The 71,402-nt window shown below is 40.5% G+C and overlaps 3 protein-coding genes across 5 annotated transcripts; all 3 read left to right on the top strand.

Annotated features, from left to right (window-relative positions):
- The first annotated feature begins 22,683 nt into the window (after positions 1 to 22,683).
- On the top strand, positions 22,684 to 25,056 carry LOC102702556 (UDP-glycosyltransferase 92A1-like). The gene has a single exon (XM_040523461.1). The coding sequence runs from the start codon at positions 22,809 to 22,811 to the stop codon at positions 24,312 to 24,314; it is 1,506 nt and encodes a 501-aa protein (XP_040379395.1). The 5' UTR covers positions 22,684 to 22,808; the 3' UTR covers positions 24,315 to 25,056.
- Positions 25,057 to 40,430: 15,374 nt separating this feature from the next.
- Positions 40,431 to 54,099, top strand: LOC102713539 (NAD-dependent protein deacetylase SRT1). Of its 3 annotated transcripts, XM_006652080.3 has the most exons (15): positions 40,431 to 40,693; positions 41,014 to 41,164; positions 42,173 to 42,202; positions 42,288 to 42,380; positions 42,798 to 42,917; positions 44,113 to 44,213; positions 44,329 to 44,437; positions 45,149 to 45,228; positions 47,093 to 47,171; positions 48,725 to 48,778; positions 48,852 to 48,945; positions 49,350 to 49,429; positions 52,362 to 52,429; positions 52,513 to 52,615; positions 53,392 to 54,099. In XM_006652080.3, exons 2-15 carry the CDS (start codon positions 41,066 to 41,068, stop codon positions 53,737 to 53,739), a joined length of 1,458 nt encoding a protein of 485 aa, XP_006652143.1. In that variant the 5' UTR covers positions 40,431 to 40,693; positions 41,014 to 41,065; the 3' UTR covers positions 53,740 to 54,099. The 3 variants fall into 3 exon arrangements, with proteins under 3 accessions (XP_006652143.1, XP_015692124.1, XP_015692125.1); XM_015836638.2 differs by lacking the exon at positions 40,431 to 40,693 and having other exon boundaries at positions 41,009 to 41,164; XM_015836639.2 differs by lacking the exons at positions 40,431 to 40,693; positions 41,014 to 41,164; positions 42,173 to 42,202 and having other exon boundaries at positions 42,299 to 42,380; positions 42,805 to 42,917.
- A 5,983-nt stretch (positions 54,100 to 60,082) lies between these two features.
- LOC121054159 (UDP-glycosyltransferase 92A1-like) lies at positions 60,083 to 61,807 on the top strand. Its single transcript, XM_040523038.1, has one exon. The coding sequence runs from the start codon at positions 60,083 to 60,085 to the stop codon at positions 61,664 to 61,666; it is 1,584 nt and encodes a 527-aa protein (XP_040378972.1). The 3' UTR covers positions 61,667 to 61,807.
- The last annotated feature ends 9,595 nt before the right edge of the window (positions 61,808 to 71,402 follow it).

Genomic DNA, 71,402 nt, shown 5'->3' with positions numbered 1-71,402 from the left:
ACTTAATGAAAAAGATAATGGACGATCTACTCGATTATATGGATAACTTAAATATTATACTTCCTCCATCTCTAAATATTTAACGTCATTGTCTTTTTTATACAGGTTTAACTATATATTCATCTTATTCAAAAATTTTACATAATTATTAATTATTTTTATATCATTTTATTTATTGTTAAATATACTTTTATGCATATATATAGCTTTACATATTTGACAAAAAAATTAAATAAGACGAATAGTCAAACGTTTATAAAAAAATCAACGGCATCAAACATTTAGGGACGGAGGTAAAACAATGTTAGTATAAACGATATGATGCTGTAGATTAGTTAGTTCGATAGTTTAATTTTGAATTCTAAATCATTTGGATTCCCATCAAGCATCTTTTAGATATAAATGCATTAGTTTTTGCATTAAAATCGAGGAGGAGGTCATGGAGTGAAACAACATATTTACAAACAAATTTATAAATAAAACTTGTATATATATTTTCTTAGCAGTCTAAAAGCAAATATAATAAAAAGCCTAAAATCAATTCTAAATATAAAGTTAAAAATTCAAATTTAGGCATATAATCATAAGCGTAAGAAGAAAAAATAATGGTGCCAGTCTCTCTCTATAAAACCATAACATGTAAGACGTACAACGAAGGTGTGAAACATCATTTAAGACAATATGCATCAAAATCGTCGGTGCCTCGCCATCATATTTGGTGTCACAGTATGATCACTGTCGTCGTCAAGAGTAATTACTCCCTAATGATGATGTTACAACCTTAATGTAGACATGTAGATACGTGTAGCCCGCTAATGCAATTAATGATCGATGTTAGTCTGATTGGGAATGCCTAGTTAGGTCTTGTTTAGTTCTAAATTTTTTTCCAAAAACATCACATCGAATTTTTGGACATCTAAATAAAGCATTAAATATAGATAAACCAAAAAAATAATTGCACAGTTACGGAAGAAATGTTGAGACAAATCTTTTGAGCCTAATTAATCTATAATTAGTCATAAGTGCTACAGTCACCAACGTATGGTAATGACAGATTAATTAAGTTCAAAAGATTCACCTCGCAGTTTGTAGGCTATCTATGAAATTTGTTTTTTCATTCGTATCAAAAACCGCTTCCGATGTTCGGTCAAACATTTGACGTGACACTTCTTCCAAAAATTTTCTCAATCTAAACACCCACTTAGTAGCTGCTAGCTAGCAGCTTATCGTTACAATATCGATCCGTCTAGCTATTCATCCATCACATAATTCTACCACTGTACGTCCTCTTATGCTGTTGGGTCTCATTACGAATCCTAATAACAGGGTAAGGCTCCGTTTGAGAGGGGGTGCGTAACTTAACTTATGCCCTGGTACGAAAAACATAGTAATAGAACAGTATATGATTAATTAATTATTAATTATTAAAAAATATAAAATAGATTGATATTATTTTTTAAAACAACTTTCCTATAGAAATTTTTTTCAAAAAATATACTGTTAGTAGTTCAGGAAGCGTGTCCACGGAAAACGAGTCAGGCTTTTTTAACTTATAGGATGGCCAAACGCGGCCTAAATCATACGTATTAAATGGCTACCTTATGTAGTACAAGATTAGGGGATATGTCTATGTAGATGCATGTTTTACGAATTGGACTATTGTGTTATACCCTAGCATTATACAAGGAGTACCCGACCCAGCAAGTAAGGACAAACCAACGAAAGATAAGCAAAACACTTAAAAGAGTAGGTTACAAATAGGAGAGTCTCATTAGGAGTACCGAGGATCTAGGGAAGGAAACTTTCATCTACTGCTAGTCAGCTTCGCTCGTTTTCATCGTTTTCATCACTTCTGTTGTATACACACTTTTCACGAGAATATCCATAGTATTAGGGTATTATGCTTCTGTATGGCCCAAACCTATATACTCGTTTTGTGCCCGTATTTTCTTGACACACTCACTCCACCACATTTGAACTAGTCATCTCCCTTGCACTCCTAGGTTGAACACAACAGGGAATATCATGATATCCCGCTTGAGAAGTTTCACATCTGACAAAGGCAGCGGCCAAGCGGTGGGTCATCTTTTTTCCCAACCTATATAAGAATATCAAGAGTTTAATTTTTTTCCCAACGATATAAGAACATCCATATCAACCTATAGGGTCATTTTTTGCTTTCTAAAATAAAAGGCAAAATAATATATCTATAAATGAAAAATAATTTATAAATAAATTTTATGTACATGATGTTTAGTGATGTAAAAGCAAAGGCTAAAAGATAAACTACAGTGAGAAACTTCAAAATTAACTTTAAATTTAAAGCTAAATTTGAAATTTTAGCTTATAAACGTAAGCATATAAAAGTTAGCAGAAGCAGAAAGATAAGAGCCCTATTTTTTTCTCCATCAATCACAACTATCTTTTGTTTAATTTTCTCACATAGTTTCTTATCTTAACCAATGAAAACGCTGAATTCTCTCCAACATTAATTTCTCTAAAGCATCCTTATATATATAGTTGGATGGAGGCGGCAATAGATACAAGGGTATTGAGACAACCAACATCTTTTTCTTGGATACAAACATATCACAATATGCACAAAATGAACCAATGATGCAACAATTGATAACTCGTGCACATGCCAGATAACTTAATCATCCAACGAATGCATTAGAAAGTTTATCTATAAATACATGTAAGAATATCAAATTGTTTAATCCATGGGGGTTCCCATGAAGAAGAGCATATGACCATAAGTGTAGAAGAGAAGCGTCAAGTGCAAAACAATTTCTGTTCATAGATTTGGGCCTGATGACAACACTAATTTCAAATGGACATGGCTGCTGATCCAGCATGTTTCTCGGGATCCATGAGTAATTATTCGAAAACATATCAAGTCAACATTTATATGGTCATAGTTCTGTGGCACAATTCCACCTAATATGTTCGAAATTGTCAAAACAAGCCACGTACATTTTCCAGCCTAATCATGTTTGGTCCTTAGGCCAAACAATAAAGTCATGTTTGGTCGGTCCTTGTTATTATGGCTGACCTTCCATATCTGGTAACTTATAAATAGCTAGTCATTATTGTCGTTGGGATTTGGATCTTTCTTAGACTAATTTGTCGTTATGCAGTTTCACAGATGGATCGGTCTATGGAATTCTAACTTTGTGGCTTAATCATTCATCTACAATTTAGATTGTGTTTTCCTTATCTTTGTAAATTTCTTCGATTGTTGATAGAAGCAAAACATTCATGGTAAGGTAAATTATGTAAGAGCATGATCCATAATGACTAGACGTGCCAATGTAGCAGTGGCAAGGTGACGATTGGAAGCCTCAAAACATTAATATTTCACGTCCGCAAATTGAATATATGGGAAGGTCGGACTTCTAATTTCAGATCATGCACCGTCACCAATTGGATGCATTTTAACTGAAGATAAATATTAAACATTGGATGCACCTTGAATGTTGCATGTTGATCGACCGAGGGTTTAGAAAGTCGATTGTAAGATATTTTGGCATAAATTTGAAGGGGGCTGAGAGTTTATAAACTTGATTATGAGATATTTTGTCACAAATTTAATGGGACAACTCCATCTATGCCCCTCCTTAACCATTTGTTTTGTTGAAAAACAACCAAAACTCCAGTATTGAGTATTAGAACCTATTGAAGTTTTTAAAGACATTCTTTTTGTATGGTATATATATATATGGGATTGTTTTCCATGATTGATTATGTTGGTACGTGGGATTGTATATATAGCAAGCCCCGTATCAACTTCCATTGTTTGTAAAATCTAGTTTTAGTTTTACATATAGTGATCAATATATGCATATGGGCAGGCACGACTAATTATTCCATGAGTTGTCATTTAATCTCTCACGTTCACATGATTGCCCACTCACTTGTTTTCAACCTCAATTCCTTCGGCTTATCCGATGATTCTCCTTTGCAGCTCCAGCCAACTAATGCGACATATCGACGAAAATAATAAGGTTGCCACAGACCTGTGGCTGCAGTGGTTGCCATGGCAGCCACTTCAACATCTGCAACCTTAGACATGGTTCCACATTAGCCCATTGCCACCTCAGTCACTAGTACCCTCAGTACCGCCATCATCAAGGCATATATGCTAGTCGTCCTCAACATAAAGACCCCTAACTTCACCAAGTGGCACACTTTCTTCATAACCTTTATCAACAAATTAAACATGCATTTCCCCATGTCCTTCTCACACCACCCACTGTCGTCGATCCAGCCAAACTAGTCGACCTAGGATTACTTCCCTGTCCTCACAGCTCAATACTGCTCTATATTCTACAACGTCCTCGACATCACCATGGAGAAATATTAGACCACTTGTGAACTTGGCTTGGTGACTAGTTGATCTTTTGCGACAATAACAAGGCTCGTGTGATTTTACCTCAAGTCCAACTTTCAAAGCATTGTCCAAGGGGGTATGAGTGTCATATATAGATTACACAAGCTAAGACCCTTGCTAAAGGCCTCCCTAACATCGACAAGCCCATCTTCAACCAAATGTTCATCGATCCTCAATGTGATCTGTGGCCTCTGCTCATGGCTCTCCACTTAGGCGGCTCTTTTGCCCTTTCAAGTCTCGTTCCCCATCTTCTTGATCGCCTGTGCCAACCTCCTTCTCGCTGGATGCACCCTCCGGTCTAATGTTCATAGTTTTTGCCTACAGGGCATTGATGTGGCCGTGTAGTGAACCTATAAAATAAAAAAATATTGAGTCTTACATGTCATTGAGAACTTGTCATCTCCCTCACCCACTCCCCCGAGAGAAATTGCTAGCGATAGTACAAGTGAGGCCATGCATAGATTAGATGCATGAGTGGAGGTTGTCATTCTAACCTTGGGGAGGGTGGAAGGCAACATATAAGCTTGCCAATTTGATGATGGGGTTGTAGTGGTTTGAAGACCCATGTTTTTTTCTCCAGTCTCTACCACGCTAGGTCAATGCCTTAGATCAATGCTGCCCTGCTCCACCCTCCACTAGACTGAGGTCCATTTGCCGTTCTATCTCTCCGGTGGGTCTTAGGGAGATGTTCAATAGCCATGGCAAGCCAGTTCACAGCAGGTGTGTGTGAAGAGAGAGATGTAGAAGAGATAAAAATAGAAGACTGGAGGATGGGGAAATGATTGTACTTTTGAGGGGATGCCCCCCTTGTCTGTTGCATGCCACATAAATTGTCATAGAAAATGAAAAAAATGTCAAGATATATTAATATGAGATATCTCTTTTCATAGATATGCATGTTTTAAGTATAACTTATACAAATTGCAACAAAATAATAAATATGACTATGAATATATGTATATTGTTTATTTGTTACAACTTATTCAAAAGTCATATTTAAAGTTCAATATTGCAAGTGATACATATCATATCAATTTGCCTTGCCAATTATTTACAACTATTCAAATGGCATGCAATGGATGAATGAACATCACTCGAGAGTTATAATCCACTTCTGGTGAGGGAGGAAGATGAAGGAGTGGTAAATGACATGTAGGCATGCAATAGCACTGACTAGGCTGTGACGTCAGCGCCACATAGGTTACCTCTTGTTCAGTCTATGGGGAGGGGGCATTGAGTGATTTTAAAAGTTAACCATATCTACTATTTAGCATTGGATTTTGAGTGTTTTTCAAACACGACAATTGGAAGAGGGTTAAATGAACTTATCCTAATTTTAAACACTAGAATTGTTTATATTTAAGAATAGAGGAAAACCCGTCTTGATCTGTCTGAGAATAATGCTACTCTATGATTCAAATATGTCTCAAATTACACTTAATTGTGTACCTCTTAATCTCAACCAATCCTAGCCATATCTTAATTTTTATTCATGTACTTTGTAATCTAAATCAATCATAATCATTTTATGTCAACCTTAATTTCTAAAAAAAGACATAAATACTGGTATTTTGATACGGCATACTGTGCATATCCCTAAGACAATGGGCAAATTTACCCTTGATCGCTGAAAGAGCAATCGTAAATACTACTCCTCTGTTCACAATAGTTTCTAGCATTGGTTAGATTCATATGGATTCTAATAAATCTAGACATATAGAGAAACTTTATAGATTCATTCATGTATAAATCTAGACAAGGCTAAAAAGTCGTGCAATATGTAATGGAGGTAGTAATACCTACATTCAAACAAGTAAATAATTATGCTACTTTTATAAGAAAAAATCATCGAAGAAGTACAACTAAGATGATTCTTATTTTACTACTCCATACTTTTCATATTATAAGTCAATTTGTGTTTGTATTAAGTCAAACATTTCAAAGTTGTACAAAGTTTACAGAAAATTGCGGTAATATCACAACACTAAATTAATTTCATTATATCCATCATTAAATATATTTGTATAGTATATATTTATTTTGTATTTAAAGTATTGCTTTCATTTTCTATAAATTCGGTTAAATTTGAAAATATTTGTATTATGGTAAACTCAAAGTGACTTCCAATATAAAATGAAGAAAGTATTTAATAACAATAATAAACTAAAAACTCGATAGGATGTCAGATTAAATATTAGCTGAGGTAATATTTATTATACCTGTCATAGGTTCTTAAAATCTTTTATGTATGAATAACAGAACATGATATTTGACGGATGGAGTAGTTTAGACGTTAGGCCATTCTCCATACAAGGTTTCGTTACATGATTTTGAAGAGAACCATGTCATATAAGGGTATTTTATATCTGATTAATAAATGAAACTAACTCTTTAATTGCAAATTTTCATTTCGTGGCTTCATGGATTAGTATATTATTTTAATTGTATCTAAATGACCAATGTAAGTTGATGAAAACATAAGCCCTCAAAATAATAATTTCATATGGTTTCCAACATGTTGAAAATAGTGAGCTTCAGTTTCGTCATGATAAAACTACTCCTGTCTGTCCTCTCATAACTACTTTGGTATATCATCCCTCATGTGGAACATCGTTTAACTATAATAAGATCTCTATGAACTCATGCTGAGAATGAAATTAGTGAAGGTGGGTCGAGCAGTACACTAGGCCAGAAATCCTTTTTCAGACGAACAGAATAGTAGGTCGATTGCAGCTTATTCGGCTGCCTACAAAAATAGATGGTGCCTATGAAAACCATTTTCACAGGCGGCTCAATTGGGTTAAGTGGCTTTTTGGAATCGCATTTTCATAGATGGTGCATTAGGAGAGCCACCTGCAAAGCTGTGTTTTTCTCGGCGGCCAACGCCATGAACCATCTGTGATGTCTTCCCATGTACTATTTCTTCTTCCTCCTGACCTCCACTCCATTTTAGGCCTTCACTCCTTCGGAAAAAGACAAAAAGTATTGGGGAGGTTTTCATTTTAAATCATTTAATACATTAAACTCTTCAAGGTTAGTGCAGTACTACCTCTCATATCTAGTTGCTATTTTTATGCACTTTAAGCCTTTATTTTCATATGTCAAAAGGAATAGGAGTATTTTTATTGAAAATATTCATGGTTCTGTATTTGTCAATTTCCATGTCATATAGATAACTTTTTGTGCAAAACTTTTTTGCGATGCTGAATTATTACGCTGAATTGTGATGTGGTGCAATCGGACGCCTATATATCTGCTTTATTGAGATCAGCGAGGGCACAAGGGGCAATGATGAAGGCCTTGGAGGTGACATGAAAGTCGCGCTAGCACACATGAAGGCCTGAGAGGTCTGCTTATGGTGAAGGCCTAGGATCGGTGAGGATGCGAGTGCCGGAGATCAGCAATGGCACGCCATCAATGATAGAGATCAGCGAGGGGCACAAGGGGCAGTGGTGAAGGCCTTTGACGTGACGTGAAAGTCGTACTAGCACGCGCGAAGGCCCGAGAGATCTGCTTATGTCCAATGCAGGTCATATCAAATTGGGTTTAAAGCGTGGCAGTTAGTTTGGTCGTAACTAACAAGATACGTGCAATTCGACTAACCGGCTAAGAAGCCGATGATCAACAATATAATCGGCCGATACTAATTATATCTTGATCAGCCAATAAAAAGTTTCTTGATGATAAATGATTTAAACAAATTTGTATTGTCATCGGCTATAATCCACGTAGGCTTAATTATTGACAAGTAACTCTTTATGGACGACAACTTGATAAATTTGGACCAAAACATGACAGTATAAGATTAAAACTAAAAGATATATCTATTAGATAGCTAAGCAAAACTTATCAACGAGCCGATATAATATCGACATGATAACTCATTAGCTACTGTCACGCCCAAAAATTTACACCAAAGTTCTGAACAATAACATGTATTAAATCTTGGTCCAGGAATCAGCCCGAGTACACACTATGATAAATTAATACACAGTTCCACGACTTAGAAACAAATAAAAACAATTATCTATCGAAATGCAGCGGAAAGAGAAAAAAAAACTAAACCATCTAATCTTCAGCTTCAGCTGGCGATGACGGCTCCACACCACAGGCATTCTCGACGGTGGACTAAACCTCACTTCAACCTTTGGAACAACCTTCTCACTGAAACTCTGGCACTTGCTCTGGTGGGGAAAAATTAAAGCAAGGCTAAGTACAAACCACCATACTCAACAAGTAACACCCAGGAGAGGGAGAATAATGAATGCAATAGGGTATCAAGGAATAGGCTAAGGTTAAATTGCACAAAGCAGTAAATAAAATAAACTGATTAAAAATAAAGTAAAGAGTTAAAATAACCATCCACTGTCCAACGTTATATCACGTTGCAACAGACCCAGACCGTTGTCGAACGTTACACCACGTAGCGACAGGGTAAACCCTCTGCCCAACGTTACACCACGTTGGACAGACCCAAACCGCTGCCAACGTTACACCACGTTGATAGGGTCAAAACAGTTCCAAGTTCATCAAGTTATTAAAAGGTTCACTAATGCCAGTGAATCTGTAAGTCCACCCCACAACCGCGGGCACAGCTATTCGAATAGTTTTACTCTGCAGAGGTGTACAACTTTACCCACAAGACACAGCTCCACTACACTTGAACGTGCGCCGGTGTATCACCACGATACCACGAAAAGAAAACCGTGATAGGACCTGTCACATAACCCTCCCAATTTAATCGCACCGCACTTCAGGTTTCATCCCCTCCTTTACACCAAGTCGGGCAGTCCCCTCTTGTGCCGTGATAGATCCGGAAGCAGCAGAGGATTTCATTACACCACAATTGTCCGTCCATACTCCATCACACCTACCCTTGCCTTGGTACGTCAAATAGTTCGAAGCTATGCTCCAAATCCCACCTTACTCATTTTGGCTTGTAGTTAGTATGGGTAAGACTTACAAGGTTTCCCGAGAACCGGCACTTAATTGTCATGGGTGCGACTCTCAAAACTATGCACCCACAGCCCACCATAAGCAATATTTTAGTTGCAATTAATCCACATCGGGAAATTCATCATGCTAACAACCAATAAAGGTCTATCAAGTCTAACAGCATTTAAGTGATAATTGGTGAGCTAGTTGAACTAAGCCAGGCTAAGTATTGCCTAATCCTAATTCTAGTCAAATCAACCCTGGGATTACAATAATAATAAATAGGGAAATCAACGGATATAAATAAAGGTAAATGCCAAATAAATAAATAAAGTAAACACATTTGAATACAATGCATGTTTGAATGTAAAAGCGGGGGATTTTACAAATATTGGGGTCAATATGATCAAAGAGGGGTGCTACTTGCCTTGCTCTAACCCATGAGGAACTTCAGCGATGACTTCGAGAACAAACGGTGCTTCGGCAGGCGAAAAACCTACGACAAACAGAGCAAAACAAGCAAAACAGACTATAAAACAACTGAAACAGAGAAATAAACTCTTTTAATGGATTCTTGGTATTTTTCTGGATTTAATGAAACTTGAATGGGCCTAAACGGAGACTAGACGAATTAGTTATGAATTTTAGAAGTTTAACTGGGTTTTAAACTAAACAGAAAACCTTATTGATTTATTGCGCAATTAATGGGGCTGCTGACGTCAGCGAGAAGAGAGCGGGGTGGCGCCGACAGGTGGCCACCTGTCGGTAGGAGAGAGGGGAGGTGAGTGGATGACAGGTGGGACCCGGAGGGGAGAGAGGAAGGGGGTGGCGGCCGGCTGACCGGCCGGGCCCACCGGTCAGTGTGAGAGGGGGAGGGTGGTGGTCGGCTAACGCGTGGGCCTGGGGAGGAGAGAGGAGAGGGGATCTGGTGGCTGGCACGTAGGCCCCACTGGCCGATGACCCAGAACAGAGAGGAGGGGGAAGACGGCTTTGGCCAGGCGGGGAAATGCGACGGCGCTCGGGCGCGGAGGACGGCGACCGGCGGAGGGCGGCGATGGCGCGGCTCGGCGGCGGCAACGACGCAATGGACGCGGTGACGACAGCGCGACCGGCGGTGACGATGAAGACTGCGGCCGCACCAAGAGGAGGGCGATAAAGGATGGCGCCGACTCGGGGAGAAGGCGGAGACGGCGTGCCGGACCCGGCGGCGGCGAGGTCGCTTCGGCGACGGCGAGCGGAGAGGCGACGGTAGTGACCGGCGCGCACACGCGCGTGGCGACGGCGGCGACCTTGGCGACAGCGCGAGGAGAGGAAAAGGGGAGGGTGAGGGGGACGGCGGCGGCTTACCAACGGCGGGAGCAGGTGCAGTAAGTCAGCGACAAGGTGGAACGCGAGATGACAGCCGGCGGTGGGTTCGATCGGCGACCGCGGAGGAGATCGGGCGTGGCGGCGGCGAGTTCGGGTGTGACGGTGGCTCGGAAAAACGGGCGGTGTTACGCGGGAGAGGGGGATTTATAAGGGGACGACTCCGGCTAGGGCGGGGACGGCCGTTGGAGACCGGGTCGGCCACGACGCGGTCTCAGCGGTGGCCATTGCGGGCGACGGTTGCGGCGGCGGCACGGCGGTGACGTGGAGTCCGGCTCGGTTCCGGCACGGGGAGCAAAGGCGGACTTCGGCGCGGAGCGGGCGCGGGCGAAGCTAGGCCGAGGCGGGGCGTGCGTTGGGCCGAACGGCGGGGTCCGTGGCCCAGGCGGAGGGGAAGGGGAGGCGCGCGCAGGGCGGTCGGGGAGATGGGCCGGCTCGGCCGCGGGGCCGGCCCGAGAGGAAGGAAGGGAGGGGGAGGAAAAGAAAAGGAAAAGGAGGAGGGAAATTGGACTTCGGCCCAATTTGAGGAGGACGGGAAAAAGAAAGAAAAAGGAGGGGAAAAGGAAAACCCCACTTTTACCGAATTTTAAATTAAGTTTATTTGAGCAAATTTTATTGATTGTAATTCAAGTTTAAATCCTGTTAATAATTTAAAATGCTCTTCGGGACATTTTAAAATATCCGAAAAGCTTCCAATTAAATTGAATTAATTAATACACTTGTTTTCTTTTGACCTTTAATTAACAAATTATTTTTAATGCATTGTTTAATTATTTTTAGTCTTGGGTAATACTCAGGGCGTGACAGCTACAACCTTGATCGATGAACGTTGAATAGATCCTATCGGCTTAGTAGATCTAAACATATTAGATTGGACATGACGGAGACAATATGAGATTGAAGATAATAACATAAATCTATTAACTCGATAGATCTACACTAGCGCGATAAAAACACCAGTCTAGACCAAGTGGTCAAAGCAATGAAGCCTTAGCCAAGCCATTATACCAGATAATCAATTGTATCGTGAAATTAGAATACCAAACAAAAGGGTTTTGTTGAGAATTGAAGAACTACGACAGAGGGAGAGGAATGGCACAGAGGAAGAGGAATGGGGTCAATCTTCTCATTCATCATCAATCCATTATATACAGGGGGAAACGGTGTGAACCGAGGGAGTACGACGTTTGAGAAATGTCGTACTCTTTCCAGGGAGAGAAGCTATTGGAGAAATATGTGAATCATGCTTATCCTCCTTTGTATCTGGATAGATTAGATCTATCCCTTGGATGGATGAGATCACTCCAAATATTTCATAACACTCCCCCTTGATCGAATCCAGACTTGGAAGATCTGTAAAATCTTGGAAAGATATTGTATAATCCATTATTTAGATATATCAGGTAAAAACTCCTCAAAAATCCAATGGGAAAAAATAAGGAGAATAACGTGATATACTAAGAGCTTGTGTTGATATTATCTCATTAAAAACTTTGAATGAGAAAAACCCAAAGGGTGAAAAACTCATACAAAGAAAAGAGTATAATATAACGGAAATAGGTTATTTTTCAGAGAGAGGTGCTCCCCCTGAATCATGCAGACTTTTATGTCTCCTCATACCAATTCCTTCAATACATTTAGAGAATGTGGAATATGGCAGAGATTTTTTGAATAAATCAGCAAGATTATCACATGACTTGGTTTGCAAGATTTTTATCTCTCCATGTTGCTGAAGCTCATGAGGATAAAATAATTTAGGAGCAATATGCTTAGTGATGTTGCTATTAATATAACCAGTTTCCATCTGAACAACACAAGCGGCATTATCTTCATAGATAATGGTGGGTAATTCTAATGACCCAATACCACAAGATGTTAATATGTAGTTAACCATTCTGCGAAGCCATACACATTCATGTGATGCTTCATATAATGCAATTATTTCAAAATGGTTTCTGGAAGTGGCTACCAGGGTTTGCTTCGAAGATTTCCATGAAATAGCAGTTCCACTTTGTAAAAATACGAATCATGTTTGAGATCTAGCGTTGTGGGGATAAGATAGATAACCAGCATCAGTATACCCAATTAAAGTCGGATCCTTGTTCTTTGTAAAGAATAATCCCAAATCTCTTATGCCATTAAGATATCGAAAGACATTCTTAACTCCAGTCCAATGGCGATGGGTAGGAGCAGCGTTGTATCTTGCTAATAGATTGACCACGAAAGCAATGTCTGGTCACGTACTATTCGCAAGATACATTAGTGCGCCTATAACACTAAGATATCAAAATTCAGGTCCTAAAACATCCTCTCCATCTTCTTTTGATCTAAATGGATCTTTCTCTACATCTAGAGATCGAACCACCATAGGAGTTTTGGAGGGATATGACTTATCCATATTGAATTTCTCCAATATTTTCTGGGTATAAGCACTTTGGTGCACAAGGATTCCTGAAGGTAAATGCTCAAGTTGTAGACCTAAGCGAAATTTGGTTTTACCCAAATCCTTCATTTCAAATTCCATCTTTAAATGATGACGTGCTTCATTTATATCTTGTGTATTGCCAATGATGTTTAAATCATCAACATATATTGATATAATGCAAAATCCTGTGGGGGGGTTTTTGATAAAGACGCACGGGCAATCATCATTTTTAGTGTATCCCTTTAGTGATAGGAATTCACTTAATCGGTTGTACCACATTCTGCCCGATTGTTTTAAGCCATAAAGTGACTTCTGCAACTTAACGCAATACATGTTACGATTTACCTTTTGATTCGGGATGTTGATTCCATTTGGAACCTTCATGTAAATTTCTGAATCAAGTGACCCATAAAGATATGCTGTCACTACGTCCATCAACTGCAAAGATAGATGATTTTGTACTGCCAATGATATTAAGTATCTAAAATTTATACCGTTCATAACTGGAGAATAAGTTTCGTTGAAATCAACGCCAGGTTTTTGCGTAAAACCTTGTGCTACAAGCCTAGCTTTATATCTCACCACCTCATTGTTTTCATTTCGTTTCCGAACGAAAACCCATTTGTATCCCACAGAGAAGATACCACGAGGTGTAGGCATAATAACCGAGAATACATCTCTTTTATAAAGCGAGGCAAATTCCGTGTCAATTGCGTCGTTCCATTTGTTCCAGTCAGAGCGCTTTTGACACTCTTTTATAGACCTAGGTTCTGGATCAATTTGGAGGCAATCAGCAATTTGTTCGGAAAATTTATTGTTGACAATTGTAGCTCTTCTATCAAAAGAATTTCCAGTGTCGGTATAATTGATGGCAATTTCATCAACCCTCATAGACTCATTGTGATTTCCCAACATAATGTGTCTATGGTTTTCAGAATTTCTAGCCTCAGCATTGTGCACAACTGAGTTAGGTTGCAGATTATCATGATCTGCTTGGTATCTAGTATCAATTCAGTGTGTACCAACTGAAGGCTGGTTTACATTTACCATCTTTCTTTGCTTATTAGCAATTGTATCTCGCTTAGTGACCATACTTCATTCTCTCTTTTTAGAGAGTGAAAGTTGAGTGGTTTTGTTTGGTACCTCCACTCTTTCTGGTGCATTCTGAGCGGGAATGAAAGATTTTGTCACACCTTTGTAGTTGGTAAATGCATCTGGCAGGTTATTTGCAAGTCTTTGCAAATGTATTATTTTCTGAACTTGTAGTTCAGTTTCTGTAGTACGTGGATCTAAGGCTGGAATACCTTGAGCATTCCAATTAATTTCGTGGCATTCTTTCTGGTACTTGAAGTCTCCCCCTAATGTTGGGAAATGTTCCTCATCAAAAATAGAGTCAGCGAACCGGGCAGTAAATAGATCACCAGTTAATGGTTCTAAATACTTTATGATTGACGGAGATTTAAATCCCACATAGATCCCCACTTTCCTGTGTGGGCCCATAGCAGTACGCTGTGGTGGTGAGATCGGTACATAGACAGCACAACCGAACTTACGCAAATAGGAAATACTTGGAGGGTTTCCACGTACTAACTGCATTGGGGAAGTTTCATGATATGCAGTTAGTCGTAGGTGGATAAGATCAGCAACGTGCAGTACCGCATGACCCCAACATGACGAAGGTAGTTTGCAATTCATCAATAATGGTCCAGCAATAAGCTTAATTTTTTTGATCAACGATTCAGCTAAACCATTTTGTGTGTGGACATATGGGACTGAATGTTGAACCTGAATTCCTAAAGCCATGCAATAATCATATGAGATTTGAATTCGGCAGCGTTGTCCATACGGATTGATTGAATCCTATGTTGAGGATAACTTGCTTTTAACCTTATGATTTGGGACATAAGTTTAGCAAAGGCATGGTTTCGTGTCGATAGTAGACACACATGAGACCATCTTGTAGATGCGTCGATCAAAACCATAAAGTATCTGAACGGTCCAGATTGTGGCACAATAGGGCCACAGATATCGCCTTGAATACGTTCAAGGAATCGAAGTGGTTCAGCTCTAATTTTGAGATAAGAAGGTCTCAAAATTAATTTCCCTGTAGCACATGCAGTACATACAAAATTAGAGGATTTGGAAAATTTTCCAGTGATCAAATTATGACCAATAGAGTTGCCAATAATTTTTCTCATCATCCCGATACCCGGGGGCCCAAATCGATCATGCCAAGTGTGGAATGCATTGATATTTTGAAAAATTATTTTATACGCAACATGGGAAATGGGCTTAATGTATGTATAGTACAAACCCGATGTAAGAGATGGAATTTTTTCACAAGTGTGCTTGCCATATCCATTATGTCTGGTTAAGAAAAGAAATTCTTCTCAATTATCCATATGGGTTTCAATGTGTAACCCATTTTGACGGATATCTCTATAACTTAGTAAGGTACGGATTGAATCAGGATACGATAAAGCATCCTCAATTATGATTTGTGTACCCATTGGGAGTGTAATAATTGCTCGTCCAGAGCCAACTATTACATTATCGCGTCCAGCGATTGTCAAAACTTTCCCTTCTCTCTTTTTAAGAGTTTGGAAGTATTTGATCTTCCTAAGTATAGAATTTGTGGTACCGCTATTCACAAGGCATAATTTCTCTCCAATCGGAGTGATATTGTGAGACATCTATATTGAAAAAAAAAGAAAATTGTTTAGTAAACAATTCTTTATTCAATCTATACATACAATAAATAACACATCAAATACATAAATGATGTTTACATAGGCTTTAACAGTACATACTCTAATGGCTTTAAAGTCATACACCTTATTACATAAGGGAGTTTGTACTTATCTACTTATTACAACAACTATTATTTTGACATAATGCATGGATATCATTGTATGTAACACACATACTAATACTTAAAGTTTTTTCATCTTCAAGTAAGATGCACTGAGATTACTGAAAATCTCCAAGTGGATCCATTGAGCAAAACTCAATGAGCATGTCATCTGTCGAAGAAAGTGGACCAATGTCTTCTGGTAGAAGATCGAGATTGTTCTCAGGTTCAATAGGAGCCTTTTGAGAACTTTCAACCTCTGGTCTAGCTTCATTTGTAAGATTGAAGTGAGCTTCATATCTTGGTTCCTCAGATGACTTTTTCTCCTTGAGGGATTTCTGATATAGGAGGACAAGATGCTTTAGGATACGGCAATCTTTAGCGACATGATAGTCAGATCCACACATGTCGCAATGTTTGTTGTTATTGCGACAGGCTTGTGGTGCCTTTCCCTTGCCATTTCCCTTCTTTCGGCCCTTGAATTTGCGCCTATTGTTGTGTTTGCGTTTTCCAGATGAATTCTTGGGATTATTCGAAGAATTTCTCTTGAATCCTTTTATATTATCAGCATTATACTTAGCATTGAAGTGAACCTCAGGCAGAGGTGCAGAACCAGGAGGGCGCTGTTGAACATTCTTGAAAGAAAGCTCATGATTTTTTTCTGCCTGAATCAATGTATGTATAAGCTGAGAATACCTCTAGAAATTGTTAGCATCGAGCTCGATACTGTTGATTCAGTATCCTATCCCTCCGGAAGCATAGTAGATAGAATTTTTTCTATCTTTTCTGTCTCCGTAGGCTCTTTTTCGCAAAACTTCAACTTGGAGCAAATCTGATGAACAGCATGGTTGAACTCTACCATAGTTTTAAAATCCTGTAGGCGTAGTTGAGACCACTCAAAATTAGCCTCAAGCCAAATGAGTTCCTTTTGCTGATCATAACGCTCTTTGAGAGCTTTCCATAAAGTGGGAGGGTTTATCTCTAACATGTACTCATGTTTGAGGTCTTTATGGATATAAAGCCGAAGGAAAAAAAGGGCAGTCATTATTTTCTTGTCCTCAACTGGCGGATCCCCATCAACGGGGTCCTCAATTGCTTTAATAATCCCACGAGAAGCAAAGTTTATCTTGATATCCGAAGCCCAAATTGGTTAGTTACTCCCATCAAGGGCGAGTTCATCGAACTCTCTGATGGTCATTGTCCCTACAATCATGATTAACATTTATTAATTTACAGAGGTAAATTAATATAGAAGTTGTAATCTCAATGCGAAATGTAAGACCTCATAATTTGTCATGTGTTGAAAAATGATCGTAGGTAATAGACCATACAATTGTTTTTCAAACATATCCTTGGAATAACACATGCAGGTATTATTATAAGATGTAGACCTTTTTAGTGATGGGCGAAATGTTCGCTGCCTGAATTTAAGACCGCTAGCGGCCAAAAATATTAGGACTCCATCTTCATAATCATCTTATAATGTAGACCGCTTAATGATGGGCGAAAATTTCGCTGCCTAGTAATGATCATTTGTGACCAAAATATAGGGCTCCATCTACATGTGGTTTTATCGCCAAGTCAAATTATTAAAGTCAAACATGCATTAAATTCTCCATTAATTATGTGTGACATAATTAAGAGAATTTACTAAATTAAAATACAAAATTTAAAAAATTTTGTAATTTTAATAAAGCGAGAAAGTAGAGCATGTCTTGAAATAATATGCGAATGCATTTTATTTAAGACAATAAATGAATTTAGTAAAAGCAGGATATTTAATGATGTAAATATCATAAACATCAGGGACTAAAAAGTCAATTATATGAAGGTAATGACACTGACAAACTGCTTTTAGTAAATTGCAGAAATTAAAGGGACTAAAAACTAATTCAAACTAATATTTAAAAAGCTAACGGTAAATAAAAACTAATAAAAGTGGTGGTGGGCCCAAATGTTGAATTTCAGCCCACCACCGGATGGAGGCGCGTCGGCCTGCGGGGAGGAGAGCCGGCCTTGGGCTGAGCCAGGTTGGGCCGCTGCCTGCCATGGGCCAAGCCGGCCTGGTTGCTTGCGCCAGGGGGGGGGATGGGCCAAGCCGGCCTGGGGTGTGCACCAGGGTTGCCGCCGCCTCCCGAAATTGCTGCGCCATGCAGCGCAACCGCCACCGCCTGATGCTCCCATGCAGCGCAACCGCCGCTGCCCACGCCACGCATGCCGCGCGAGCGCGATGCCCACGCGCGCGCCGGAGTGCCACGCGTCGCGCGCCACTGCCTGCCGTCCATGACGCCAACCGCTGCCGTCCGCGCGAGCGCCGGAGTGCCGCGCGCCGTGCCGGGCCACGCCATGGCCGACCGCCTGCACTAGGCCAGACGCCGCGCCGGGCAATAGCCGGCGCACGGGCTGCCATGGCCGCCGTCGATCACTGTGGTCGGCTGCAGTCGATGGCGAGGAGGCAGCACCATGGTGACGCCGGCGATGGAGATTGTGCCGATGACCATCGCGCATTCTCCTTGTACAGCGAAGAAGATGTCGAAGGCGACGGGAGATCGCCGATGGCGAGGAGACCCAGGACACCGTACCTTCTGTTTCTCTTCTTCTTCTTTTCCTCTTTGTGTTTTAGGAAGAGCGTGCTGATAACGTGTTGAGAATTGAAGAACTACGACAGAGGGAGAGGAATGGCACAGAGGAAGAGAAATGGGGTCGATCTTCTTATTCATCATCAATCCATTATATACAGGAGAATAAGAGCACGTTGGGTGACGAGATCTAACTCACGTGGTGGAGGTCGGACTCATTCGAGAGCCTGATCTGTCAATAACTACAACTAAGAATGACGATCCGCTCAAACGTTGTACAGACAGGTTACAAAGAGTCTCTGGTGTACATATTTATACATCTATTGAGTTGATAGAAGTACATATCGGACATAAGATAAAACTCTACCTAATTACAACAGATATTTTTTAAAAATAGAAAAAATTGTCTTGCCACGATTTTATGATTTCTCATTGAAATCGGCTTTCCATATATCAATTGATTTCTTTTCTCGATTGAATCTAGTAAACAAAAGTAGCAAATTTTAGTGTGATTAATTCAAGGGCAGGACGGACAGCGATGGATGGCAGCAAAGATCGTCAAAGGACACGTTGATTGCATGCAGATCAGGTGCCTCTTCTTGCGTTGTTATATGCAGACTTTAAGCATCTTCAACATATGTCTAAAATTAATCTATGAAACCAAAATTTAGAAATTGGACTAGAAAATATATCTCCAACAGGTTACCAAATACATTCCTAATATTTACTCATGCCTAAAATTATCTCAGTTGTATTCTAAATTTGGGCAAAAATATGGGTTCCTAATACAAGTTATTTATTTTTAGATTGTTGTTGAATTTTTATATCTAATATTTTTTTGATGAATCTAATATAAGTTTTTGATAGCAAAATATTAATATTCTCTTGGAGAGGCTCTTAGAACCTTTTGATTTTTGCCTTGCTGAGGCATGTTGCTCCCGACTCTAGATTCTCAGTTGCCAGTTCCTTCAATCATAAAATATAATATTTCAACTGTCAGATTCCTACATTTTTGTAAGATGCAACCGAATGCACTTTTTTGACAATTTCTAAGGTTTAGTTTTCCCATAGGATTGGAGTAAATTGCTATTCTTAGGTTGTATTCTTTTGGTGATAACTAATGAAAGATTAATCAATTTTTATAGCTATTTAAAATTATAAACGATGAAATTTACTACAAAGTTCAAAATCTAATTTGAAAGGGTGACATGATTAACTTATATATACAAGCTTTTTGAAAAAAAAAACATCGTTTACCCTTTTGGTAAGCTTGGGCGTAAAAGCCAAGGAAAATATAGGCAAAAGAACACCACTTCAACTTTCAGTTTTCCAATTCATATAGACGAAAATTCTTTCAAAATAAATAAGCCCTTATATTCTGGGATAACATTGAAATGGTAGAAATGTCTATTTTTCATGGAGGGACTATAAGATACGAGCTTTTTTAATATCATTGAAAAAATACCTTACGGTACCATATTTTTCAGTGTAAAAATTTAGTATTTTAACATACAATGCACCTTGAGATACTAGAATTTTATACTAAAATTTTTGATATCTCAAAGTACTTATAAGGATGATAAGAAAACCCTATAAGATACAGATCCGGATAGTACTTTTTTTTTGTTATTTTTTTTGTTATTTGACACTTTTGACTTTCAAGTGTACATTTGACCAGTCATGTTATTCAAAACTTTTGTAAAACTATACAAAATTATAACTCATTTTAAAGTTTCTTTAGTAATAATTAAATCGTAACAAAATAATTAAGACTTATATACTTTTAATAAGATAAATAGTTAAATATAAATCTAGAAATCAACTAAGGCCGCATTGTTTAGATAGATTGATAATCGAAAAAAAACACAGTAGCAGATTGATATTATTTTATAAAACAACTTTTCTATAGGCCTTTTAAATTGAATGGGATCCTCAGGTGAACAGTACCATGAATTTGGACCTTTTTAGTCGCCGGATCAAAAATGATTGGACCATATTTTAGTGCTACAGTACCAAAACATGTAGCTACAGCACTTGTGAACTGTTCGTGGAATTTTTACTGTTGCACCGTCCAACAGTTCTCTGTTGTAATGGGGAGGATCCGGACCCTTTTAAATATATCTGTTTTCAAAGATTTGCTCTTGCTTCGTTGCTCGTGCCTATAGCTGGCCATATGGCCCGAGGCCCAATGGCTCGGCCCATAGCACGGCCATTTGGTCTGGCACGGCCCGACTGTTGGGTCGTGTCTGGGCCGATGGCTTGGCACATGGGCCGGCTCGGCATAGTCTGATGGATGAAAAGAAAATAAAGGATCTAAAATAGACTTAATTTAGTTATGTAAGGCTTAGCTTAAAATAAGAGATATGTAAAATAAACTTATCTTAGCCATAAAACCACGGCCCAAAAAACAGGGACGAAAAATAGATTTATTCGCGCAGCCCAAAGAGGTAAGGGAGACAATATAGGCCGCGTTCGTTTGTAAGGGAGGTAAGTTAACTTACCCCGACACGTAGTAATAGATTATTACATGATTAATTAATTATTAATTATTAAAAAAATATAAAATAGATTAATATGATTATAAAAAACCTTTTCTAAAGAATTTTTTTGCGAAAAATATACCATTTAGCAGTTCGGGTAACGTGCGCGTGAAAAACAAGAAGGTAAGTTAACTTACCTGAGGGAGACAAACGCGGCCATAGACTTATTTATGCTTCGGCCCATCGTGCTTTCGGGCCGGCCCGGCATGGCCCGAGGCTTGTTAGGTCGTAGCTGGGCGGTGGATGTAGCACGTGGGTCGGTACGGCACGGCCCGGTCTGGCTATTGGGCCATGCCGGCCCGGGAGTAGGCACGTGTGCCTGGCCGGGCGTGCCTGATGGCCATCTATGGGTCTGTTTCGTTGCCTGCACCATCTCATCTAGTACTATAATTAGTTTCTCTGATTGGTATGCAAAAATTTTCTTCTTTGCTATTAATCGCTATTTTTGTTCCAGTGTTGTTCAAACAACGCAATCACATATTCAGCAGCTTCTCGTTATTTAACGAGAAGTAGATTTTACTGTCATATGAATTGTCCATTTCATGTAGAATGATATATTGATAAACTGGCTTCTGCAGTTTATCTGCGGGTCAAACTTTCTGAACTATGAACTTGTTTTTTTTAGTTATAGTTATATCCATTCTTCACTACATCCTGTGTAGCATCATTGTATAACTAATCCAGAGAGGAAGTACCATTGAATGTGAAGTGCAGTATGGAAGATGAAGGGGATGACATGGATCACAATTATTGCAAGGCAATTCCTAGCATCAGTGATTGTTTCCAAACATAAATCGTTTTGACAGAATCTTGTTTTTAACTCAGCTTGTGAATGTGCAAAAAGGAAATGGGTGGCAGACAGTGCCTATCAAAGATCTGAACCGTGCAAAAACTCTAACATTGTACAGCATTGGCAGAGGGGTGGATTCAGAACTTGTAACATTTGAATAGCTCCATGTAATCAGTGTTGGGTTTATACATACTCCAAAAGAATATGTGGATTGTCCATTGTGATCTGTCCATGTAATTGTTGGGTTTACACATGGCTACATGGGATCTGTATATTGTGCAAAATTTGTGGATTATACGTTTTCTTCAATTGGAGTGATATATGCCCTGTGTGGAATTAAATGAAATGTTCAATTAACCTTGTAAAAAACAGAGGGCCAAATGCCGTTGTCCTATTTGCTGTAGTTTATGTATATGTTGGCCGATGAGCAATGTGGGGTCGTCCGGAAGACTCCGAGCAGTGAATTTCTCGTCGATTAATGTGTACTAATTAAGAAGTGAATTTCTCGTCGATTAATGTGTACTAATCAAGAAAAGTTGATCAGACGATCTATGGGAGATGCATGTCAAAGTTTTAAAAATAAATTTAAATATATTTGGCAATTTGATCACTCGGGCTTAATTTTTTTTCACTAGAGTCAATCACGTGGTAACCTCACCATTCTTAAGAAGAGGTCACTGTACTCTGGGTCTAAATATCCAACCAAACACTATCTCTTATATATAATATCTAGAGATACAACCAATCAAACATAATCTAAAGTCATCTAGAATAGACTTATACCAGCAACCAAATAAGTCCAACTAAATTACTATAGCCAGGGATGAAAGATACGAACAAGACTCTCGGAACGTGACCCTATATCGTGCCGTGCTTCGTCTCGCTCGAGTGACTAGGGAGAACCTCCCAGATCAGAATGACACGTTCACCATGACCAGCGATGGCAGCATTCGCATCGTCCTCTTCCCGTTCCCAGGGCAGGGCCACTTCTCCGCCTTCCTCTCGCTCGCCGCCTTCCTCCACCGCGCCCACCCCACGGCCGACATCACCCTCGTCTCCACCCCGCGCAACGTGGAAGGCCTCCGCTGCGGCTCCGCCGGCTCCCCTACGGCGCAGTATCTCCGGTTCCACGCCTTGCCCTTCGTGCCCGCCGAGCACGGCCTGCCGGGCCACGGCGAGTCCGCCGACACCGTCCCGGTCCACCGCTTCATCGAGCTGTTCGAGGCCACCGAGTCGGGGTCGCTCCAGGAAGGCTTCGACGGCTTCGTCCGCGACTTGACCGGCGACGACGGGGCGGGCGGCGCCGGCGCGAGGGTCTGCGTCATCGCCGACCCCTTCCTCGCGTGGACCTCCGCCGTGGCGCGCCGGCACGGCGCCGCGCACGCCATCTTCGTCTCCTGCGGCGCGCTCGGCGCCGTGGTGTACCACTCGCTGTGGAACCACCAGCCGCACCGGCGCGCGCCCGGTGACGACGCGTTCTTCTTGCCGGACCACCCGGAGGTCGCCGTCCACCGGTCCCAGCTTCCGCGGCACCTCCTCGACGCCGACGGCACGGACCGGTGGTCGGGCTTCCACCGCCGGCAGATATCGGCCGGGTACGACACCGACGCGGTTCTCATCAACACGATGGAGGAGCTCGAAACGGCCGGGATGCGCATGCTTCGAAGAACGATGGGCGTCCCTGTCTATCCCATCGGCCCTCTCGTGCGCTCCAACCACGCCGACGCCGGCGACGGTGACGCCGCCGATGTCATCCGGTGGCTGGACGCCCAAGAAGAGAGGTCAGTGCTGTACATATCATTCGGGTCCATCAACACTCTAAGGCTCGACCAGATGGTCGACCTCGCCGCTGCACTGGAGCTCACCGGCCGGCCGTTCGTCTGGGCCATACGGCCGCCGGTGGGGTTCGACACCAACGGCGGCGCGTTCAGCGTCGAGCGGCCACCGATGCCGGAAGGATTCGTGGAGCGGGCGCGCGCTAAGAACACCGGCCTCCTCATCCACGGCTGGGCTCCGCAGGTGATCATCCTCGCGCACCGCGCCACCGGCGCGTTCCTGAGCCACTGCGGCTGGAACTCGGCGCTGGAGAGCCTCGCGCACGGCCTGCCCATCCTCGCGTGGAAGCTCATGGCGGACCAGTTCTTCAATGCCCGGATGCTGGAGGAACAGTGGGGCGCGTGCGTGGAGGTGTCCCGCGGGAACGGGCCCGGCTCGCCGGCGCCGGGGCGGCAGAGGCTGGCCGACGCCGTGGAGGAAGTGATGGGGAGCAGCACGGCGGTGGGGGACACGATGCGACGGCGCGCCGACGAGATCCGGGAGATGATTGGCCGAGCACTGGAGGGCGGTGGTTCGTCCGTCACAGCACTGGACGAATTCTTGGCGCTAACGTCGCGCGATCGTACTATGGCCCAGAAATTCTCGCACCCAAAGATATGATTTTTTTTTGAGAACCCCAAAGATATAATTTCTCTTGGGCAATTTGCCAAACTTTAAGAGCATTATAGCTAACTATTCGAGCTCTAATTCATCTACAACCAATCTAATAGCTAATTCATAGTCGCAACATTAGTACATAGTCACACATGTCATACATATAATCTGTCTTGGAGTACGTGTGCAGCTGACTATAAATTAATAGCTCATCTCCCTTATCTCTCCTCCTGTCTCTTTAAAATATGCTTATAGCTGGCTTATAGTCTGCTATTGTACCTGCTATAAGCACGGTGGTTTAGAGTAGGTACAGTAGCAGGCTATACGTCAACCATAAACATATTTTAAAGAGATAAAAGGGGAGCCAACTATAAGCATATTTTAAAAAGATAAAAGGGGAGATAGAAGAGAGGTGTGCTACTAATTTTTAGTCAACTGCAGCACGGACTCCAAGACACGGTGTGTATGACATGTGGGACTATGTATTGCTGCTTTGTAGGTAACTATCGTATAAATTAGCTTTAGATAAATTATAGCTAGCAGTTGGCTATACTACTGAACTTAGCTCTTAGAGAACCTATTCGGCTGTCCCTACTTTTTTTTCTTGGGTAATTTGCCAAACTTTAAGCATGGTGCTTTAGAAAACCTATTCGGTTGTCCCCACTTTTGAGTATTTAAATACCACAATTGTTGTACATAATAAATATGTACAAATTGTTCATAACCGACCCAATGAACGCACCAGGTTGGCTGAGAACTTTGTTCCTTATGGTATTTCCTTGCACCTTTTAATATTTATTTATAAAAATAAATCATCCAAAACTTATTTTTAAAATATACACCGTTTTGCCATACTAGCGTTGCTGGCAAGTGGCAACAACGCTGCCATGACTGTTCCGCTGGCGTGGTTGCACTTGCTGCCATGCCAACAAAAATGACAGTAAAAAATATTGTCATTCTAACATATTATGGTACAAAAGTATTATATTATTATACTAGATGGATGGTGTGGTCAGGTGGTGCGGATTTCATAAATATGTTTTCGATGGTTTATTATGAAAAATAAATATCAAAAGATGTGTTCAATAAAAAAATCGATGGCTAGTATGCATTGTTTAAGTCATTAAGGGTCTATTCAGTTTGCTACTAAAATCAACCATTTCAAATATTGGTATTGCCAAAATTTTGGTAGGTAATAAACTAAACTACCATCATAGCATTACCAACATTTGATAATTCTAGAAAAAGTTTCACTCATAAAACTATGTCAAAACTTGTTTATGTATCAAACTAAACACAACTTATATATTTTGACATGCCAAAATTTGGATTTGCCACTAGGGCCGCGTTCGACTACAGCGGTAAGTTATTTAACCACTCTCGTTTTTCGCGCGCACGTTTCCCGAACTGTTAAACAGTATATTTTTTTAAAAATTTTCTATAGGAAAATTGTTTTAAAAAATCATATAATCTATTTTATATTTTTTTAATAATTAATAATTAATTAATCATGCACTAATTTATTAGCACGTTTTTCATACCGGATAACTAACCCTCTCACCCTGCTATCGAACACAGCCTACATACATACTGAACATACCATAATACTTCTATACTGTCCATAGTGCACTAGTAGGTGAATTCTCTTGGTGTGTATATGTGCTAGGGTGTGGCCCATGGGCTGGTTCTAGTTGTGTGCTGCGTTGGATTGCATTGGAACCATAGCTTATGCGGAGGCCGTGAACACGACAGAGGAGACTGGAGAGGCCGAGGAAAGCGGGAGGCTGTATAGAGACTAGCACGTACTTGCATAGGTTGTTGACTCAGGGCAATGCGGTAGCCGACGGCAAGGTGGGCAAGTGGCAGCGAGCAAAGCAGTAGGCACATGGATCAGCTGGTACGTAGGAGTAGCTGGCAGTCGTGCGGGCAGTAGGCAGCAGTTGCCAGTTGGGGTCCTGGGGAATTTTTTTTTAGTTTTGTGGTTTTTTGTTTTTAGGAAGATTTCGCTACAGCGTGCACGCGTTGATACCGGGGTTGGATGGTAGAACACCCACTAGATCATTGAGACTTCTGTCGGAGCATCCATTGGTAGCCTTTCATTTTAGTAGTTCAAGAACTAACTGCAATATAGTCCATTCTCCCATTCGCGGCCCTTTTGATTCATCATATAGCAGGTCATATGCAACCTTCTGCAACTCCATATAATTATCTAACTCTTTTGTTGTACTGTTAACACTAAAATTTGATAAATTTTCGTATTGCATTCGGATAAAGAAATGTGCAATCGATGATAGAAATTTTATCCAGAAGAGTTCGAATTCAACAGGAAATCGTGAAGACCAAGGCTTAGCGGCGTAATTTTATCTAGTAGTTAGAGTTAGTTAGAATTTTATCTCTAAGAGATTAGAGTCTGATCGGGACTTGTTTATTTTCTTTTATCTATTAGAAACCATGTCGTGCTAGAAATAGAGTTTGTTTTTATCTATTAGGAGTCATATGTCGTGTCCGACATGGACTAGCATCCACCCGAGGGTATAAATATACATGCTCAGGGTCATTGTAAACTATCTACCAATCAATTAGATAAATTTCTTTCAGCGCATCCCCATCATCTTGTCCGAGGTTTTCAACTCCGGCGGAACTTAGCACCTAACATGGGGCTGCATCGTTTCGATCTCCGGCAGAGGGGTAAGTCCTACGTTCCGCCGAGCCACGGTAATCGTTCGACTAGATAAGAACTATCTCGGTTCGGTCTGATCTTCTAATCTAGTTATGTGATTGCTAGTTATCGTATCAGTTTTAACCTAAATCACTTTCGTGTTTTTAGTTGATCTGGTCGACCACTTTGGACGATCTACATGGGTTTGATATTTGCCGTTTGACATATTCAATCTAGTATTGTCTCGGTTCGGTCCGCTCTAGTAGATTATGTTTGTCAGATGGTTTATATCATATCCATGTATTTTGTTTATTGTTTTATTAGAGTACCAGCCGATAAGTTACCAGTCATCGGCTCATTGGCTTGATTGCAATCTAGATCTGTTTAGTATCTATTCTAAAATTGCTAGGTTTAATCTTGAATTGTCTTGGTTAGGTCCGATCTTCTATGATTATTCTTAGCAATCTGGGCTAGGTATTTTACAGATCTTGGTTGTTTAACCGCCGTTTATAGCCGATGATTTTTGCCGATCTACATGTTTATCATATTTACATCAATAGAGTAGCCGATTGATTTACTGCATTATTTCTATACCAATCGACTTGATTTAGTTGGATCGGCAGTTATTTATGTTGCATCGGTTTATGAGAATTACATACAAGTTGGGTTTAGCCAATCGTAACACGCGATTCATTGTTTATTCCAAGTAATTCGTCGGTTTATTTATTAGCCTTATCGATCTTCATATTTCCTATAATCATATCGTGCTCAACTGCATACTGTCTTGGTTAAGTCCAATCTATGTACGTCTAGTTCGATCTGGTTATAGGGGCTTGTTCGATTGACTTAGATTAATAAGTAACTTGGCGGATTACATTGGTCTAATATTTAATTTAATTCTATTTCTATCAAGTTTCTAGCTGATCTAAGCTTTTTATAGCCGATCGTTTATCCTATCGGCTAACCGTTGCATCATCAACATCTGATCGGCTGGATATTTATTCACCTATCGGCTCGATAGCCGATCGGCTTGTTTTACTTCTTATCTTGTCAGTTGCAGGATCAAACTGATTGGCACGCCCGTGCTCCTTCTAAGAATTTAGGTCCTGCACTGGAGCTGTCTAAGATTGACTCTTAGGCCTTCGTGTGTGACACATTGTTAGATCATTTTCGACGTCAACATATACCCGACTAGACTTTTGGTTCGACATGATACAACATCTCCGCTACGTACAATTCTTCTGCCACACCATCTATACAATGACACTATGTGGCTCGACTGGACTGGCTCAACTGACCTCTTTTGTATGTTCTTTATCCATATCACATGACAACAAAGAACCTTCTTCATGGGACCCAACGATTGCATCGTGACAAGACCAAACCTTGTACTATTTCATAAAACTCCGCTTCACTAGAAGTGACCTTATTATATCACTACTTGACCAGACATTCCGGTTCACAAACGACGCATGGACAACATATTTCGTTCATATTCTATCTCAAAACATGTGTCTTGGCCGTCGTAAGAAATTTGTTGACTTCCGGCATGTACGATAGGTGAGATCTCATCGTATCATGCATCCATGGCCTATCCATCTATAAGAAAATATATGGATTTAGCTGTTAGGCAAAATACGTGCAAAAATAGTATAGTTTGTGCAAAATAGAAGTGATTTATGCCAGAATGCTATGGTTCGTGTGAGAGAATATGTGTAGACATATCAAATGGTTTGGTTCGTGCTCGCATTTTGGAATAGATGATGTACTAAACTTTAGTGACAAAATAAATCGATAACAATTTATACTCCATAAAATATTTTACACCAACATAGAACAGAACAAAAAAAATATTCACTTAGTAAATAAAATTATATGTTTTTAATGTCCGGGTCATATTCTCTAACCCAATTGCATAAGACTTGGCTTGAAAGTTCAAATAGTAGATAAAGCTATTATAACCCGATTGTATACGATGTGGGTTGAAAATTCAAATACTATATAATAATATATAGATGTAAGATGTAAAAAAAATACAATTTAGTTTAGTGTGCATACTAGATAAATTAGACCTACGCACCAAAACTAGGATTGAAAATTAGAAATTGGGAATTTTTAGGATTAGGTCACCAAAGACTTACGAGTCACTAGCCAAACCAAGCGTACTACAGTCATGAGACAGCAAGATGATTGGGGTCGCGTTCGTTAGGTAGAGGGGTAAGTTAACTTATCCGGCGTGGAAAACATAGCAATGGATTAGTACATGATTAATTAATTATTAATTATTAAAAAAATGAAATAAACTAATATGATTTTTTAAAGCAACTTTCCTATAAAATTTTTTACAAAAAATACATCGTTTAGCAATTCGGGGAGCGTGCGCACGAAAAACGAGAGGGGTAACATAACTGCCGAACGCGGCCTGGGTCTGCTGATAAGTCCGATTGTTTCTAACGAGTTTGGAGAGCTGAAACAACCCCAAACAATGCTAGCTTAGGATTATAAAACATGGGGTAGAAATCGAAGTATGGTAGTACCTATACTCAAGTGGCGTCGAACGGGGAAGTTGGTGCCAAGGGCCAGGCATGAACCATCCAGGGGATCTAGATCATGTCTAGAAAAAGGCAGATGCGGCTACATTACTGTTGCCGCTGCCTCGCCGCCACCACTTGAGTTATTCCTTCGATAAGGCTACACGCCTGCAACGTCTCCACCACCTCGGGCCCTAGGATCCGCAGCGGGAGATGAAACGCCACCCCTTGTGGTAGCGTCCGGTCCTGTCATTGCCATTGACAGGTTAGAGCAAGTATAATAGCAGACTATAAGTTAGCTATATGCTTATGTGGAGGAGAGAGTGTAAGCAGGCTGTTAGCTTGTAGCCAGCTTGAGCACAGGAACCAAGAAATTCTGGGAGAGTGACATGTGGGTCCTGCATTAATGATAAAGAGCTAACTAGTATATGAGTGGATTAAGAGAAGGCTATAAGAAGTCTTATAGCCAGCTTGTTGGCTATATTATTAGCCTTGCTCTTATGAGATAACTCACTTTTGATAGGTTTGAATGTAGCCTTTTTTAGATGTGATGGGTCGTAGATTTAAAATGTAGCGAGTCACGATAAGGGGGTGTTTAGTTGGGGAAATAAAAATTTTTACATATCACAGCAGACATTTGATCGGATGTCGAAAGGGTTTTTGGACATAAATGAAAAAATAAATTCCACGGCTCACCTAGAAACCGCGAGATGAATCTTTTGATCTTAATTAATCCGTCATTAGCGTATTTGAGTTACTATAGCACTTATGGCTAATCATGGACTATTAGGTTTAAAAGATTCGTCTTACGATTTCTCACATTGTTGTGCAATTAGTTTTTCATTTTATCTATGTGTAATGCTCTATTTAGATGTCCGAAGATTCGATGTGATGTTTTTAGGGGAAATTTTTTGGGAACTAATCAGGGCTTAAGAGAATACATCTTATCTACGACGGGTGCAGGGGTATGACCCATCACAAACATAACGTGTTAGGCCCTGTTTAGTTCCCAAAAAATTTTGGGAGATGAGTCACATCGATATGTACGGTCCCACATTTAAAATATTAAACTTAATCTAATTACAAAATAAATTTCAGATTCCACCCGAAAACAGTGAGACGAATCTTTTGAATCTAATTAATCCGTTATTAGCACATATGTGTTACTGTAACACTTATGGATAATCATATACTAATTAGGCTCAAAAGATTCGTCTCACGATTTTCCCCATAACTATATAATTAGTTTTAATGTTCATCTATATTTAATGCTCTATTTAGGTGTCTAAAGATTCGATGTGATATTTTTGGGAAAAGTTTCTGGAAACTTAAACAATGCCTTAGTTATAACATGTTTTGGATGAAAAATTAATTTTTTAAATTTTGCAAATGACCTTGAGATGGAGACATGTTATATATCAAAGTTGTAGATCTTAATAATATCTACATCTTTATAAGTGGAAACATTTTTATTTGAGAGGCCTAGAGGTATCTTTTTAATGGATGGGCAAATTTCATCTTGATTATTCATATTCCACTGCATGTTTCGTATGCAAGACTATTTTTATAACTATCTTGTCATGATGTAGTTTTTAAGTAGTTCATAAGAAATTCACTACATATGTTGGGAAATATGATAATCTCAATTCTAAGAATTATACATCAACACTCAGTCAGAACATTGATGGCACATCACGTATAACCCTCATACTATCTTTCGTTGGATCTATCCAATATCATGTTCTCTAACAAGTGTCCACCTGATCAATTTGGTATCGACGTACCATGATTTATGGGACATGAACGTCACTTAATACATGTGTTGATCTAAGCACAATTGTTCTATATGTGATATTTAATTAAAATAGTAACTAACAATACAAAGAGTCTTATAAATGAATCATATATTCATTAATAAATAATAAGTTATATATTTCAAAAAATAATACATGATAAATATGTAAACATGGTATATGATATAATCAGCTCTATGATTGCCTTTTAATGCATTAGGCATATCACTAGCAATCTTCTCGCCGCTTTACAATTTCAATGGCACTGTCTCCTCACCAATTTTGGCTTAGGCAGGTTATGATGAAGACAGTACATATTCCTTTTCTTTTCAAAGATTGATAGCCACTCATTCAAACCCAGCGTTGAAAGCAGTATGTATAAGATTTTGGTAGCAGGTTCTCCTTCTGGCTATTTTCTTGGTTACATACAAGCTGGCGAGTAGGGAATTCTCAGGAAGCCTTTTGCACAAAGTATTCTGTTCTTTTACAATTTGAGACTTGACTACCTATCAGCACCGTCCAATGGAACGGCAAAATGAAGAACAGGCAGTGGCAAGGAATGCCAACACGGACGAAACAACAGTCACCGAGTAGAAGACTAGGTTGAAATCCTCTAATACCTTACCTTCCATTTTGCGGGGTGCAGCAGGACTTATATTAGAGGTGCATGATGGTTGACGTCAAAATATGAATGTTGATGCGTCACACACGAAGGTCTGGGAGTTAATCTTAGACAGCTCCAGCGCAGGACCTAAATTATTACAAGGATGCGTGGGCGTGCCAGTTAGTTTGATCCTGCAAGTGACAAGTTGAATGGTAAAACAATCCGATCGGCTATTGAGCCGATAGGTAACTAATAATCCAGCCGATCAGATGTTGATGCTGCAACGATTAGCCGATAGAATAAAAAAACTTGGATCGGCTAGAAACTTGATCGAAATAAAGTTAAATTTAATATTAGACCAACGTAATCCGCTAAGTTACTTATTAATCTTAGTCGATCGGACAAACCCCTATAACCAGGTTGAACTAGACATACAGAGATTGGACTTAACCAAGACAGTATGCAATCGAGCACGATATGATTATAGGAAACATGAAGATCGATAACGCTAATAAATAAACCGACGAATTACTTGGAATAGACAATGAATCGCGTGTTACGATTGCTTAAACCAATTTGCATGTAATTCTCATAAGCCGATGCAACATAAATAACTGCTGATCTAATTAAATCAAGCCGATTGATATAGAAATAATGCAGTAAAACAATCAACTACTCTGTTGATGTAAATATGATAAGCATGTAGATCGGCAAGAATCATCGGCTATAGACGGCGGACAAACAACCAAGATCTATAAAATACCTAGCCCAGATTGCTAAGAATAATCAAAGAAGATCGGACCCAACCGAGACAGTTCAAGATTAAACCTAGCAATGTCAGGATAGATACTAAACAGATCTAGATTGCAATCAAGCCAATGAGCCGATGACTGGTAATTTATCGGCTGGTACTTTGATAAAACAATAAACAAAATACATCGATCTGATATAAACTATCTGACAAACGCAATCTACTAGATCGGACCTAACCGAGACAGTACTAGATTGAATATGTCAAACAACAAATATCAAACCCACGTAGATCGCCTAAAGTGGTCGACCAGATCAACTCAAAACACGAAATTGATCTAAGTTGAAACTGATACGATAACTAGCAACCACGCAACTAGATTAGAATATCAGATCGAACCGAGACAGTTCTAATCTAGCAGATGCGATTACCGTGGCCCGGCGGAACGATGGACTTACCTCTCCGCCAGAGATCAAAGCAATGCAGCCCTGCCTCAGGTGCCAAGTTCTACCGGAGTTGAAAATCTTGGACAAGAGGGTGGCGATGCACTAAAAGAAGTTGATCTAATTGATGTGTAGATGAAAAACAATGACCCTGGGCTTATATTTTGTACCCTTGAGTTGAGGCTAGGCTGTGTTGGACACGATGTATAACTTCTAATAGATAAAAAAATAACAAACTCCTAAATATATTCTATCTCTAACACACAAGTCCCGATCAAACTCTAACAACCTTAGAGATAAAAGAAATTAATAGATAAAATTAAATTACACGGACTCTGATTATTCCCAAATCTATATGTAACATTCGAGGTCTAATCGGACTCTATCTCTTATCCGATCCGGACTTCATCGGCTGATTCCGAGTCGTATTCCGCCTGGTCTTCTATCCGATTGCCATGTTTCCTGTCTGATTCGGTGTTTAATTACAGATTAATCCATAGCGGTGATTTACTAAAATCTGGCGTTGACAATGATCTAATAAGGTTGGTGTTCCCTTCATAGCTGTCCATCTGAAATGAGCCAAACTGACCAGTGTTGGGCACACACCTGTAAGATCAGATTAGGCTATAGAGGAGGTGAATATAACTATAGTTTAATTACACCCAAAAAGAAAATCTCGTCTTAATTCACAGCAACTGAGCAAGCTAGATTAAGAGAGAACAAATTCCAATTCGATAAAAACTCCGAAAAAGATATCTTCGCGAAAATAGTAGGACAGGAATGGAGATATCAAAAATAAAACAGAGCAGAAAATAACAGGAATTTAAATGCGGAAAGGGTAAAATTTAAATGCAGTAAATAAAATTTTGATTCACAAGTAAACTTCAAATTTCATTTCTTAAAACGAAGTTTACAAAGCTTGGATCACAAGTTTAACAATTTTACAATAGAGTTATTGTTACATCTGGTCGAAACAAACTAGAGTAACAAACCACCCTAAAAAACATTTTCCTTTCCATCACAAAGTTGCTAACTCAAGCAATCATGTCACCACTATTTATAGGGTTGATCCTCCATTGGAAAATGACCAAAATACCCCGAAAACTTAGCGGCTACTCTAAGTCCTCACAGCCGTTTGATCTAGAATCGGTACTCCAGAATGAGTCACATAGCCTTTTTCTGATCTGTCACGGAGGATCCGGACGCCACAGAAAATCCACCTTCCAGCTGGATACACCGCGAGCACGGGAGGATCGGATCGGCTCGGCTCCAGCCATGCGAGCGCGCACTCCTGCGCTGCCCCCGGGGCCCACTCGCCAGCGAACACCAAGTCAGCCTACTCCGCGAGCCTCCGCTGCCGTCCGGGCCCTCCAGTCAGCTTCAAGTGCACCGAGCCGTGCGCCATCGCTTCCGCCCGCATGCACTCGCACGCCTCTGGTTCCGGCCGAGTCCACCCATCAGTGACCGAACAACCTCCGCTTGCTGTGGCCTGGGCCCGCTCGTCAGCAGCCAAGCACACCGCTCGGCGCGCGCGTCCTCATGCACGCCTGCTCGCACACCTCCGCTTGTGATCGACTTGCATGCGTACATGCATGCACACAATACGTAGTCAAGCTAGCTAGCCGATCCTGCCATGCATGTGTGATAAGTTGACCAGGTCAACTCTCCCATGTAAGTACATGCATGCAGCCATGCACGTGTACTCTCTTTTCTTTGAATTTTTTCGCAAAATCCGACACTTCCGCATGATGCTCATCTATTGCGTATACGCCTGTGTCCCACCTTGCCACCCGACGCCCTCGATCATGCTAGACTACAACTCCCTTGAGTTTTATCCCGATCTATCGTTAACCAAGGTTGACCTTAAGCACATGCACACAAACAATCCGAACCATCGTTTTGCGGGCACATATTTCACGACCTGACCCTCGTTAGTCCAACACACTCAGACGAATCAGCCAATTTTTTCATCACAACACGATTCAAAACACCCTTGGTTTCACAACACCCTGACAAGTTGTTATATGCCACTGAGAACACTTCCAAAGATGATAACCGAGTTAATTGCCATGGTATTGGCCCAATCAGCCTGTTATGGGAAAGATCCAAGCTTTCGACCTCGCTCATTTTTGCAAAGGTTGCAGGGATCTTGCCAGTAAGGAAATTGTAGGACAAATTCAGGGACTTGATATGACTCGGATTTCCTAGCTCTTCTGGAACCTCGCCTGACAACATGTTTGCAGATAAATCAATGCCAGACATCAAAACGAAGATGTTGTGTCCATACGTGTATGTGTTGCCTTTAGTCGTAAAGGTGAAGCCTTTCATATCATAGTGACTGTCGTATAAATAGGATGATGAATACTTAAACTGGCCTCCAAAGAAACTAAGGGCCCCTTTGAATCACATAAATAAAATAGAATCACATAAATGAAATAAACACATAAATAAAAAAAATATAGGATGACAGGAATGTAGGTGTAAAACAGAGGATTGCAAAACACAGGAAAAACATAGGAATGACTGTTTGATTGGACCACAGAAAAAACACAGGACTTTGAGGAGAGATATAGACTCAAAGGATTTTTTCCATGAGGTTCAACCTCTTGTTAAATTTCCTCCAAAACTTGCATAGGAAGATACATTCCATACGAATTTCATAGGATTCGTTTCTTTGATTCAAAGAGCTTTATAGAAAAAATTTTATAGGAATAAAATTCTCTAAAAATTACTATGAAAATCCTTTGAATCAAAGGGGGCCTAAAACTGGTCGTGGGCCAAAGCCCTTGATAATCTAGAATGGGGAGGATGTTGAAAGGAATGTGACTGAGATACAAGGTGGTACTGAACCTGAAAATCTGTTGTGTACTTGTGTGCTAAATCAACAATCTTCAAGTACCGGAGATGGCAGAGATCTGAAGAGATCTTTCCACAGGGCCAGTCCTAATATTTTAGAGCATTTTTCCTATCTTTGAGGAGGTACTACTGTTTTCTATGTAAAATTTAGTACCTTCGCATAGAAAACAGTGGTATCTCTTGGTATCTCCTTAAGGATGGTAAAATTGCTTAATATTTTATGGGCTTTGAGCGAGATAAAAATTAGGGTCCATAAAACTATAGAGTACCCGTATTAAATTAATCGTACCTACATGTTTGTTGTAAGTAAAATAAATCATATATACTGTTTTCTTAAATTTATTCTAATGTAAATTTAATGATAATTTTTTATGCTTGACTTAATCTTGACCCAAAAGGTCAAATATTTATAACCGGAGTGAATATTTGTTAGATTGTGAAAACATAAAATAGCAAGTAATTTCAACTAACGATTTAATTCTATTAATTCTACCACAAGTCTAAAAAATTTAAGATGTTGCTGCTTAAAGAAAAATGCTAGTAGAAGAGTTGCCCATCGTATTTAGAGACAGCAACTTATAGTGCTATGAATTAACAATGATGTCAAAATTTTTTTAAAGTATTTGTGGGAATAATCAATGACATCTATTTATCCAGTAATTGTAGCACTAAAATTAGTGATAATTATTGTCTTGGGAATAGAGCCATGCATGCTGGTTGAACTAATCCATGTAGTGAATTTGCTTTCCACAGCCAACCAATGATGTTTGTTGCATGACACGCAGGATACAGTACATAGCTAACAACGAAAAATATCTAATTACACGCTAAGTATGCAAGCTCAGGGGCCCTCGGCTCGGCGGGGCCCTGGGCGGTTGCACCGCTCGCCCTGCCCCAGGGCCGGGCCTGTCTGCCCCTCAAATTTGTTCATTCGTAACAAAAGGAGACTGATTTCGGACAGTTTTCGTGTCCATTTGAGGTTACCTGTGAACTGATTATAACTGAGATCCAAGGCTTCAATGTAGGATGAATTGAAAAGGGCATTCGCAGAGCCTGACAGGGAATTGCCGGACATGTTCAGAAAATTGAGTGGTATTGCACTGCTGCAGTTTGGTAACGGCCCAGCGAAATTGTTATCTGAAAGATCTAGCAGTTGAACACTTGTTAAATTACAAAATTCATTGCGAATTTCACCTGTTAAACTATTGCCAGCAAGACTCAAAGCTGTAAGTGAAGAAAGTTTCCAAAATGAAGTGTCCAGTCTCCCAGAAATGTTGTTATCATGTAAATCTATGATTTTTACATTGCCTGAAAGATTGATGGGGAGACTTCCTTCAAATTTGTTGTTGTCTAGGTATATCGCCCACACGGAGGACAAGTTGCTAGCTCCACGCAGTATCATGCCCCCGAGATTGTTGTTCGAGACTTTTAGTATTTTCAGTTTACAACAATCACTGAACAAGCATGCTGCAACTTCTCCTGTAAATTTGTTGTTTGACAAATCCAATGATTCGAAAAGCTTAAAGCTGATAGGGAAAAACGGACAATTCACTTTATATACTCCCTACACGCGAGACTCCTTTAAGTTTCGCGCGTGGAATATTGGAGTAGACACTGCAACTCGAAACCTCTGACTCTGATACCATGTTAAGTTGCATGTACCAGCCAGTTACACCTAAAAGCCTAAGCTGTAGGGAAAGACGGACAATTCACTTTGTACACTCCAACAATAATCATGAACTGTAGATTAAATTGCTCTTGCAACGTCATATCCAGTGATCCATCTAGCAAGTTATTTGAAAGATCCAGGTACACAATTGTCGCCTGATCTGTGAGCAGCCAATTGGGCATTCTTCCTGGCAAGTTATTGTTGGACAGGTCAAGCATTTCCAGACGATTAGATCTGTGTGCGCAGGAAACGTGGCTCTGCAATGGTGCTCTTGTCAAGCTTACACCCAGAAAGCCTCAGTGCTTTCAATTGAAATGGAGGTACCCATCCAGGGAATTTCACCCGAACAAGTGAACAACCAAATTGGCATTCCCTGACAGGTCTATATTTTCAAGCTTGCCAAAGTTTCTTAGCCAGAAAAACTGAAATTAGCGCCGTTCCGAGACAAATCCAGTAGCTGAAGCTCGCAGAACGACGAAAAGATGGTCATGTTGAGATCCATCCAGCATGGTCCACCCTCAGGGATCGATACGCCGGCTGCTGCTGCTGCTGCTGCATCTCACCCTCTCCCACGAGCAGCGGTCGCTCTGGCGAGACCAAGAAACGGGCTGCTCCGACTGTGCCCTCGTCAGGGAAGACCTGATCTCCATCAGCGCCGCCCTCTCCTCCGGGATGCAGCCGCGAGAAATCCCCGACCCGGAGTGTAGCCAGCACACATGTAGGAGAAGAAAATGGTGGCATCTGAAGAGGCGGAAGCCCATTTCAGAAGAAGCTCCTGCGGTCGTCTTGCCTTGAGCAGACAAGATGGTATGATTTCAGGGTTCTGTACTTCTGTGTTCTTCTTCCGTTTTGTCTGGTATTTATAATTTATTCATTGGAGAAGTGGGCTGTTGATTCCACGGGCACACAATTTTATACTGGCCAGCTCATGAAAAAAAATGCGAACGTGTTGATGACTCCGACGGGGTATTTTCGTTGTTCAGTAAATAAAGCTGCTGCTCATATTCAGTTCAAGCCCTTGCTATCTTCAGTGATTGATTATTCAATAAATTCATAAGTTGTTCAGTTACCTACTGGTCGTAAGGCACTTTCTGCAATTTAGCAACAAGTAGGTTAATACAAGAGCACTATCTACATTTAGTCCGACATAACTATTGCTGAACTGTTTTTATTTTTGAGTATTTATCTGCACGGTGCAGTTGTAAATGTCTGAATGCTCAATTTATTTGCAGGGTGCCAATTTGCCGGTGACAATTTATCTGCAGTGTTGATTCAATGCTTATCGTCATTTTTTCTCCACTTATCTGTCATCTTTTGCCATGGGCGCAGCTCGGTTATTTATATATTTCAATCCAGTTACCTGAACTATGTCATCTTTTGCCATGTGGATGCAGTTACCTGAACTACGCTTATTTATCTAGCTGCTCCAGTTATCAGAATGTGAAAACGAATGCAGTTTATAATTGCGTGAATGGATGCTACTGTTTGCTTTTGTTGCCGCTATGCTAGGGCCGCATTCGCCGGCAGCCATAAGTTAACTTACCCGTCTCGTTTTCCATACGCACGCTTCCCAAACTGTTAAACGGTGTATTTTTTACAAAAATTTTCTATAGAAAAGTTGTTTTAAAAAATCATATTAATCTATTTTATAATTTTTTTAATAATTAATTAATTATGTATTAATCTATTACTACGTTTTTTTGCGCCGGGGTAAGTTAACTTATCTAACATCTCCCGAACGCGGCCTAGATGTTTGCAAATATTTGAGAGCAACTATGTAGAAATGGCTACACGATGCATTTGGTGCATATGATCCTAACTTTTAACAGTAATTAAATGTCTTATTTAGTTTTAGAAATGGTACAATAAAACGCTGCACTATAAGTAGCTTTTTCATGCATCGTTTCATTAAGGTAACTATTTTGAAACTGTGTAGTGAAATTAGGCATTGAGACTAGCCTTAGGTAATGAAACCAGATGGCTCCTCTAATAACCATGGAATCATGGGCTTTACTAAAATGACCTTGTAACCTGTGACACAACTTTAAAATATTCATACCTATTAGAATAAGCTATTCTATTCTCTGTCTCCCTATATAAACACTTGAAACGACCAAACTACTCATCACTCTATCATGCATGCACCGTGAGAGATTATCGGATCTGGTGCCACCGCCACTCGCTCGCGTGTGTCCACCATAGTGAGGTTAGCGCTCGGGGCAAGCTCTTCAAGGTACGGAAGGACAAAGAGGGGACTGGTGGACCGGGAGGTTGTCGGATATGGTGCCACCAACGCTCAGAGCAGGCCCTCTAGGGCACAAGAGAGACGTGCCGGGAGGTCACCAGATCTAGCGCCGTCGACGCTTGGTCAATGCTCGGGGTGGGCCCTCCAGACCACGGCACAACAGGACAGGAGTTGGTGGTTTGGGAGGTCGCCTAATCTAGTGTAGCCGGTGCTCGGTCGACGCGATGGGAGGGGAGGGGGGGCGGTGGATCAAACTAAAGTACCACCATACCCATTTACGTTGTTTCCCTTAGGGGAGGGTGGCCACCAATTGCCACGTCGTCACCTGCTCCACCATAGACTACAACGATTTAGATAGACATAGTCGTTCGGGTGAGAAAGATTTCTATTCACAAGATCAAAAAAAATCAGAAAAATAACTAAATAAAATAAAATAAAATAAAATAGGTTATTTTAAAATTACTTTACTGGTTACACATTAACGAAACGGTTTCGTGGTCCAGCCTTATGTTTTCGTGGACTAACTATAAAATGCTCCACCCACGGCACACGCCCGCCGTGCCGACACGCACACGGGCCACAGCCCTCCACACTTTGCGGCCTCGCCTCCCCCCTCCCCTCTCCCTGGCTGCCTGCCTCCCTCCCTCTCCCTGCGGCCGCCGCCGCCGCCGCCGCTCGGGTCCGCCACCGCCGCTCCTGTCACCCTCCGCCTCCGACCCCCATCTCCTCCCCAATCGCCTCTCGCTTTTTTCCGGCGCTCCACGGTAGTGCGGTACCAAGGCGCACCCTCCCGCCGTCGTGGAGCGGAGATCCGGGCTCCGATTTGTTCCATTGGTTCGTTTCGCTCCCTAATTTTGTTACCTTGCTTCATCGGTTGAATCCGAAGTTGTGGGATTTCGTTTAGTTTCCTTAATTTTTCATCCGTTGATTCGGAGCAGTAGGGTTTAGGAACTTTGCAATAATCATCATATTGTGAAGGCATTTTTTTATTGCTTAATGTATGTATGTGAACAAAGCCATTTACCTCACAGGGTAGAAGTTTTACATATTTGACATGCAACACTAAGAATAATTCTGTTTCTATGTGCCCGATCCCCAATAGCATGCTCTATTGGCAATATAATCTGATGGACTGGAAAAATTGGGTTTCATAGACTGAACAAGAAGGCTGTGAAGTGTTGGGAGAAACTTGAGAGGGGCTGAGAGATGTCACTCGGCTATGCCGAGAAGCTATCCTACCGAGAGGATGTGGGGAATGTGGGCATGCCTGAGATCTTCGACTCCCCCGAACTTCTACACAAGAAGGTTGGTTTGTTTTGCATACCATTGAACTTTTAACATCCAGTTTGTGGATTCTTTGCTCAAGTTATGAGGAAACCATCCGTGGGTTTTGTTTCTTTCTTTGAGCTAAATTATGATTTCAAATTGATTGTTTTTATGCGTTTAGAGCATATTTTACTTTAGATTTAGACTCCTAATGTGCTATATTAAAATATGAGATAACAATGTTTAAAAGAAAGGTTACAAGATCATAATTTACAAAGGGATTAGGCTAGAGTTTGTATCCATGATTGTCAAATTGGTTTGTGACCATCCTTACTTTGTGCATATGCAGAATAAAATATGATCACTCAATTCTTTTTTATTCATGACTTTGCGTGTTGACATTGTCTCTAAAATATGCATTTGTCCGTAACCTTTTCTAATTATATTTTTCTGAAAAATTTTAAAAAGTATAATTACGTTGAAGTGCTTTTGGTGAAAGTATACTAATACCATTACAAATCTAAATATCTTTAAGGGTAAAAAATCTTGGAATGTTGACTGCATGTGTTCTAGTATTACAAGTAGGAAAGAATCGGGAGAGTATAAAACATGGTTGAACTTAGAAGATAAAAAATCATTTCAGGTTTTTTTACCCTTACAGCTGTTTGTGGATGGTATAATCTAGAACACGTGTGATCTTTGAAAGAAGAGAAAATTCTTTATATTCCACTCAAAGTTGATCCCTTTTATGTCATTTCCTGGTGGCAAAAGGTTCTAGTTCTATACTTCTATCCTCATCATATGCTTTGACCCTGAACATGTTAGCATAAATTATGGCTCTGAATGAGCTGGGTACTAATTACTAAAGCAAACTTCATGCCAGCAATGGTGATGACATGGCTCCAAGGGTCAAAACTCAAAATATCATCTGGTAGCTTTGTACACTCCATGTTATGGTTGATATTTCTATTTAATGATAGCTGTGCACTAGTGACGTTATTTTACACTCTAGACTTTTTTTTTAATTCTTTTAACTGGATTGTCCAGATAGAAGAGCTTGCAATCATGGTGCGACAGGTTTGTCCTTCACCCTGAATCTCAATATATCTTGTAATTATGATTTATATTCATAAATATTGGTGAGCTGGTCTGATTATTGCAGAGTAAGCATTTGGTGGTGTTTACTGGAGCAGGTATATCAACTTCATCAGGAATACCTGACTTCCGGGGGCCCAAAGGCATTTGGACACTGCAGGTTGTACTGCTATCTATGCAGATACGTCTCGCTATAGCTATTTTAAATGCATGGATTTATTATTTTGAAATGGTTTTGTGATGCTTGATTGCAAAGTAGATGTGTCTGCATATTTTTAAATAGCTAAGTTAATGCATTTCACGCTCAAGTGCATAGTACTGTGTCTATGGTAAAGCCGGACTCTGCTTGGTTATCTTTGAACTCTGTATCTTGAAGTTATGCTTTTTATAGTTCTTCATTTTTAACATGTTATAGAACTAGTTTAAGAAAAATGTTATTGAATGGTACATAAACATAATAATTAATTTTCAAATATTTACATTTCCTATGGAGTATAGTACATTTTGTGATCTTTTACTATCTGAATTGATAAGATAACACACTTAATCATTTACACATGTTGCTTATGTTTTCTAGCGTGCAGGAAAAGGTGTTCCTGGTGTATCATTGCCATTTCACCGAGCTGTTCCAAGCCTGACTCATATGGCACTGGTTGAATTGGAAAAGATAGGTCTATTAAAGTTTGTCATAAGCCAGGTTTGCATATTTAACGGAAGTAATGTATACTGCACTTTGAATTGGTACCTATGTGCAAGACCAGTCTCTATAACTTGCTATTATAAGGCTGACTCACTTATGCTCTATTGCTAAATCAGTTTTTAGGAGCTGCAGATATCTATTGTTCACTTATTGTAGTGGTAAGATGTTAGGATATTGAAATTGACACACAATTCAACTGGTACGGACTTGTTTGGGAGCTGGGTGTACCATTGGCATGCCTCATATCATGCCAGCAACAGTGATGTGTAGGCAAGGCACCTACAATTTGTGGACCATTGGTCTGGAGGCCCTTGCCTTTAAAGGACATTCAGTCTTGTAATTTTTTAGTGTGATCACAGCAGAGAAGGCCCCTGTGGTTAAATTTTATTAAGGAGACAATATCTACAAAAAATACAATGAAAAACTACAAGGATCCGAGCCTAGAGTCTAAAATATCTCTTTCTGGACCTTTTATTTAAAAAGAAGACCCTCTTTAAGAAGACTCTGCCAACATGAAAAAGGAGGGAACTCTGCTTTTTAAGATTGGACCATTACACTGCTTCCATATATTCCATGCGATGTAAAGCATCTTTCTGTGAAGCACACTTTCTGGTATTGTACCATAGCTGTGATCATCATATCATCAAAACCCAGGGATCTATCCCAGGTTATTCCTAATTTGTCCCAACACACTCTACTAAAAGAGCAATAAAAAACAAAAGCAGATAAGTTTCTCTTACTCCAGTATTGCACAATACACAGAAAAATAAATTCTGTGACTCCAGTATTGCACAAGACACAAAGAAACTGACTTCCTGGAAGGGCACAATTTTTCCTGTATAACATTCAGTCTTGTAGGTTGCCAAGCGAACATGAACAAACCTTCCATGTATCCCATTCCCAGGCTTAGAGCCTTGTAATGCCCATTGCGATGGAAGAGCCCCACAATGCACTCACCAACGAATATTGTTTGTCTTGCTACCCTCTAGTAATTCTAAACGGCAACTCAATCTCATATCACACTAAAAGCCTCCATTTTTCATGTTTGACAAACTTCGGTACTAACTCTGTTGATCTTAAAATTTAGTTACAATTTTCTCTCGTGTGATGAACAAATTGCTTTTATCACAATGAAGCTTATGTTATTTATGAAACTTAAGCTTTAATGAGTTAATGGAGTTGCCTTTGACAGAATGTTGATAGCTTACATCTCCGATCTGGCCTTCCAAGGGAGAAGCTGGCTGAATTGCATGGAAATTCTTTCAAGGAGATCTGTCCAAACTGTAAAAAGGAGTATGCTTTAGCCTACTTAATTAAAATTTATTATGGACTGTAGACACCATAACATTTCTTTTTTTATTATGGTGGTTTACTTAATTGGCTCAGTCCAGATCCCACTTGTTTGAAGGTACCTTCGTGATTTTGAAATTGAGACAATAGGACTGAAGGATACTCCAAGGCGTTGTTCTGATAAGAGCTGTGGAGCTAGATTAAAAGATACTGTTCTTGATTGGGAGGTAAATACTATGTTTCAACTTTCAAATGTGCTGGACTCAAAGTTATATTTGTTAGCTGTTGTGTACTTTGTGACCATTGTTGTGGGCCATACTTTCTTAGTCCTATGGCCCATCTGTAATAGATTCTTGCTTTTGTGGTTCCTCCAAAAGTTGCTGAGCTGCATGATCCACTTGTTGGCAACTTGGCCACAAAGCGGCTTGCTACATTTGCACATGATTAGGTATAGGAATGTGGTAGCCAACTAAACAGGCTAAGATATGTGTTTAGTTACTTGAACTTTTGTGATGTTTGCTAGAATTTGTTTCTTGTTTTTATGGTTGTGTCACAAGCAAGTTGTTTACTGTTTTGGATTGATATGTTTCTGTGCTCTTAACAATAATTTAGCTCAGTACACATAGTACGTAATTACCAGGGAGTTCCTCTATTACGTTGTGATAAATCAGATTTTTTCAAAAGAATATGATAATATTGGCAACTGCACATGCTTAGGACATACTCACTATGAAAAGCTTTCAACGTTTCCAGACTATTTGCATTTTTCTCACAAACAGTATTCATTATGATACCCTGTCTATTTTCAATAAATAGAGCAGTTTGGTTAGTGATAAGTTGCCTTTTACCACTTCAGTTGTAGTTTGCTGAAATGCTATTCTGTACTTATTTCTTCAATCACTGCTAGACAAGTAATAAGTGGGTAAGACATTTTGCAGGATGCTTTACCCCCTGAGGAAATGGATGCTGCCAAGGAGCAGTGTCGAACTGCTGATCTTGTCCTATGTCTAGGAACTAGGTATTGGCCATGGTACCTATGCACACTAGCTAGAATTGTTTTCACATGTTTTGTTTTACTGAAATTAGTGTGCCTACGTGCACATGTTTTGTTTCCTGCAAATTCATCTTAAGAATATAGTATGTACTTGGTGAGTGGCCATATTATGGTGTGACCTCTTTGGCACATAGTCCCGTGGAAAAAAGTGGCAAACAATAGCTTTAATTGTTTTTAGATGATTTCTCTAGTACTTCTTAATTAGTGTACCTTTTAAACGACTTGGTTTGAGCTGTTTAATAATCATACTATTATACAAAAAGACTGGACCCACATCTGCAAATACCATGATAGAACCACATAGTGATCCTGTTTACCAGTATATGGATGATGGATGTCAAGTTGAACTACCGCAGTTGTGCAAATATGTATTGGAAACCACGTTTTGGTGGAACATAGGGGAAGACCACCACCAGGTGAACATCCATATTGTTCCTGCCACCACCGCATTATCTGGTACACCAGTAAATTGTTGTCATTTCTCATTGAAGTATTGAACAACATTTTAAGAAAACCCAACTGTTTGCTTCCAATTTTTATTTTTGTAAAATAAATGGAAAGAGCAGCTTTGGTATTACTTTTAACACTACAGCAGGGGCTTAGCTATGTTGGTCAATTGGCTGTTTGGGTGAGGATAACTTTAGGATGTCAAAACACCCCATAAATTTTAAGTTTTATGCTAAAAAGTTGCACAGTTCCATGATTTTGTTTTCAATGTTTGATCTACAAACTCTATGGCTGGATAAATATTTCCCCGTATTTTCTTTAGATGCAAAAATAAATGGAAGATTAAATATGCACTTGGTTGCCATAAACCGCCATGTAGTTCATCAATAGCTGGTATCTCTTTATTCTAGATGCATGGCACAGTGGATTTTGCATACCGCTCCTTGTCTGGAATGGTTGACACTAGGAACTAGCCCATTGATGCTGCAAAAGTAGCAAAACATGTGCATCTTGTACTCTTCAGATGCATAAATATGAACATGGACATGCAACACATGTGCAAAGTGCTCAATATTTACTCATAGTGCCTATGTGACATCGTGGACTGGAATAAAACTGCCTGAAGACTGAAAAACTGCCATTCAAGTATTCAATGGGGTGAGTGGTAGCTTGCAAGAATTCTGGTCCATGTTGTAGTATCACTTAGGGCTATTATAAATTGAAGCTGCACTGAGAAGTCTTCCAGGACGGGACATAAAACTTCTAGTCGGTTACATAACTGGTAATAAATTAATCTGAATGTCAATGAATCCATATCTCATTGAGTCATCTGGGAATGCTTTATTAATGGGAGCTGTAATCTGGATTCATTGCCATTCAGATTCAGGGCTCAGAAAACCAGGGTAACTTGTGGTTAGCACCCTGCAAACCACTCACACTGGTTCATTTTTCCTAATCTGTGCAGTTCACCGTTTCACTGCTCTAACTAAAATTAAGTTCTTTTGGAATAGTATTTACCGTCTAGGCGTCTAATGGATTCTTGAGAATCTTAAAATAGAAACAATATAACTTGAAATGGTTTTTGCCTGATAATTGTCAACCGGCCTGGTTCCAATTTCAGTACTTATTCTGTTATCTGAAATCCTGTTCTTTTATTAATGTCATGCACATGCTTGCTTTTGATTTGTTAAAAGAACAAAGAAGGATTTGTTTTCTACAGCACTTAATCTTGCTTTATATTATTTTATTAGTGATTCTCTTGGTAGAATGGTAGCAAGTTTTTCAATGCTCTAGCTTATTAACTTTTTTGTTAAACAACTTTATACTAATAATGATAATGTCTCTTTGTTCCTATTTTTTTCTGATTTCCACCACTGTGCAGTCTGCAGATTACTCCTGCATGTAATATGCCTCTGTTGTCACTAAAGAATGGGGGGAGGGTGGCTATTGTAAATCTTCAGGTACGCGCAACTAAATAACAATACTAAGTCTTAAGCACTAAATTGAATTCACATTTTGGTTCTTCCATCATACAGTCAGAATTTCTCTATGTAGCCCTAAATTATGCGTCAACTCAATATCAATATTATTTATGGTTACATATAATTGTAAATGATCAAAATTATCTTTTTGGCATGTTTTGAAATTCCAAGTTTGTTATGTAGCTGTTTCTTTGTTCTTCCAAAAAATAGATTGTAGTTTGGATTGCTGCACTTTAGACATGGGTTTAGAATTGGATTCCAGATTCATTAGAAAATAGAGATTGAAAATATGTTATTTACGTGCGTATGATGTATAATTTCTGCATTTTTGTGATCCTCCATTTGTGAATGCATGCATTCTAGCTTTAATATTTATTCCTAGCTACATATCATACTATCATCTCAAGACAGATTTTTTCCTTAAAAATGCAACAGTCATGCGCTTCATTTGATTAAGAAGAAGAATAATTTCACAAAGGAAGCCTCTAGAGAAAAGAACCCAAAACTATCACAAGCAACGTGCGACAAAAACTCCCCTAGCGGCAGCTAACCATCTCAAGACGGCTTTTTACTTGTCTTTCCTATATACCCCTTCCTTTACAATGTAATGGTATTGAAATTTTATCTTCCCAAGCATAAGTATCCAATGAACATTTACTGGTATGGACTTAACTAGGTTATGCACAATCCAAAGAACAGTTGGTACATGTTCTAATGCTCGCAATCCGTATTGTTCAAAAATTCGATTGCACCAGCCCATGAATTCATTCATGTGCTAGTTTTGAATGTGCGGCCAACTTTCATCTCAAATAAGCATATGATTGAGCTAATGAATGGATTGATATTGTGCCATGGCTGGATGGAGCTATATGAGGGACGTGCTGCAGCAGGAGTTATGACATGGCATCAGCAGAGGTGCTATCCCAGTTAAAGGGAGGGGAGGGCAGATAAGTTAGAATTTAGAGATCAGTTCTTTGGTAAAGGGATGCCTAGGACAAAGGGCTAGGCACACTGTTGGTAAGAAAGAATAATGGAGTCTAGTCTCCTCTTCTCCAATAGGGTTTAGTGCCTTGATCTGGCAACTGGGCGGGATGGAAGAGCTCTTGGCTGACTGAGTTGTTGACCGAAGGGAAGAGCCCTAATCTTGGTCTTGAGACCCTTACCCAATAATGCCCATAAGAATGAGGACAACTTGGTATTTTGCACAGGTGTCTTGGCTGATGAGCAAAATCCTAATAAGCCATCTATTAAGGATTGGAGGGAGTAGTTTTTAAAATGTGAAATCTATTAAATGGTTATACTTTCAAAACTATAAAACATGACATTTGTTATTTTGAATATCTTAAAAACATGAACCTTCTAATGGTCAAGAATGTAATATTATGAACAAATATTACATTGTCATATACGGATATACATATATTTGTGATGTAGAACAATATTGAGAGTTTATCATGGCATGTGATAAATCCCCAAAGAATGCAATAAGATACACTTTTACATTTATTCTGGTCTCTCTCCTTCGTATTCAGGCAACTCCAAAGGATAAAAGGGCAAGCCTTGTCATTCATGGTCTAGTTGATAAGGTAACTATGTTTGTGAGCTTCATTTGTTTCTTTTGCATCCCCTTGTGCTAGCAATTTAACCATGTTAGTGCAGGTCATTGCTGGGGTTATTTATATGATGAATCTGCGAATCCCTCCATATATTCGAACTGACTTCGTTCAACTTAGTCTCCGGCACTCAGTCAAAAGTACGATGATCTCAGTGTCTCTTGCATTGTCATTCTTATCTAGCACTGATTATTGCTTTTAGTTACATAACACAAACTGGGGGTGGTGACTAAAGCTGAATATTGTTAGCATCAAAGCTGCTTCACCAGCTAGATGTTGAGCAACAGGAAATTGTCAGATCAGATGCTTTTTTAACTATTGTATCAACAGGAAAGCATACTACCAAGTGTGCTACACAGCAATATTATGATACTTTCTATCTGTAAATAAGAGTTTAACTTTACATTTTATAAAATCTTCCTTTGCAACTCTTGATATAATCTGAGCAACTTGGCGGACGAAGAAAAATTTTAGCTTGTTTTATCCTAGAACTAGGTTTGAGTTGCTCATTAACTCATACCACACCAATGCTTTTGTTTTTCAGAAAAATGTGTGAGATGGACTCTCCGAGTAACGAGCATTCATGGCCTGCGAGCACCTTTGCCATTTCTTCGATCAGTTGAGGTTGTCCAACTATGACTTACAGTGCATTAACATTCTTTTGTACCTTTATGTACATTTGTTAGGCTCTGATCATTTGAAAAAAAAATAGATTATGGATGGCTACTTCCTTCTCATTGTGGACTTTTTCTTAAGGATAAAAGGGGTAGATTAAATGAATTTTTTGCCATTCATTTTTACCATGTTGGAGAAGAAAGATCATATGTTTATGACTGATAGCATTAATTTAGCAATGGCAAGCAAGGTTCTAAATAGCGGATAACGGGGTCATAGACGATGGGGGTTGTTATAGTGGCTAGCAGATAGCGGGTGCTGTAGTGGACACTGTATTCCAGCAGCAGAGTTAAAAAATAAACTATAGAGATTGAGTTAATCATGAATTTGACATTAGTCCATGACTACCTCAACATAATAAAAAAGAGTCCGCATGTTTACATAAAAAATAATAGATAAAAATATACATATACTCACGTAGTACATCAATATGCTAAATTATAGCAGGCCAACAAAGTGTTCAAGCCAACAATCAACAACTCTGCAAGGTAAGACAAATTCAAGTTTCATATTTCAATCATATGATAGAATAGGACTGGGGAACACCTCACACCCAATGTGGGGGTGACCATGTATTAATATAGACAAGTACATACATAGGATCCTCAGTTGGGAGAATATATGTGGAATACAAAGATACAAAATAATACTATACATGGCTAATACCTGTCCACAGTCGTAGCAGGAGGATCACGAACGCAAAGACTAGACCTGAAATCAGTGAAGAACTGAAGTTGGCAAGCCTTTGGTCATAATATCCGTTAACTGATGTGATGATGATACATGAAAAACATGAACTTGTCCCAATGCCACCTTCTCCCGAACAAAGTGTATATCAATCTCAATGTGCTTCATGCACAGGATGGGCCGTCATATACAGTGCTGTCATTGTCTCAATAGACAATCGTCGCAGAAGCAAGGGGAACGTGAAGTTCCTGGAGAAGCTGTCATAGCCAGCAGCACTCGGCAACAGCATGAGCAACTGTACGGTATCAGCCTCGGCACTGGACAGAACCAAGAAACCAGGTTATCGTTGAGGAAGATGCAGAAGCCAGAAATAGAGTGCTCGGAGTCAGGACAACCAGCATAGTCCGCATCAGAATATGTGGTCAAAGACTGGAGATGACTGGTGCCGATGTGTAGTCCTATGGAGAGGGAGCTTTTGATGTAGCACAAAATATGCTTGATCAAGGCCAAATGAGGCTCCCGCAGATCATGCATGAAGAGGCAGACATCCTGAGCAACATAAGCCAACTCTGGACGAGTTAGGGTGAGATACTGAAGAGCACCTGCAAGGCTTCTGTACTTGATTGGGTCAGCAATAGTAGCATTGTTGGAAGCAGAGAGCTTGGCACGGGCATTGGTGGGGGTGACCATAGGATGACACTTGGACATGCCAGCACGTTAAAGAAGGCTAATGGCATATTGTTGCTGGGACAGAATGAGTCCATCAAGGAGATGCCAAGGAAAAAGGGTAGATCACCAAGGTCAATCATGGAAAACTCTGATTGTAGGTGCATGGTGATGTCACGAAGCATACCCGGCAAGGAGGTGGTGAGGATGATGTTGACGTAGAGTAGCAAGTAGGTGACAAAGAGAGCTTTCAGAAGAGGAAGGCACAAACCCCAACTGGCGAAGGTAGGTAACGAAACGCTGGTACCAAGCCTGAGGCGCTTGCTTCAAGCGGTAGAGGGAGCGCTGCAATAAGCAAACAACGTCAGGTTAATATATATTGCTTTGGGGAACACGAACATGTCACATTAGTCCATATAGCCTAACCAATAGCAAGCAGTTAAAGTTCAGAAATCAGATTCACACCAGCATGCTAGTACCATCGTTCCAGGATACTACAGAGCCTAGAAGTGTAGAACATTGGACACATAAATGAATTGTATACACTTAAAAGTGTTCTCGACTTGTTGTCCATCGGCCAGCCACTGATGTGATATGGTTGACCGGTGTGGCAAGACAGCAACATTAGCAACATAGATTGAGGCTTGGGTGCTTTGCATGGAAACTGAGGACAGACGAGGAGCTTGAATCTTGTTGTGGAAGCCACGGAGAAGGACCACGGACTAGCTGATATGCAGATAGGGGGCAGGAGAACTCAATGACCATGGATGGATGAATGGTGGAGCAGATTAAGAGGGAAGGTTGTGTGGCAGTACAGAGGAGTCGCGAAGTATCTAGAAGCTAACATCAGCTGGCTAGGGCTTAAATTTTTTGCACATTAAGTCATAGGAACATTGCGGTGAAGGTGTCTAACTACAGTGGTATGACAAGACCTGCAGTGTCTGCAAAGTTTTCATCTGCTATTTGTTAGCTCTATCATGACTCGGTACCGCTCATAGGGTGCTGATTGTGGCTGCTACAAATGCTATTTAAAACCTTGATGGCAACAAATGAAAAAAAGAGGGGTAAAGTGAATAGAAGATCTAGTGTAACTCAAATATAGGAAAGAATTGAGAAAGTCTAAAACAATTTTTATTTGCAATAATACAGTATGTGTCGTTCTAATATTATAAATAAACTGCACTTGCTAATTGTGCTCTTAGGTTGTTGTGTACTACTATAACTTAAATTATCTTGGAAAAATAAACTATACATTAAAATAGAGGGTATTTAAGGAAAAGGTATTGAAAAACCATCTTGAAATTGTAGACTGACATATTTGGGAATAACATAGCAAGAATGACATGTATTCGATGATGGTGGAAGTATAAAGTAGCTTATACTAACATAACAAATGTTTTCTTCTGTAATAGCATGGATTATAGTAGAACCTAATTCTCAAAATACCAACATCTGTGTGTGAATACTATCTATCTAATATTTGTATGGATATAGCTATAGATGTTTAATTATTCTCATTTACCAACAGGTTTCCTTTCCTGAAAGACCTGACATGAAGCCTGTAGTACTAAAGGAGCAACCGTTTTCTTTGCAGAGGTATGCCTGAGCGTTCAAAGCTCTCCAGTAGGTATTTGAGGCCTCTGGCTTATTTCACAGGAGGGCACTTGTTACTTTTGTAGGGAAACGTCAATGAATAGATCATTTGTCATGCTATTGACATTCAACTTTAGTGATGGTTGCAGCTGTTTGAGCTCTTGCATTGAATGGCCTGTTGATTTTCTGGTAAGGAGAAACTGAGCACCCCTTCATCTTCCAATTTCTGTTTCCTGTAATTGGCAATATGATAGAATTTCTAATTGCATCTGATTTTGTGAAAGATGGAACCAATTGGATTTTACTCAGACATCTGTCTATGTGGTGGTTAGTGCTAGAAAGTAGAAAATTATACCCTTCTGTTCATATGGTCTGGATTTCTATCCTTGTTATGCACTAAACGTTGCAGGCACTTAGGGGTAACAAAAACCAATTTCTCCCATTCTTTCTGCTAACCAGGTTCACCTTTTCCTGTTTCTGTGTTTTTGAGCAATATTTTGAGTTTTTTCCCATCCTATATGACTGTTAAGCATTATGTGGCAAGTACCTCCTGAGTCCTGACTCAGATTGAGAGGACCTGTAACTGGGTAGTTCAATGGGAACTGGCTTTTCCTTATCCTTGCGTGAACGATAAAATGATAAAACAAACAATGAACCAAGCTGTTACCATATTTAATACAAACGAAATTACAGTGTACTTGGTAACGTGAACACTGAAGAGGACACTTGTTTCTTCTTGTTCCTTCCGATGAACTTAAAATAATCAGTTAACCATAGAAATAGGAACTATTATTATATGTATTTACTCATGTCCTCAGTTAATTGGCGCCTTCTGCATATTATGCTCTTTAAGACGTGCATAATATCTGCTCAACAGGTTAATTGACATCATTGCATTGAGTACTATGTCACCATATGTCTTGCACCTTTTTGATAAGACCATATTATCTTACTTCTCAATACAGAAGCGAAAAGAAACCTTTGTCAGGAACAGAAGTATAGTCCTGCAAGAGTTGCAATATGCTGCGGAGCGCCAATCACGTGCCGGGCAGCAGGCAATTCTGGAGAGGGAGGGTCTGCCAAGAGCTGAAACATCAATTCATGCGCTTGTGACCAGTATTGTCAGGTATGATACTGAAGATGTCAAGGCGGCAGTTCCCGTTGTTACATTGATGAACAGCAGCGGCGGCAGCCTTTCCAAGCGGCACATGGATGCCATTGGTTGCAATCCAGCAGCATCGTCAAAGAAGCAGAAGCTGGTTGCTTCTGGTGATCGGAGAAAGGGCCTGAACCCTAAAACCCAGGGAGCTTGATAATGGCTAATTATTCTAGTTGTCAGACAAGTGTTAGATAGCATAGATGCATGAGTTCACAGTAGAGTAAGGTGTTTACAACTTGTAGTGCATGTGAAAGCTGGCAGAGTTTTTGCATGATAAACCCAGTGTTCTCCAACCATCTCAAAGGAAACTGGTTGTGGTGTCTAGTGGTATGTTTTGTAAAGCTCTGAAAGATGAAACGGGTTTTCAAAGCACAAAAACGTATCCGTATGTCTGTTTTTAAAGTACAAAGAGTTTTTGATGAGATTCGTTGGCGTTACTACGAAGAAACTGTTATGATATCGAACCTCATGCCTTATCAAGCATCTTATTCCATCCTAAAGTTGGATTATTCTGCAGTAGCTAATGCTACTCAATATAGGGATTTCTACGACGCAAATTTATTGATCACTAAAGCAACCCCCAAGGCTCCAAACCGTTAATATTGTCAGAAAACATAGGGGAGGGACAGTTGTTTCTGAAATGAGTTAATGGCTTTCATCATTGGTCATTAAGTGTAAAATGTGTGCACATTCTGTTGGCTTCTTGACTCGTACTTGCCTATCTGCTCGTTCCTAGATTGCATAATCCGTGGTCTCTTTAAAGCCTACCTCAGCATCCATTATGATTTTACAAGTGAGGCTGGGTTATGAAAGATTTTTTGATCTCTATGGTAGCTATCTTATGGTATAAACAATCGGAAAAGCTAGTAAACTGTGTCCCGTTTGGTCAGGACGGTTAAGGAAGTTTTTTCTTTTTCTTTTGTTTTAGTCTCGGTCAATGGTGACCTGCCACACATTGCTTACTTTATACTATCCTTCATTAGTCAATGTGGAAAGGTGTTGAAATTAACGCATATGAGAGAGAAGTAGCTAGCAAATGACAGGAGACAAGATGGAAGAGACCTTGGCTAATCACGAGTAGCTGCTGATTACTGTAGAGTGTTGTCGCCACGACGGGGCGGCCTGTCCTGGCTGGACGCCATGGCTGCTGGAGGAGGAGTAGTAGGAGGCGGTGGGGTCGTCGTCGACGGCGACGACCGGTACGTGGTGGAGCCACCCCCGTTCCTAATGTCGATGGCGGCCCACTGTGACAACGCCGCTGGGCTCGCCCACGGTCACGCGCACGACATTATGATGTTGAACAGCGGGGCGACGACGCTAGCACCGACGCTGGCTTGGATCAGGGCGACAGTGGGTTCACCAGAGGAAGGAGGAGTCTGTAGCCATGTAAAATTTACATTGGATACCAAAATTTACACTGGTTGATCACATCATTTATCATCCGATATCATCAGATACTTGTTGACACTAAGTGGTATCAACAAGTATCAATATGATATCATGCAGTGTAAAAATTATAACATGTGTATACATGCTAGAATTAGGTAATACTTTCTGGTATGATGTGATACCATAAAGTAATTACTGATACCAAAATTTATACTGGATGATATATAATGTTATCATCTGGTATCATATGATACCTGGCGATACTAAGCGGTATCAACATTTGTTCCATATGGCATCAATGATGGTATCAGCGATGGCGACCAATGATATCAGCGACGCTTATATGCACTTGTTACCATGTGATACTACTTATCACTATATGATACATGTTGATATTAACTGGTATCATGTGATACCACTTATTAACATATGATACCTATTGATATTATCTAGTGATACCTATTGCTACATGTTGATACCTTCTGATACCATGTTATACCACTTAGGACCTAGTGGATTGATACCTATTGATACTTTCTAGCATCTTTTGGTATCATATGACACATGTTGATACTAATCGGTATCATCCAGATTTCCATATAAGAATCAAGTGATACCTATCGATACTTATTGATACCTGTTGATACATGCTGACATCATATGATACCACTTAGAACCATATAGTACCGCTTGGTACTACATGGTACCATGTGATACTAGATGATACCAACTGGTACCACACCAGTGGTATCACCTGGTACCATCTACGTACTGGTACCTGAGGCGCATCTGAACGCGAAGGCGGTAGAGGCGTGCGACACGCTGCGGCGAGAGCGCAGCGTGGCGACGCACAGCATGACGTCGGCGAGCAGACGATGGCAGAGGCGGCGGCACGCGGCGATGGTGAAGGCAGGGCGGACGCAGGCGATGGCGGAGGCGGGCGGATGGCATGCGGGGACGTGCGGGAGACGGGACGGATGCGGGTTTACATGCCGGATTTAAATCATTAAACTATCCCAAGTGTATTATAAAGTTTTTATATTGTTAGAGTAGAATAAAAAATCAAATAAAACTAGTTTTTAATGATATAAAAATAAGAAATAAAAAATAATATTCAACGTAGTATCGTATAGTGGACTGCATGATAATAGGTCACATCTTGATTTTTTGTGTCAAAATTGGCCTGATACTTCTCGAGTTGGACAGTTTGTCACTCATGCATGCCTGGTCATCTCGGCGTGTGAGCGATATAAAGTTGGCAGACATTTAATGAATGGTTAATGAAAAGAAATGACCCGAGATGGAAGCAGCACCGCGACAGGCTCTCGCAGGCATAGCGCGATACGAAGGTGCAGCGCACGGCGTCGGCGCCGTCATGACTTAACTATGCTGTTACTCGAACGGTATTCCGTAGGGTAGGGTAGTCGTTCTCATAAACAACTGATTTAACTATTATAAAGTTAAAAAATCTATTTTAAAAATATGGGAAGACGAACTTTTATATGGAAATTTTTTTTAAAAAAAATACAAGTTCAGGAAGCACGTGCCCAAACCGAGAAAAACACATGTTTAAAAGAACACAGCCGTAATCTACACTCCCAAATTCATGTTTATCTAGCAGCTCTTTTAAATTTGATCTCCTATGAGCATTACGTTTGTCCACTTAACCTCATGTCTCTTTTTTTACTCACCACGATTTGTATATACAGTATTAAGTTTCATGTGGTCAATATCTGTTGTTCCTGGTTGTATCTGTGGACAGCGAGTTCCTGATTTTTTGTTTACCGGTGAATGTTATTTCGGATAGCTATACAACTTTTTTTTCAGGTGATTTTTTTTAAAAAAATGTGCTTTGGTATTCCCTTGGATGATCTAGTAGAACCTGCTTGCTACAATCTGTTTAATTTGACGGATTACGGTGTGCCTGCTAGTTAGGTCATCTGTCATTAACCGCAGTTTTTTTTACTGCTTCTACCGTCCTTTTCAACGCGAATTAGTTTGATGGTCATGAATGGAAGGATCATGCCAAAAATTCTGTACACAGAATGATGGTATATATCCCTTATTCCGAAAACTATGTGCACAGAATGGTACATATCCGTATAGCATTCTGTTCACAGCTCTGTTTCGATGCATTCGGTATTATTTTCTAGCTGAAGATGAAATATACAATATTATCTATTTCTTATGATAGTTATGTAATACTGTAAACTTTATAATTAATTACTACAAAGTTATAAAATCTATTTTAGAAATTTTAGATGATAAACTTTTAGCCATTCGGAAAACACACGTGCAAATGCTAAGAAAAAAACAAAAATAATATGGAGATAACATGTTTTTTCTCCAGAATATTTAGGCTGCGTTCGGCAGCATGTATAAGATATCTAACTCCTCTCATTTTCTCGTGCACACTTCCTGAACTGCTAAACGGTATATGTTTTATAAAAATTTTCTATAGAAAAGTTGTTAAAAAAATCTTCATCCATTTTATATTTTTTTAAGAATTAAGAATTAGTTAATTATGTATTAATCTATTACTACGTTTTCCGTTCTAGATAACTAACCTACTCCCTCACTCCCAGCCGAACGCGGCCTAGTAGTAAACACTACCTAGTTGTGAATTATGTTTCGATGCAGTCACCCATAGTCTTACCGAATTGAAAGTACGTAAAAGATGGGGAATAAACGAGAAACATACTGTTTAGAAGGCATCGTTTTGAAAGAAAGAGCTTTTGGAGGAATTTCACTGAAATTAAGCTAATTTCTGTGAAAATCCTACAAAATTCAAGGGTTCCAAATGAGTCATGATGTTGTTTGATTTATTGATCTTATGGTAAAAACCTCTGGTTCACAATACATGACTTTCTAGCATTGTGAAAGGCCATATAGCCTAGTGGTTGCAGTTAGGCCTGGGCGTTTGGTCTTCGGTTCAGTCTTGGTCTCAGTCTTCGGTCTCTAGAGAAAATTCGGTCATTTAGGACTCGGCCCAATCGGTCTTGAAAAAACGCAAGACCGAGAAATTGGTCTCGGTCTCGTTCCTGACCGAAGTGCCCGGAATGTGAGTGAAGTACAAAAATCCCAGTAAATTTGGAAAGCACCTCCTCAGTTTTTGGGACATATTTTCACAGTGAAAATGGCACATTTCATAAGATAAAGAAATATCATGCACTACAAAATAAGAGGAACTAAGCATAGACTGCATAAGTGCATAGTTCCACATTCACAACACAATTCGGTCTGTTTAGGCATTTCGATTACTCGAGCCCTTTACCCGAAGAACAGACCGAATTTATCGGTCTTTCACCTCCTCCCCCCGAGACCAGGACCGAGTTTCTCGATCTCGGTCTTTTTGGTTTTGGTCTCGGTCTATTCGGTTTGATCTTTCGGTCTCGGTCTTTTTGTGCCCATGCTTAGTTACAGTGACCTAAGTAGCACCTAATATTCTGGGTTTGAATCTCCATAGGAGCATAAATTTTAGATTGAGTATTTAAGGGGCTAAGTTCTCTACTCTTGCTAAGATCCCAAATTAAAAAATGGCTGCCCTTCTCTAAAAAAATGACTTTCTATTTAGATTTACCATATGAAACGGTACTACTGAACACATGCGCTTATTAAGTGATGATGTCGAGATGACCCAACTAGCTCTGTTCTCGAATGAACCTTCTGTGTCCAAACAACATGAAGTTTTGGAAAAAATCATTCGTAAGAAAATGTTTTGACTAGATATCGAAAGCTATATGTATCGTTTTGTCACAAAGTATTTATGTAATATCAAAACTTTTTATTTCATGTTATGTAATAAGTAGATATCTTTGCAAAATACTCGTACTATAAACATACATTTTGAAGAGCATATTAAGGAATAGTTATCTATCATGTTGTCAGCTAGAATTTGATATCCATTGACCATGTCATCGATAATTCTGAACGCACGAAAACATGTGAATATCCACGGAATGATTCCGGCCCAGCAACTGGTCGATTGCGAGACGACCAATTTGCTACAAAAACCGGCTGAAATTTAGTAAATATCTACTTGTGCCACAAATTAATTATAGTCACTCTGTTTATTATGACTGACGCATTTAATTGTTGACATATGTCTACTATTCATCTTATTTAAAAATTTTATAAAATATATAAAAATACAAGTCTTAAAGCAACTTTAGTCATAAAAAAATCATGGAAAATTAAATGGTAGTTATGTAAATATTTTTAAATAAGAGAAATGATTAAATACAAATTCAAAAGTAAAAGACATGGAAAATACTACTCTCATACCAAAATACTACAAAGTATTTCGATTATGTCAAAATACACTTGTTTTGTGTCAAAAATATTGTTATATTTTATCTATTAACTTGATGAAATTTGAAATTTTAAAGATGTTTCACTTTGGGTATATAAACGTAGAGTGACCTACTACTACTCTCGTACCAAAAACTACATAGTATTTGGATTATGTATTTATATTATTAAATTAAAATCTCTGGTACTTATATACTCCTTCCATTTTTGTTACATGACGTTTTTAACTTTTTCACGTTTGACTATTCTTCTTTTATATATATATATATATTTATTATAATTTAATTTATTATTATAAAAATTTTAAGTATGACCTACAATTTTAGATATATAACTAAAATTTCGAATAAGACAAACGATCAAATATAATTCCAAAAGACAACAATATCACATACTCCCTCCGTTCCAAAATAAATCAAATTTTCACTTTTTACCTATAATGTTTGACTCTTCATCTTATTAAAAAATTTTATGATTAATATTTTTTATTAGATGATAAATCATAAATAATATTTAACGTGTGACTTTTTTTTAATTTTTTTAAAAAATTTAAATAAGACGGATAGTCAAATGCGCTAGACACGGGTTGGTTAATCGTGGGACCGAGGGAGTAAAGAAAAAAAAGGCCAACAGTAAAGGAACAGAGTACTCAGATTCAGTGTAGTCCACTGCGAACCAAAAGCATCCAACAGACGCGTCCTTGTCCGAAACATGAAACCGTTACCCATCAATCGGACTCGCTGTCCGTACGAGCGCGCGCGCCTTCAAATTACGAGGGGAAGCCCTCGGCCCCCGCCATGGCAGACGCCGACCAACTCCGCCGCGGCGGCGCCCGCGCGCACGTCGTCCTGTTCCCGTTCATGGCGCAGGGACACGTCGCGCCGTTCCGCTGCCTCGCCGCGCTCGTCCGCAGGAGCCGCCCCGACGCGCGCCTCACCGTCGTCGCAACCCCCGGCGTTGCGGAGGCCTTCCGGGCCCACCTCGCCGCGGACGGCGTCGGGGCCGCGGCGGCGGCGGCCGTCCACGCGCTCCCGTTCTGCCCCGCCGAACACGGCCTCCCCGCCGACGCCGAGACCTCGGCGAGCATCGGGTTCCAGCAGATCATCACCCTCTTCCTCGCCTCCGAGTCGCTCCGTCCGGCGTTCCGGCGGTTCGTCGACGGTCTCAGGGCGGCGAATCCCGGCGACGACGTGCACGTCATGGCGGACATGTTCTTGGGATGGGCGGTGGACGTCGCCCGCGACGCCGGCGCGTCGAGCTCCGTTGTGCTCACCTGCGGCGGCTACGGCTCGGCGCTCTACTTCTCTCTGTGGGACAGCGTGCCTCTTCCGGCGACCACCTCCCCGGACGACGACTTCCCTCTGCCGCGGTTCCCGGGCGTCCGTGTGCAGCGCTCGCAACTCACCGACCACCTCGCGGCGGCCGACGGCAAGGACGCCTGGTCCGGGTTCATCCAGAGGCAGATCGCCGCCTTCTACCGCGCCGACGCGCTGCTCGTGAACACCGCGGAGAACTTGGAGCCGAAGGGGCTAAGGATGCTCCGGCAATGGCTCAACGTTCCGACCTATCCCGTCGGCCCGCTGCTCCGTGCCGCGGCGCCGTCGCCGGAGGGGAAGAAGACAACGAGCCCCATCTTGGCGTGGCTCGACAAGCAGCCGCCCGCCTCGGTGCTGTACATATCGTTCGGGTCGCAGTACACGATCACCGCGCCGCAGATGATGGCGCTCGCGTGCGGGCTCGAGCAGAGCGGCCACAGGTTCGTCTGGGTGATCCGGCCGCCGGCGGGACACGACGTGAACGGCGAGTTCTCGCCGGAGTGGCTGCCGGAGAAGTTCAAGGAGCGCGCGGAGGCGGAGGGGCGCGGGCTGGTGGCGCGGTGCTGGGCGCCGCAGGTGGAGATCCTGGCGCACGCCGCCACCGGCGCGTTCCTGACGCACTGCGGGTGGAACTCCGTCCAGGAGGCGCTCGGCCACGGCGTGCCGCTGCTCGGGTGGCCGCTCTCGGCGGAGCAGTTCTACAACGCCAAGGTCCTCGCGGAGGAGGACGAGGAGACGGGCGCCGTGTGCGTCGAGGTGGCGCGCGGGACCGGCGCCGCCGTGGACGCGGCCAAGGTGGCGGCAGCCGTGGAGGCGGTGCTCGGCGAGACGGCCCAGAGCGCCGCGATGAGGCGGAGGGCGGCCGAGATGAAGGTGTCGATCGTCGCGGCGAGGGACGGCGGCGACGCGTCGTCGGAGACGGTGATGCGGAGGTTCTTGGACGCGGTGGCGCCGCCGCGTGTCGCGCAGTTCGCCGGCGCGCCGTCAGCATCGGCATGCTTTCGTGAGGTCGCGCCAGGGACGGCGAGCCGTCGTGTCGTCAACTCTGGCCATTTCACCCAGTGAAGTAATTAGTATTGTAAAACGGCAAATCGAAATAAATTAGATTTAAACTGGTATTTGTACTAATCTACGTAAATTTTTTACATTTATTGTAGAAAATTGCTAAAGATATTTGTACTTGTACACATCTTATCGTGAAACTTGGAGAATCAAAACCATTATCGATCCATTGGTGTGTAATGTTGCGTCGAGTTAAGTTTAGGGTTTAGAACAAATTGTGGATTTCTATGAGATAATTCAATAACTTTCTGCGGACATAAATATTTGTTTTTTATGATAAAATTTAGTTCAACTCTTCAAAATTTAACCACGATATTATCTCAATGGTTGGTTTTGGAAAACGGTAGAGGAGTACATTGATTTGATTGGGAAAACACTAATAATGTCGTAACTCATTAGATTTTGAAAAGTTAACGTTTCAAAAGTTTAACCGTATTACGTTGCCGACATCAAATATTTAATTATTTATCCTCAGATGAAGTATAACAGGAACAGGAGAAATTTTCATGTACGAAATACTTAAATGCATGAGACGTACTCCCTTGGTTTTTTATTTCGATACCCGTTTGATCATTCTCTTATTTAAAATATATATAATTATTAACTATTTTGTTACGATTTGGTTTATTATTATAGAAGCTGTAAGCATGATTTTTAGTTTTACATATTTAGATAAACTTTTTTAATAAAACAATGATTAAATGTTAGATCTAAAAGTCGAATAAACAAACCATATATGATAGCTTATTACAAGTGCCTCAATCATCGATTGGCTTCGCAGACCACAAGACGCATGGATATATAGCTGGTACATAAAAAACTAACAAGTTATGATTTTTTTGGAGGTATTTACTCAGCGTTGACATTGAACACCAGTACGTAACAATTGAGCATGTGAGAGAGTCAGATTGTCTGGGCACGGTACAATATTCAAACATTAGGTTCTCAATATGCTACTCTCTTTATCCGATATTATAAGAGTTTTTTTCAACACATAGTCATATATATATATATATATATCAATGAACATTTTTTGTGTGTGTATATATATATATATATTAGAATTTATATTAATATAGAAAGAGTCAAAGCATCTCACAATATAAAGCGAAGGTAACCTATACTCTCTCTGATCTCGAAAGTAAGTTATTTAGTCTATATGAGTTAACTTTGACCATAAAATCATTTAAATATAGGTTTTAGTCTATTATATATTCTAACTTTTGTGAGGACAAGAGCATTTATGATATTACACTTGTGTATAGCATTTTTTTAATTTATGCTAAAGATTTATGTTGTCTAAGTTGTACAATAATGTTGACTTTTGAAAATCTAAAGCAATTTGTTTTTCAACTGGAGGAGGCATTTAGCTATAATCTACAATAGACGTAGTCACTACTTGTCTCAACACTCAAAAGGGAAATCTTGTTCTAATCCTCCGTTTCATAATGTAAGATATTTGATTGCAACATTTGATCATTGGTTTTATTTAAAAATTTAGTATAAATATAAAAATAACGAGTTATGCTTAAAGTTCTTTTTATAATAAAATAAGTCACAAGCAAAATAAATAATAATTCCATAATTTTTTAAATAAGACAAATAGTCAAACATTACCACCAAAAAGTTAAACATCTTACGTTATAAAACGGAGAGAGTATAAAATACATAGTACACTTCATCTCTTTAAAAAAATGCATAATCTAGGCTGACTACGCATCATGCTATGATCAAGTGGAAGCAAAAATAACATGCTACTACGTACCAAGCGAAAGCATCATGCCTCTGATTATTTTCTTCGGCCTCTGGTGTGTTTAGTAAATATCAAGTAGCCGAGGTCACCTAATTAATTGAGTTGTGTTGTTCATGGACCGTACGTGTGGGACTACGTGGTTAAAACAAGCGACGCAATAGAAGTAACCTTGAAAGTTAGCCTACTCTACGTTTTCCCGTTGTTCTCTTAACCAATGGAGGTAGATTAACTATCGTTAATTAACTAATACTCTGTAAAAAAAAGAGAGCATTTCCGTGTTTCTGTATTGAACATGTTTGACCATCCATCTTATTTAAAAATTATAGAAAATCAAAAAAATAGTAACGTGTAAAATACTATTTATGATTTATCATATAATAACAATATAAATATTAATTGTAAAAAAAATTAGATAAGATGAAGAGTCAAATGTTATATCCCAAAACTAAAAAATTAATTTATTTTAGAACGGAGGTTCTACTTCCTACTTGGATAGGCTGACAGGGCAAGTCCGCCAGTCCACGTCATCCGCCACACCAGGCTGGAGAGCCATGTCGGATCTCATGGGGGCCGAATCCGCCAGCGAATGTGAGTCGGAGCCTTATGTGTGTTTGGATTAAATAGCTGAGATTTTTTGGTGTTGAAGCTGACAGTTGAAAGGTAAATCGGACTTAACCCATAAAGAGATGGCATAATCTGAAAATACCCTGTAAAGATATATATACCATACAAGAATGACGATATAGGATTGGAGCCACGTACCAATAACATGTGTAATAATAATGTTTTTAATATGTGAGTTTTACTACGGAACCAATCAAATTGATCGTAAAGGAAAATGTGTACTTGTAATTGTATGTAGCTATTTACGTTGTTTTTTCCTCTCATTTTTTTGTTCGGCTTTTGCGCATACAATTTCTAAAATGCTAAATGGTACTTTTTTGCAAAATGTTTCTATATATAAAAGGTTATCATATTATATTTATAAAGTATATTTTTGACTTTGTATTAATTAATTTTATCATCCGTACCATTAAATAGCTATCAACATAATGAGAAAATATTCCATGTTCTATCATCCAGCTATCTCAAACATAACCTTAGTCATTGTTGCATGGATAATACATATTGGCAATATGCAATAACTGGTTTGGCTCTTATTGGTTAAGCCATGAAGGATAGACAACATAAAAATAAACCAAGCCATAAAAAATATTACGGATAAAACTTTTACATCTGTATTTTAACAATTTAAAAGCTAAGATTTTTTAGGGATTCAAAACTCATTCTTATGTACATCTTCGCTCACGTATCTTTTGAAAAAATCGCTACAATCACTAAGTTTGAAAATTCACTTATCCTTTGCGTGGAACATCTCCAATAGCCCACCCAAATTAGGTTCTTCAAATACCCATCTAGTCAATTCTCCAACTGATTTGGCTAGCTAGACGAAGTTATTGTTCACTCCAACATCTTCAAGTTTGATAAAAATATATATATAACAACATTTTTTTACATAAACAAATAAATAATATATAAAAATATAATCAATACTGGATTTACTGAAACTAATTTGGTACCGTGAAAGTTAGTATATTTTTCTATAAACATGATTAACCTTAAAACGATTGAACTTAAGAAAAATATAATATAACTTATCATATGAAACATAAGACGGATTTCACTTCTGTCAAAGGTTATCAGAGCTTCTGCGCTTGTGGCCTCACCTGGTACCCGCACCAGGCCGAGCACAGGCATTGATGGGCGTGCGCCGACCGAAGACAGGCCCATTTCAGGTGTGGTGCCACCTGATTCGCCTAACAGGACAGGGAATTTTTAGAATTTCTAATTTTATTTATTAAATAATTATAAATTTAATTTTGCATTTCAAAAAATCATAGAACTAACCTCCTCCCGCTCTTTAGGAAGACTGAAAGGTGACGTGCCAAACGGCCACACAGTCCTGAGGGATGGCCGGAAACGGTGGCTCGGCAAATTTTGCATTTAGGCCCTTTCCGCCCTCTGTAAGGGGCGGCAAGGGCCCAAATACAAAATTTGCTGTGCCGTCCGAAAATTTTACGAATTAACTGTGGTTTGATAGAGATATGTATAATGTATGAAATTATTTAATCAATAGTATTATTTGGCTTAGTGGTCACCACCCCTCACCCCTCTCTTCTATCTAAGAGAACATAGGTCGAATCTCCACGAAATTCCCAGGCGGCACGGCGAAATTTGCATTTTGGCCCTTTCCGCCCTTTGTTTTCGCCCTCTGTAAGGGCGGAAAGGGCCAAAATGCAAATTTCGCCGTGCGCCGTTTTGAGCCGTCCCTCGCGACCGACTGGTCGTTTGCCATGTCACCTTTCCGCCCTCCTATAGAGCGGGAGGAGGTTAGTTTTGTGACTTTTTGAAATGCAAAATTAAATTTGTAAATTATTTAATAAATAATATTTAAAATTCAAAAAATTCACAGGACAGGTCCTGTTGTACTGCTAGCCATCAGGATTCAACGAGGTAATTAAGGATGACTGGCGATGACCTAAAATCCCTGAAAGAACGTTGAATTATACAGGCTCATCGTTGGTTTCCGGTGAAAAAAGTCAAACAACATATTTATAAATAAAAAATAATTTATGAATATATTTTTTATATGTGATTTCTTGTCGATCTAAAGATAAAGACTGAAAAATAAACCATACTCACTATACCGAATTCATATGAGAACTGAAAACCCTGTAGCTTTAATACTATCGTTTGATTGACGTACGGAAGAAACACATGAATTTAGATTCATATAAGCAAGTCCTCCGTTTAAGACATTTTAGCAATTTATTAATTAATAAATGTATTAATTTATATGTGTAGATTCATTAGCATTCTTATATCGTGAAACGTAGGAAGTACAGCCTTATGCTTATTTTTTTTCCTTCAAAATTTGCAAAGGATTGCATAATCCATATGTATTTTAAAATCCATATGTATTTTAAAGGCAATGATATATAGGAGTTTAAAATAAAGAATCTAATCATTTGTTTCAAAGGGTTTTATAAAAAAAATGTCCCTTAGGATTGAAATCTTTCAAACTTTGTGTGTATCCCCAACAAATAACAGGAGAGCTAAAATAAGTTATAAAATTGTACTCAGATCGAACATAAATGGTTGCAGCCATCAGCCCCAATATTCCGATCCAGCCGATCAAACTAAAATGTGCCAATCTGAATTTAATTAATTGGGTTTGTATATATCAATACATGTACTAATGGATCTTTTTTCCTGTTCGCAAATGGAAACAGTTAAACTAGCATATCACGTGCTTAGACTCGTGCTCCAAAAAGAAATTTAACCTATTAGGGGATGTTAGACTCAGAGCAAGGCTAATAATATAGCCAACAAGCTGGCTATAAGATTTTTTATAGTCTTTTCTTAGCCCACCCATATAATAGTTATCTATTCATCATTAATACAGGACTCATATGTCACTCCCACAAAGTTTTTTGGTTCTTGTGCCCGAGCTGGCTACAAGCTTACAACCCGCTTACACTCTGTTATCCGCTCTCTCCTCCACACAAGTATCTAGCCGCATATTATCATGGAAGGAACTTCGATCAACAAGTTATTTATTTATTTATTTTTCTGTTTCTGAATGTGACTGAAAGTCGATCGTGACGTACTTAATTGCGCAGTTAATGCCGCCACACGAAGAATGAGCAAACGAGATCTGATCAGCCATCATTAATTCATAATTAAATATACAACGTGTTAAGGATCGATAGCTAGGCTGCATACAAATGTGGCCAGGATGTGTCAAAGAATATTATGTGGGCTGTAGTGACATAAGGATCTCGAACGGCTGACTATATATGTACTCAACATGTGCGTCGTCAGCTGCCAGGAGAACCCAGCAACAGTTTTTTTTTTTTTTTACCAGCTCTCTGTATTAAACTGTGGATAGTTAACTACTAAACGATGGTATGTTAGTAATGGGTAGAAATCAAGCTCTTATATCCATAAGTAGATATGTGGAAATAGAGTATATAGAAATACTTAGATTGCATGTCTCATAAGTCATAACAGAGAAATATTAAGATACAAAAAATAAAATACTGCAAGAGTAAGCTTCCAACTTTTATTGGCTGAAAAAATTTGTGCTGAAAAACCACATTGAGTTGATCTTAATATAGGGCCTGAACTCTTGCATCCCTTATTCATGTTTTCATCTATCTCTTCATCGGTTTCTTCGTAACGTTGCTGCTACCTATAGATGGTCATAAGGCTCGAGGCCCGACCCACGGCACGGAGATTTGGCCCAGCCCAAGCATGGCACGACACAACGGGGATCAAGCCCGTGCTAGCCCGGTCTGATAGTTGGGCCGATGTCTTTGCACGATGGGCCGGCACTGCATGGCCCGATTCAGTTAGTAGGGATGAAAAAATTATTAAAGGACCTAAAATAGACTTAATTTAGTTATATAGGGCTTAGCCCAAAAGGAGAGGTACGTACAATAGAGTTATTTTAGCCATACAAGACATATCCCAAAGAAGAGGGAGGAAAAATAGACTTACTCACGAAACCCAAAGAGGTGAGGGAGGAAATATAGACTTTTTACTGAATAAGCACGATGGGCCATCGTGCTTTCAGACCGGCCCGACACGGCCCGAGTGTTATTGGGCCGTGCTTGGGCATTAGGTGTAGCCCGTGGGCCGGCACGACCCAATGTGTTGATTGGATCGTGCCGGCCCGACGAAATTCAGCACGAGCCCAGTCGTGCCTGGGCCGAGCAACACATATGACCGTCTATACTACTTCCATTGGTAGAATCCATTAGAACCCAATAGTCTAGCCCTAGTGCCTTCGCTCATCAACACTATTTTGCAAAAGCAGGTGGCCTCCAATGTAGTTTGTTGCTATCAAAGCGATTTCGAGCACAAACACCTTTTATCTAATATGACTTAGGCCTCAGATCCATCCATCAATGGCATTGGCAACCAACCCTTTGGCTTTCTCCTGATGCTACTTCTAACTATAGGCACCTTGTTTACTAGAGGTATACTGAATCTAGCTTGGCCAGCTCCAACCATCGTAGTCACCACCGACATCACTAATTAGTTCACTTTTTATTCTTGATGTAGCCACTGCTGCCACAAAGACATTCAACATTGCTCAAGATGTTGAGTTTGGGACAGAGCAGAACGACCACTTTTGATACATTGGAGTCGACCTCCAACCGGATGGCAGCGAGGTACAAGGAGCGTTAAGATCTAGTAGTGCCACTTCACCATAGACATGTCATTGCCACGCCTTGGTCATTTCACTACCATTGCTATGCCATGCTACCATGCATCATCCTGCTGCCCACCCACATGCCCATGGTCATCACTAGCCTTACAACTCATGGCCTTCGTCGTTAGCCTTACCACTCTTGGCAATCATAACAAGGCCATCGCAACTATCGTCTGCTGCTGGCCTTGCCGCTTGTGGGCATCATCGACCTTGTGACTCATGGTTGCCATCGCCATTTCCCATCCCAACCACCACATCATTGTGTGCACTAGTCGTCATGCTCACCATCGCCTTTGTTTGCTGCCAGGCTCACAAAGCATGGATCCGAGCATCCTCATCGAGGAGATGCCAAATTTGGCCATGGGGGATGAGGTCTAGGCTTGGCTGCTTCCATCATAATCAAGCTTAGAATTCATAATCGGCGCCCATGGGGATTGAGGGAGAGCCCCTATTGTCATCCCTATGGATGTTTTACCGACAACAAGGTGTTGGTGTCGGAGTGTGAAACCCTCGAGTCGGAGATCGAATGGCCCCCCTTCCCCACCTCGCCACTGTTTGTGTTTGGACCAGGGAGCATGGGAGAGGTTGCTAGTTTAAATTTGTTGGGTGGTGTGTTCAATGCGTAGTGGAATCACACAAACAATATAACTATATAGTTTTAGGCTATGCAGAGGTGTAATACCCTGCTCATATGTATATTATTTTGATTTGTGTTCAATACAGGAGATGAGAGTGGGAGTGCTCTCGATTAGTGGCTGGGAGTTTCCTTCATTATCTCTTGACATGTTCATTCCCTAGCTCTTGAACGCTTCTTTCTCTGAATTACTACTAACTACCTTTTTTTCACCTAGTTCATGAATACTGCAGACTAAGGATTATGTTTAGCTATCTTCTCATCTGTGTTTTTTCTTATCTGCAATATATCCATCTTTGTTCTCTCGGTTTGGTACTCCTTTTATAGTGTCAAAGGGATACCACAGTTGCCTAGTTTTGACAAGAGGCATACTACTAAAGGGACTCTTTTTTCTCGTCTTCTGTCTTCTGGGCTAGCCATTTAATGTGCATGCTTCATCCCTGTTGATAGGAGTGTGATGGTACTAGCAGCGCTGCATGCCGGTGGCAACTATGTCTTGGGGTATGGATGGAGCTAGTATCCCCATGCATACGTCGTTGCATATCTAACCGGTGGCCCATACCTGTCGGTGATGATGAGTGGCAGGTGGCCATTAAGCCTAACTAATGTTGTTCGTCAACCATAGTGGATTGGGATGATGGTGATGGTGAGACTAAGGGGACCCGACACAAATGAATAACATGTGCTTTCCCTTCACAAATAATGCCATAGTGTGTGTCAAACAGTGTTAGATGCCAAGCGTGCTTGACATTAACGGCGATAGGTGAGGGTTTCCCTCTCCTCAAAGCATTCCTTCTATGGGCCTCCTCCGTTGGCCTTCAACAACATGCCATGCTAGCGGCTAGGAGACATGTTATTGAGTGAATGTGTGTAGGCCCAATCAAAGATTCCTTTTCTAGGCAAGGCTCCTTGAGGAAAGGGATTGGGGCAGTCTAACCCCTCCCAACTAGGATACAGACAAGTCTTAGGGCACTAAGACCATTCACAGTGGGGGGCACTTCCCCATATGCCACATAGACAAGACTACTCCTGAGACCACTTGATTCATAGTGCAAACCATTCAAAAATAGGACCCACGATAGCTTTAATGGGACCCACCCATTCTCTCTTCTCCCTCTCCCCCCTCTCACCTCCCCACTCCCTCCTCTATCTCTCACACCTTCCATATCCAGACCGGTAGTAGTGGCTAAAGGTGACGGCGGCGAGCGCTCGGAGTGGCCGCTGCGACGGCGGCTACTGCGGGCGGAGGGAGGGTCGGAGGGGTGGTAGCGGCGGTAGCTAGTGGAAGTTGGTGTGGCGGCCGGCGGAGGACAGGATGGCCGCGGTGGAGGTGCCAGTGGTGGCGGCGGTGGCTAGCAAGCAGAGGAGCGGCGCGGGTCTAGGCCGCGGAGGTCAGCGACGCTTGGGTGATGGGTCGAGGCTGTGGCGGGCGTGCTCTCTCCCCTAGCGCACACTCTCTCCTAGTCCCACCGCCGCTCCCTCCTCACCGGTCCTCGACGACGCCGGCGCCACCCGTCGGTCCTCGCGACGCCAACACCAACGCACCTCGCCAGTCTCGTGACGATGCCGCCGCCACCGCAGATCTAGCGGCCTTGCGGCGACGACATCACGCTAGTTTCGCGGTCTCCTCTCTCTCCTCAGGGACCACGCTGGGGATCCTCTCTCTCTAGTGCGTGTCTCACACGGTTCCTCGTCGCGCCCAAGGCGAAGGTGCGCGGGGCTTGGCAGGCCATGCAAAAGGTGAAAACTCACCTCCTCTCTCTGCCATGGCATGGTGAGGCTAAACGCCACACAAGCGCAATGCCCTAAGAGCCAACTGGTGGGGGAACTTTGATTCTCATATCACTAACAGTAGCCTCTGCCTTCGCTCAGACCATTATCCCCTAGGAGAGGTTGGGGTAAAGACTCCCACAACCTTGGTGAGGCCGTATCCATGGTTCAATGCTATCCTAGGTTTTCATCAAAGGATGGGTCAGCTTGGCTGAGGGTCTAACCCATTTATTGCCTATGCAATTCACACCAGGACAACGATCACGACAGTTCACATTCTAGGAAATAAAGGGCGCTATGT

Source organism: Oryza brachyantha, chromosome 4, assembly GCF_000231095.2.
Source record: "Oryza brachyantha chromosome 4, ObraRS2, whole genome shotgun sequence".
Lineage (NCBI taxonomy): Eukaryota > Viridiplantae > Streptophyta > Magnoliopsida > Poales > Poaceae > Oryza > Oryza brachyantha.
Note: the sequence above shows the minus strand (reverse complement) of the source record. Positions and strands in the feature narration are given on the sequence as shown.

Coding starts and splice junctions, on each gene's coding strand:
- LOC102702556 (XM_040523461.1), top strand. CDS start 22,809: ATGACCAGCGATGGCAGCATTCGCATCGTCCTCTTCCCGTTCCCAGGG.
- LOC102713539 (XM_006652080.3), top strand. CDS start 41,066: ATGTCACTCGGCTATGCCGAGAAGCTATCCTACCGAGAGGATGTGGGG. Junction 42,381..42,797: donor AAGGCATTTGGACACTGCAG/GTTGTACTGCTA, acceptor TATGTTTTCTAG/CGTGCAGGAAAAGGTGTTCC. Junction 52,430..52,512: donor CAACCGTTTTCTTTGCAGAG/GTATGCCTGAGC, acceptor TTACTTTTGTAG/GGAAACGTCAATGAATAGAT.
- LOC121054159 (XM_040523038.1), top strand. CDS start 60,083: ATGGCAGACGCCGACCAACTCCGCCGCGGCGGCGCCCGCGCGCACGTC.